Consider the following 61,559-nt stretch of genomic DNA (forward strand, 5'->3'; position numbering starts at 1 on the left):
TTAATCTGTGCCCAATGCAATCCAGGTAGGACTGAGCCCACGCCCAAAAAATGTCTCCCAAAAGCCTTATACCCCTTCCAGAGGATCCAGATTGATCATATCCAGATGCCAATGTGCCAAGGGTTTCAATACGTGTTAGTAGTGGTAGACATGTTCTCTGGGTGGCCAGAAGCCTACCCCGTCAGGAATCAGACAGCAACAACTACTGCTAAAAAATTGATACAGGAAACTGTCTGTAGGTACGGGGTACCTGAGGTCATTGAGAGTGATCAGGGCCCAGCATTCACTGCTAACCTAACCCAAGAGGTCTGGAAGATGGTAGGGTCACACCTGGCATTCCACACCCCTTACAGACCCCAAAGTAGCGGCAAAGTCGAGAGACTGAATGGGGTATTAAAGTCAAAAATGCTGAAAATGACTAGGGAAACAGGGCTCAATTGGGTTCAGTGTTTACCAATAGCACTCTTTGCAGTCAGACACACTCCCAAACCTCCCCATAAGCTGACTCCACATGAGATATTGTTTGGATCGGGACCCCGGATGGGGCTGTACTTCCCTCAACAGTTGCAAATGCATTATGAATCTGTTGCAAAGTATGTGATAGCTTTGAGCAAACAGTTGTCTAACATCCATGTGCAAGTCTTTTCTTCCATTCCAGATCCTGACTCCCTAGAAGGCAGCCACACTCTGAAACCAGGAGAGTGGGTAGTGGTCAAGAAACACGTCAGAAGTACCCTAGAACCACGCTTCGAGGGGCCTTACCAAGTACTACTGACCACTCCAACTTCTGTAAAGCTCGAAGGGAGATCCACCTGGATCCACGCCTCTCACTGCAAAAGGATAAGGAACCCGCCAGATTCAGAAATAACAAAATGATTTTCTTTTATCTGCTAGCACTGGTGACACTCACCACCAGTGCATACATTCCTCCCCCGGCGGAAATGGATGATGACGGGTGGGACAATAAGTTTGTCAAACATCATCAAGTGTTGTATAAAAGCTTCCCTAATAGTAGTAGCATGGGATGGGTCCCCATGGCTAATGATAAACAGAACAGGACCCTCAGCTCAGAATAGCAATATGCCCTGGAATGACTATATGTGGAGCAATGTATCCTGCTTCCCAAATTGGACCCACTGTTACTGCCTACAGGTACAAACCCATGGTATGGTTTTCAGTTCCCATAACAGATCAGGCTGTAATGATTCCAACCCAGACAGTCCAGTACAGTGCATTGGTATATATGCTGAAGCAAGTGGTGATCTGGCCTGCGCCCGGCGCAGTGTAAAGGACTTGACAATAGGGATGACTAGTGAAACCACAGAGGGTCAAGAAAAGGGTCAAAAACTGGCAGAAGGTATCAAACTAGCCCACTTAATCACTCGTTTGTTCAATAGCACAGTGGTTTCGGTCCCAAAAAATATATACCTAGTATGTGGACACAGGGCATATAAATGGCTCCCTTCGGATTTCAAAGGTTTATGTACAATTGCTAGGCTCACACCAGCCACTTTTACACTGCCTCATGGAAAATTAAATGTCAATGCTATCCCCAAACACACCTTATATAAAAGAGCCGCAGATAACATTCCTAGACCAAATGGAAAACCCCATCTTGTGGAAATGAGTGGTGCCAACAAGTTCTTTAGTACTCTATTAATCTATCCTATGCTTACACAAACATATGACAAGCTAGTAATGGCTACCGACTACTTGGATGATCAGATTTGGGAAATTATGAAACTGATGAATACATCTAATGTTGTCCAGAATCAGCTCATCATAGTCACTAATCAACACACTTTAGTATTAGACTACTTCACTGCAAAGGATGGGATGGAGGTATGTGTCAGGTAGTAGGTACTGCATGCTGCCATTATATCGATCCACAAGGTAATCTACAAGTAAAAGCTGGTTTGGAAAAGATGAGTGAGATACGTGATGAATGGCTAGAGTCTCACAGTGCAGATAAGTCAACATGGTGGTCTGACACTTTCTCATTCCTTAATCCCAGTAACTGGTTCAAGGGAATTAGTGGATGGACGATGGGAATAATTCAGGGAATATTACAGATAGCCCTAATATTGATGGTAATCTACATATTTATCAAATTTGTTGTTTCCTGCATTAACCGTATCACCAACAGAAAGAAGCCTGCTGAAGAAGCCATACTACTTCTCTATGAACAAATGGCTAGCACCGCAATAGATGTGGATGTCGTCCCTGCATTCCCGACACCCCCTACATTCCCGACACCCCCGCCTTCTCCAACTCCCGCGGATGAAGCTCCTCCACCCAGACCTGAAGATCCAAGAGATGATGAGAATTAGGGACAAATGAATCCCAGGGTATTACCAGAAGTCCGCTCAATCGGGAACTTATTCACAAGGGATAAGTTGTCGCCACTGTGGGTGAAGAGGATACGAATGGTATGCCAGGGGATTCGCTAGGTTTAGGGAAAGTCTACAATCAAGTCTACAATCAAGTCTACAAGGGGGGACTGTTGTGGAATCATATATCTATATATCTAGTATCAAATGTATACTTGCTTGTATTATATCTAACAGTTTGCTTAACAAACAAGATGGCCCCTGAAGTAGCAGCCAGCTCCCTTAATAATCCCTTACTAAACACTTTATGATATTGAAATTGCTGACATAGTGCTGACATTGCTAAAGTATGGAGTGATAATGTGATACCTTGTCATGGGACTTAGTAATGTGACAATTAGATCATCAAATTAGCCGAGTCATAAAGTTCCTCTTTTTTGTTATAAAATATCATGTAATCTCAATAAACGCAGCATCTTGCATTGACTGACTTCTCTGTGACAGTCTGTGTGTGATCTCTCTTTCAAGGCGTACGTATGCCAATTATTTTATATCATTCGGAGCAATACATCAACAATACATCACTGACTATTGGAGTCAGATCCAGAACCATATCAACCATGGCAGCCAAGACGCTACTGCAGTCCTGGCTGCCATGGTTACTTAGCACTTTTAGCAGCATTATACTTACATGCGCTGTCTGTGGTCGGCTGGCGCTCCTCCTACTGGTAAGTGAAAGGTCTGTGTGGCGCATGTCACTTACCAGTAGGAGGAGCGCCGGCTGGCCACAGACAGCGCAGGTAAGTATAAGCTAAGTAACCATGGCAGCCAGGACTGCAGTAGCGTCCTGGCTGCCATGGTAACCGATCGGAGCCCCAGCGATTAAAATGGGACTCCGATCGGAACTGCTGCTCAGCTGCCACCAATGATGGAGGGGGTTGTTAACCTGTGGCCACTGCCACCAATGATTTTAATTAGGGGTGGGGGGGGGGGGTTGCACTAACCACCAATGATTTTAATAGAGGGGGGCCACACTGGCCACCAATGATTTTAATACTGGGGAGGGAGGGGGGCATTGTGCGGATCACAGCCCCCTGTAAGAGATCGGGTGCTGCCAGGCAGCAGTTATGTACACAGTTCTTAGTATATTCTAACTTGAAGCGTCCCCATCACCATGGAAACGCCTCTGTGTTAGAATATACTGTCGGATCTGAGTTTTCCTGATCGTGAAAACTCAGATCTGAAAAAGCTAATACTATTATTTTCCGTTATAACCATGTTATAACGGAAAATAATAAAGTGAAGTTCGGGTCCCCATTGACTTCAATGGGGTTCGGGTACCAAACCCGAACTTTTTTTTAAAGTTCGGCCGAACTCCCCGAACCTGAATATCTAGGTGTTCGCTCAACTCTATTAGGGACCACTGGTCGACATGGTGTAATCCAGCTCTGTACATCTTAAAGGCCCCATTGCAAACATTGATGTTGGGCCCCTTTTACACTGTGTTCGGTCAGGGATTTCCATCAGTGGTTGTGAGCCAAAACCAGGTGCGCCTCTATACACAGAACAGGAGCAGACCTTTAGGCCTCATGTACACGTCCATATCAATTTTTCAGGTCCGCAAAACACAGATACCGGCCATGGATATTCCGCATTTCCCTTCCACAGGTCCCGCAGTATGTTTCAAATACCCATTCTTGTCTGCAAAACGGACAAGGATAGGACATGTTCTATTTTTTTGCGGTGTGCATCTGTCAGCATCTTTTGCGACCCCATTGAAATGAATAGGTCAATTCTTTCAGAGTGGTTGCGGACTGAAACTACAGCCGTGTGCATGAGGCCGTATTACTTTTTAGCTTCCACTCCTGATTTTGGCTCACAATCACTGATGGAAATCACTGATCAAACACTGAGGTGTGAATATGCCCATAGGTCCGATCCATTGTGCAAATTGCGGATCCACAATATATAGATGCAGTCTGTGTTGCATCCTCTTTTTTGCGGACCCATTGGCTTCAGAGGGTCCACGGTCTGCACTTTCCTGACAAGTATAGGACATGTTCTGGTTGCAGAAAGGACATACGGATGCAGAACCTCCCCGGATCATATGTGTGCTTTCCACATCTGTACATCAGTTACTCAAAAAAGATAGACCACTGTATATCAGCAAAATGCCGACCACAGACCTATTGAAAACAATGGGCCCGCAAATAAAATGCGGACGGCATCCATATTTTGTGGATCTGTGATGTGTGGACCACAACGAATATGGTCGCGTGCATAGGGCCTACTCATCATCTGTTAGTAATGGCTGCACCAGGGTGTAGATGTATCTGACATACACGTTCATTCTCTGATGACTGTAAGGCCTCATGCACACAAACCGCCGTCCGGGCCTGTGCTGCGGTCCTCAATGCATGGACACTGACCGTAGGGCTGCCGCATGCGGATCGTGGACCCATTCACTTGAATGGGGTCTGCAATCCGCACAGCAAAACGTAGTGCATGCCCTACCTTTTTGCGGTGCGGAGGCACGGACAGAAACCACACAGAAGCACCCTGTAGTGCTTCCGTGCCTCTGTTCCACCCTGACCTTCTAGATTGCGGACCTGTTCAAGTGAATGGGTCCACATCTGTAATACGGGGTGCACACGGCCAGTGCCCATGTGTTGCGGACTGCAATACGGCAACGGCCGGGTGCATGAGGCCTAAGGATGGGGCTACACAGCAATCTCGGGTGCGACAGACGTCACCTGACCAAGTATCACAGTGCACCCATAGAAATGAATGGGGTCGCAGTGCAACTCGCAAGTTTGAAGCAACTGCAGAATCTAAGAAAAATCTGTAAGGTTGGATTTTTTATGATTCTGGGGTCTTGGGCGATGCAAGCCATTCATTTCTATGACTGCACTGATCACTATATCGCCCCCAGCAGCAGTCAGGCTAAGGCTACACACTGCAGGCCCGCTCTGGTACATTCACAATGTGATGTAAACTGCAAAATCCGAGGTGAAAATCCATGACAAGCGCAGCAGAGCAGCACACAGCGGATTGGAAGACGCAGCCGCTGAGCGACAATGGGGCCGATAACTGCAGGGTGAGAAATGGGAAGGGGCCCCAGTAATGGGGGAATGGCAGTCACACTGAAGAACCATGGGCATTCAGTGGACACCAGGGTGAACTCCGTGGGCATTCAGTGGACACCAGGCTGAACTCCGTGGGCATTCAGTAGATGCCAGGCTGATGCTGTCAGGAGGCTGAACTCCATGGTCATTCAGTGGATGCCAGGCTGAACTCCGTGGGCATTCCGTGGATGCCAGGATGCTGAACTCCGTGGGCATTCCGTGGACACCAGGCTGATGCTGAACTCCATGGGCATTCAGTGGATGCCAGGCTGAACTCTATGGGCATTCAGTGGATGCCAGGCTGAATTCCGTGGGCATTCAGTAGACACCAGGCTGCTGCTGTCAGGAGGCTGAACTCCGTGGGCATTTAGTCGATGCCAGGATGCTGATCTCCATGGGCATTCAGTGGATACCAGGCTGAACTCAGTGGGCATTCAGTGGACACCAGACTGATGCTGATCTCCATGGGCATTCAGTGGACACCAGACTGATGCTGATCTCGATGGGCATCCAGTAGATGCCAGGCTGCTGCTGTCAGGAGGCTGATCTCCATGGGCATTCAGTGGACACCAGACTGATGCTGATCTCCATGGGCATTCAGTGGACACCAGGCTGCTGCTGTCAGGAGGCTCTCCTCATGCTGGGAGAGGAGGGGTCCTCCAGCAGAGGTCATGTGAAGGACACGGTACTTGTGTCTGCCGCACATAATCCACACGCCCGTCTGACAGAGCGGATCAGCTGCTGAAGGTCACAGACGGCCGTGTGACCACACTGAGGCACAGGAGGAGTCACAGGACCCGCAGCATTCACTTCACTGCCTCAAGGTCGCACCAAGGACGTTCTAACGGGGCTCAGGCAGACCCTCAGTAACGCAAGGTGCAGCACCGTGTGCACGGACCGTATGTGCACGCAGCCCTCACCCTACATGCCCCCGCTCTCAGGCATTAGTACATAAGACAAGCCTCAGCAATTACTGTTCTCCCATTGTAGCCCCGGCTAAATGCCCCCTCATAGAATATGCAAAGAAGCCGGCGGCGCACAGGACGAGGCGCCAATGCCGGCCGCTTCCTAGACAAGCAGTGCGGCTGCGGAACAGGCGAGGCCCCGCCCCTTCCCTGCTGGTCACGGGCGGGGGGAGGAGCCGGTGTAGGAAGTGTGTCTGTGTGTGAGTGTGTGACACGGAGTGTGAGTGTGTGTATGAGCAGCCGTGTCCTCTGCCGTGTCCTCCACAGCTGAGTGTACGTCCAGGAGAGCAGCCCGTGTACATGTGCGGGAAGAGCCCGGAGTGAGTCCGTGTGCCCGGGGTCACAGCAGCGCGATGACAACAGGAGCCTGACGGAGGTACAGCAGTGTGTGCACAGCAGTCTATGTGGGGGAGGCCGTACACGGCTTGTATACGGGTGCAGTTTGTGAGATTCTCCTCTTAGTCTAAGGTCCTGACAAACTTTTTTTTTTTTTAAGGAGGTTTTGTCACCTAAAATAATTTGGAAGTTGTGCAGATGTCGCACACGTGAACGCAGCAGATATTTGCTGCTGTACAGACTGAGACGTTTCCAGACATGTGCCGCAAGTCTGTGTCACAGAGGGGAACTGTAGAGATAACGCATGTATCATGTGTGAACGTCTCTGTATAATGGGAGGGAGAGGCGATTGTGAGATATATGTGCACACACAGGCTAGTGTGTGTAATTACTGTATATAGTGTGTGTGATTACTGTGTATAGTGTGTGTGATAACTGTATATAGTGTGTGTGATAACTGTGTATAGTGTGTGTGATAACTGTGTATAGTGTGTGTGATAACTGTGTATAGTGTGTGTGATAACTGTGTATAGTGTGTGTGATTACTGTGTATATAGTGTGTGTGATAACTGTATATAGTGTGTGTAATTACTGTATATAGTGTGTGTGATAACTGTATATAGTGTGTGTGATTACTGTGTATAGTGTGTGTGATTACTGTGTATAGTGTGTGTGATTACTGTGTATAGTGTGTGTGATTACTGTGTATAGTGTGTGTGATTACTGTGTATATAGTGTGTGTGATTACTGTGTATATAGTGTGTGTGATTACTGTGTATAGTGTGTGTGATTACTGTGTATAGTGTGTGTGATTACTGTGTATAGTGTGTGTGATTACTGTGTATAGTGTGTGTGATTACTGTGTATAGTGTGTGTGATTACTGTGTATATAGTGTGTGTGATTACTGTGTATATAGTGTGTGTGATTACTGTGTATATAGTGTGTGTGATTACTGTGTATATAGTGTGTGTGATTACTGTGTATATAGTGTGTGTGATAACTGTATATAGTGTGTGTGATAACTGTGTATAGTGTGTGTGATAACTGTGTATAGTGTGTGTGATAACTGTGTATAGTGTGTGTGATAACTGTGTATAGTGTGTGTGATTACTGTGTATAGTGTGTGTGATTACTGTGTATAGTGTGTGTGATTACTGTGTATAGTGTGTGTGATTACTGTGTATAGTGTGTGTGATTACTGTGTATAGTGTGTGTGATTACTGTGTATAGTGTGTGTGATTACTGTGTATAGTGTGTGTGATTACTGTGTATAGTGTGTGTGTGATTACTGTGTATAGTGTGTGTGATTACTGTGTATAGTGTGTGTGTGATTACTGTGTATAGTGTGTGTGTGATTACTGTGTATAGTGTGTGTGATAACTGTATATAGTGTGTGATTATCTATACTGTGTATAGTGTGTGTGATTACCTGTTGCAGGCCCTCTCACTATGTGGACGGTATATAGCAGGTGATTGTAGCTGTGTTGTGCGGTGCTCTAGTGTGTGTGATTACCTGTATAGTGTGTGATTACCTGTTGGGTATCTGGGTGCAGGCCCTCTCACCATGTGTACGTCTGGACGGTATATAGCAGGTGATTATAGCTGTGTTGTGCTCTTGTGCGGTGCTGTATAGTGTGTGATTACCTGTGTATAGTATGTGTGATTACCTGTTGGGTATCTGGGTGCAGGCCCTCTCCCTATGTGTACGTCTGGACGGTGTATAGCAGGTGATTGTAGCTGTGTTGTGCTCTTGTGCGGTGCTCTAGTGTGTGTGATTACCTGTATAGTATGTGTGATTACCTGTGTATAGTATATGTGATTACCTGTATAGTGTGTGATTACCTGTTGGGTATCTGGGTGCAGGCGCTCTCCCTATGTGTACGTCTGGACGGTATATAGCAGGTGATTGTAGCTGTGTTGTGCTGTTGTGCGGTGCTGTAGTGTGTGTGTGTGTGTGTGTGATTACCTGTATAGTGTGTGATTACCTGTGTATAGTATGTGTGATTACCTGTTGGGTATCTGGGTGCAGGCCCTCTCCCTATGTGTACGTCTGGACGGTGTATAGCAGGTGATTGTAGCTGTGTTGTGCGGTACTCTAGTGTGTGTGATTACCTGTGTATAGTATGTGTGATTACCTGTATAGTATGTGTGATTACCTGTGTATAGTATGTGTGATTACCTGTATAGTGTGTGATTACCTGTTGGGTATCTGGGTGCAGGCCCTCTCACCATGTGTACGTCTGGACGGTGTATAGCAGGTGATTGTAGCTGTGTTGTGCTCTTGTGCGGTGCTGTAGTGTGTGTGATTACCTGTGTATAGTATGTGTGATTACCTGTATAGTATGTGATTACCTGTATAGTATGTGTGATTACCTGTGTATAGTATGTGTGATTACCTGTATAGTATGTGATTACCTGTTGGGTATCTGGGTGCAGGCGCTCTCCCTATGTGTACGTATGGACGGTGTATAGCAGGTGATTGTAGCTGTGTTGTGCGGTACTCTAGTGTGTGTGATTACCTGTGTATAGTATGTGTGATTACCTGTGTATAGTATGTGTGATTACCTGTGTATAGTATGTGTGATTACCTGTATAGTGTGTGATTACCTGTTGGGTATCTGGGTGCAGGCGCTCTCACTATGTGTACGTCTGGACGGTGTATAGCAGGTGATTGTAGCTGTGTTGTGCGGTACTCTAGTGTGTGTGATTACCTGTATAGTGTGTGATTACCTGTTGGGTATCTGGGTGCAGGCGCTCTCCCTATGTGTACGTCTGGACGGTGTATAGCAGGTGATTGTAGCTGTGTTGTGCGGTACTCTAGTGTGTGTGATTACCTGTATAGTGTGTGATTACCTGTTGGGTATCTGGGTGCAGGCGCTCTCACTATGTGTACGTCTGGACGGTGTATAGCAGGTGATTGTAGCTGTGTTGTGCGGTACTCTAGTGTGTGTGATTACCTGTATAGTGTGTGATTACCTGTTGGGTATCTGGGTGCAGGCGCTCTCCCTATGTGTACGTCTGGACGGTGTATAGCAGGTGATTGTAGCTGTGTTGTGCGGTACTCTAGTGTGTGTGATTACCTGTATAGTGTGTGATTACCTGTTGGGTATCTGGGTGCAGGCCCTCTCACCATGTGTACGTCTGGACGGTATATAGCAGGTGATTATAGCTGTGTTGTGCTCTTGTGCGGTGCTGTATAGTGTGTGATTACCTGTATAGTGTGTGATTACCTGTGTATAGTATGTGTGATTACCTGTTGGGTATCTGGGTGCAGGCCCTCTCCCTATGTGTACGTCTGGACGGTGTATAGCAGGTGATTGTAGCTGTGTTGTGCTCTTGTGCGGTGCTCTAGTGTGTGTGATTACCTGTATAGTATGTGTGATTACCTGTGTATAGTATATGTGATTACCTGTATAGTGTGTGATTACCTGTTGGGTATCTGGGTGCAGGCCCTCTCCCTATGTGTACGTCTGGACGGTATATAGCAGGTGATTGTAGCTGTGTTGTGCTGTTGTGCGGTGCTGTAGTGTGTGTGTGTGATTACCTGTATAGTGTGTGATTACCTGTGTATAGTATGTGTGATTACCTGTTGGGTATCTGGGTGCAGGCCCTCTCCCTATGTGTACGTCTGGACGGTGTATAGCAGGTGATTGTAGCTGTGTTGTGCGGTACTCTAGTGTGTGTGATTACCTGTGTATAGTATGTGTGATTACCTGTATAGTATGTGTGATTACCTGTGTATAGTATGTGTGATTACCTGTATAGTATGTGTGATTACCTGTGTATAGTATGTGTGATTACCTGTGTATAGTATGTGTGATTACCTGTATAGTGTGTGATTACCTGTTGGGTATCTGGGTGCAGGCCCACTCACCATGTGTACGTCTGGACGATGTATAGCAGGTGATTGTAGCTGTGTTGTGCTCTTGTGCGGTGCTGTAGTGTGTGTGATTACCTGTGTATAGTATGTGTGATTACCTGTATAGTATGTGATTACCTGTTGGGTATCTGGGTGCAGGCGCTCTCCCTATGTGTACGTATGGACGGTGTATAGCAGGTGATTGTAGCTGTGTTGTGCTGTTGTGCGGTACTCTAGTGTGTGTGATTACCTGTGTATAGTATGTGTGATTACCTGTATAGTATGTGTGATTACCTGTGTATAGTATGTGTGATTACCTGTATAGTGTGTGATTACCTGTTGGGTATCTGGGTGCAGGCGCTCTCCCTATGTGTACGTCTGGACGGTGTATAGCAGGTGATTGTAGCTGTGTTGTGCGGTACTCTAGTGTGTGTGATTACCTGTATAGTGTGTGATTACCTGTTGGGTATCTGGGTGCAGGCGCTCTCCCTATGTGTACGTCTGGACGGTGTATAGCAGGTGATTGTAGCTGTGTTGTGCGGTACTCTAGTGTGTGTGATTACCTGTATAGTGTGTGATTACCTGTTGGGTATCTGGGTGCAGGCGCTCTCCCTATGTGTACGTCTGGACGGTGTATAGCAGGTGATTGTAGCTGTGTTGTGCGGTACTCTAGTGTGTGTGATTACCTGTATAGTGTGTGATTACCTGTTGGGTATCTGGGTGCAGGCGCTCTCCCTATGTGTACGTCTGGACGGTGTATAGCAGGTGATTGTAGCTGTGTTGTGCGGTACTCTAGTGTGTGTGATTACCTGTATAGTGTGTGATTACCTGTTGGGTATCTGGGTGCAGGCGCTCTCCCTATGTGTACGTCTGGACGGTGTATAGCAGGTGATTGTAGCTGTGTTGTGCTCTTGTGCGGTGACTTTGAGGCAAGGTCATTGGGATTCTGGAGCGCTGGGTCAGTGTACGCGGCTGCAGCATAGCACTGCTCAGACACGAGCCCTTCTGTGGGGGGCGATATTATTTCGGAGGTCTGGCTGTAATTCTTCTCTTTATATATAATCCTATCTGAGATATTTGATTGCAGTTTAGACGCTTTGGTCTGCAGGGTGTTCGAAAGCGTTAACCTCTAAAATCCCAAATCCCAGTGGATACAAATCCTTGTCTGTCAAGCTGTTAAATGTATTCAGTTTTTAACTATTTGTGTACCTGGGAAAGCTGGGTGACTACTGCCATTGCAGCTCCCATCCAGGTTGTTACTAAGGAATCTGCTTCTGCCGTGATACGTTCACCTCGCCTTCTGGAGTCTGGGAAAGCTGGGTGGTCGGTCCTGTGGCTTCCCCAGGACCAGATATAGCAATGACAACTGAAGGACTCAGGACGGCCATGCACTCCACACACGTGCCCCCTTGGCTCGGCCGAGCATGCATGTGTCCTGAAGTAAAGTGGTTTCCTGAAGATAAGGAGCGCAGCACATGTAGCGGTGACGTCGTGACGCCTTGTGTTCTTCTATCCACAGATGTTACTCCTCTTATAACAGCCGTCAGCCAAGTCTACCCCGAGCTGAGGACAGAGGGTGTCCGCCCCACAGCAGCGGCAGCATAGTGTCGCCTTCATGTGTATATCCTTGTGAGTGTCCATGTTCTTTGTATTCCTCCTTTCTAGGTTTATAGACCCGGGAGGCATGCCCGGTCAGCCGCGGCACTGGAGAGATTAGGGGGAGGGGGCACAGGTCAAAGGTAAACTGACCAGTTGCTGACCTTCTGCGCCTCCTGTGCTGACATTTTATTGCTCTTTTTCTCTAGTTTTCATTTTCCCTACAGAAATAAAGCGACCTGTGGCTTCATTAGAATTTGTACTGTACCTTTCCTGTTCATGCGCTCCCTTATATAGCGCTGACATATTCCGCAGCGCCTTACCATTAGGTGACGGTCCAGTCTCTCCTCTCCAGCCTTTCAACCTTTGTTTTCTGAAAACCATTCCTGGCCATATACGTTTCTTGCTCGCTTTATCTCCTGTATACGCCGTCAACATAGCTGTGTTGCTACAACGGAGCTCCAGTCCTTGTCCTTTACACCCTGAGGTTATTGCTAAACCAGTCTGTGTGTGAGGCTTTACCAGAGCAAAGGTCACCTACCTCCTCTGGTCTTACAAGTCAAGTCCCAGTTGCAGAAAAGTATGAGATGATCTCAGGGTAGCTTCTTTTTATTGTGTGATTAGTTGAGGGCGCTAAGGCTACTTTTGCGTTTTGTGCGGATCCGTCACGTTCAGATAGTACCTCAGTCTGCATCCGTTTAGAACTGATCCGTTTGTATTATCTGTAACATAGCTAAGACGGTTCCATCTTGGACACCATTGAAAGTCAATGGAGGACGGATCCGTTTTCTATTGTGCCATAGAAAACGGATCCGTCCCCATTGACTTACATTGTGTGCCAGGACGGATCCGTCCCCGTTGACCTTCATTGTGTGCCAGGACGGATCCGTCCCTGTTGACCTTCATTGTGTGCCAGGACGGATCCGTCCCCGTTGACCTTCATTGTGTGCCAGGACGGAGCCGTCCCCGTTGACCTTTATTGTGTGCCAGGACGGATCCGTCCCCGTTGACCTTCATTGTGTGCCAGGACGGATCCGTCCCCGTTGACCTTCATTGTGTGCCAGGACAGATCCGTCCCCGTTGACCTTTATTGTGTGCCAGGACGGATCCGTCCCCGTTGACCTTCATTGTGTGCCAGGACGGATCCGTTTGGCTCAGTTTCGTCAGACAGACACCAAAGCGCTGCAGCCAGCCTTAGGCCCCTTTCACACGGGCGAGTATTCCGCGCGGATGCGATGCGTGAGTTGAACGCATTGCACCCGCACTGAATACCGACCCATTCATTTCTATGGGGCTGTTCACATGAGCGGTGATTTTCACGCATCACTTGTGCGTTGCGTGAAAATCGCAGCATGCTCTATATTCAGCGTTTTTCACGTAACGCAGGCCCCATAGAAATGAATAGGGCTGCGTGAAAATCGCAAGCATCAGCAAGCAAGTGCGGATGTGGTGTGATTTTCACGCACGGTTGCTAGGAGACGATGGGGATGGAGACCCGATCATTATTATTTCCCCTTATAACATGGTTATAAGGGAAAATAATAGCATTCTGAATACAGAATGCATAGTAAAATAGCGCTGGAGGGGTTAAAATATATATATATATATATATATATATATATATATATTTTAACTGACCTTAGTCCACTTGCCGGCATCTCCTTCTGTCTTCATCTTAGCTTTGTGTAGCAACAAGGACCTTTGGTGACGTTACAGTCATCACATGATCCGTCACATGATCTTTTACCATGGTGATGGATCATGTGATGACCGGAGTGACGTCACCACAGGTCCTGTTGCTACACAAAGCTAAGATGAAGACAGAAGTTGATGCCGGCTGCGCGAGCAAGTGGACTAAGGTGAGTTAAAATATATATATTTTTTTTTTTAACCCCTCCAGCGCTATTGTACTATGCATTCTGTAGTCAGAATGCTATTATTTTCCCTTATAACCATGTTATAAGGTAAAATAATACAATCTACAGAACACCGATCTCAGACCCGAACTTCTGTGAAGAAGTTCGGGTTTGGGTACCAAACATGCGTGATTTTTCTCACGCAAGTGCAAATTGCATGACAATGTTTTGCACTCGCGCAGAAAAATCGCGGGTGTTCCCGCAACGCACCCGCACATGTTTCCGCAACGGCCGTGTGAAAGAGGCCTTAGAGCTTCTCTCCTGTGTAGTTGGAGGCTGTTTCGATCTGCTGGAAACAATGTACAATAGAAGTCCTGACATTCCTCTGACTATGGTGTCTCCAGTTTCCATAGTCACAGGTTTATTTTTTTCTTACCTGCAGTTCTTCTTTTACCTGTGACCTGTATCCCTGCATTGACTTTTCTAGAAGGTGTCCACAAGATACAGGTACTCAGACATTAGGTTACTTTATGGGTTGGATAAGTCTTGTTGCCAAATTTCAGAAACAACTATGATCAGTCGAGATGAATTCTTTTCAGCCATTTAACTTGGTTTCCTAAACTAAGTGAACCCTAAGGCCTCATGCACACGAACATATGTATTTTGCGGTCCGCAGAAAATACGGATGACATCTGTGTGCATTCCGTATTTTGTGGAAAAGAACAGCTGGCCCCTAATAGAACAGTCCGTAATGCGGACAGTAATGGGACATGTTCTATTCTTTTTGCGGAACAGACATACTGAAATGGACTGCACACAAAGTAACTTCCGTTTTTTTTTTGTTTGTTTTTTGCGGACGTGTGTATAAGCCCTAACGCTGTCTGCCTTAGCAGGGGTTGATCCTGCTCACTAGGCACTGGTGGCTATACCGATTTAGTCTGCGGCTTTAAATTCTGTTTTAGATTTTCATCACTAGTCCGCAGAAAATTCCCAGTAAGGGCTCATGCATACAAACATATATTTTTTTTCCATGTCCATTCTGTTTTTGTTGCGGTCCATATGTAGAACCATTAACTTCAGTGCCCCCCCCCCCCCACCCCCCACGAAATGACTCTGTGCATTCTGTTTCCATATGTCCGTTCTGCAAAAAAATTGAACGTGTCCTATTGTTGTCCGCATAACGCACATGGACGTTATCTGTGTTTTGCGGATCTGCAATTTACAGACCACAAAACATCCAATGGTTGTGTGCATGAGCCCTAAGATTGTTCGTTCTTGGAACGGTGTCATTGACCGTATGGCAAGTAGCGACCAATATGGACTAAAATGCAGCTATTTGTTCAATCTACCTCTGTCTGATGTATGCGGCCTCCATGAATGTCGTCTGCACGGGCTTCTCCATGATACCAGGCATCGACAGGCACTGCCCTGGATAAATCTAAGGCCCTCTTCACATAATGTTAAAGGGGTTCTGCAGTTTGTTTTAACTGTGATCTATCCTCTGGATAGATCATCAGCATCTGACTGGTGGGGTCTGACACCCGGGACCCCCGCCGATCAGCTGTTTGAGAAGGCAGCAGTGCCGCGGCCTTCTCACTGTTTACCGCCGGCCCAGTGACGTCACTGCTTGTATCAACTGGCCTGGCCATCCAAGTGAATGGAGCTTAGCCGCACCCAGGCCAGTGATACTAGTCGTGACGTCACTGGGCCAGTGGAAAACAGTGAGAAGGCCGCGGCGCTGCTGCCTTCTCAAACAGCTGATCGGCGGGGGTCCCGGGTGTCAGACCCCACCAGTCAGATGCTTTCAAGAACATTTGTATCCGTTATGATGGCATATACTTTTTTTGGGACGGCAGAATAGTATACTGTACTACGCTACTGTCAACGGGTGACAGTATAACCCAAAATGTATACGTTTCTAATCCCTTAAAGGGCTATTCCCATCTCGGACATTGATGGCATATCACAAGGATATTCTAGTCAGCATCAGGTTCTAATCCCACCTCTGAGACCGCAAGCGCAGCCACCCTCTGTTCACCGCTATGAGAGTTCCAATAATAGCTAAGCACTGACTGCTATTTTTGGACTCCCATAGCGGTGAATGGAGATGTGGCCGTGCATGTGCGGTGCGTTCTGTGATCTCCGCTATGGATCTTCCAAAAATAGCCAAGCACGCTCGACTTAGCTATTTTTAGAACTCCCATAGCAGTGAATGGAGAGCGCCCCTGCAGTGTGCCCTTCAGTTCTGGGGGCACCGTTTTGGAGATGGGAGTGGGTCCCAAAGGTGAGACCTGCTTCTATCTGACACTGATAGCATATCCTAGCAATATACCATCAATGTCTGAGATGGGCAACCCCCATTTAACACACTGTGAGGTTCATGTAATGGTAATACAGAGCAGGGTCAGGAGCAGTGCCCCCTCCATACGTGGTGGGTGCAGACTGTGTTTGGCAAAATGGCACAGTCATGTGACATTTGGGATGTGGCCATGCTGCGATCAAGAACCCCCTTGGCTGTACTGGACTCTACTTAAACTTAGACCACACTGTTCAAGCCAATCTGCATTGTGACTGTGCAGCATTGCAGGGGCCACGCGGAAATTAACAATGCAGACCGTCTAAATAGTCCGGTCTTATTAGTTTAATTAGGGCCCGGTGCAGGCTGTTTGGCCACATGGTTCTTGAGCCCAGCCCGGCCATACCCTTAGGGTTCTTTTACATGGGCTGATAGATTGGCAATTATTGGGGACAAACCATTTGTTCCTGATAATTTCCTGGTCATTTAGCAGAGGAGAGAGCTGCATTTACATGTTGGAATGATGTCCATATGGGCGATGGATGAGCACCACTGTGTTTGTGCGGCCCCGTACAAACTCTTTGTTCACAGGAAGATGTGGTGGTGGAAAACAGTGATTTTAGGTGCAGGATTAAAGATGCAATCACCCAAGCATCTTTACATAGGCTATTATCAGGAACAAAAGTTCATACGAATGCTCTTTGCTGTTAATTGTCCCCCATCCATGGCATGTATAAAAGGGCTTTCCCATTTCAGACAATGGGGGCATATCGCTAGGATATGCCCCCATTGTCTGATAGGTGTGGGTCCCGCACATACACTGAAAACGGAGGCCCGAAAGTTGTGGTGGGCGCATTGCACATGCGTAGCCGCCCTTTATTGATTCCTATGCTGCCGCTGAAAATAGAAGAGCACTGGCTTGGCTATTCCCATCGGCCCCATAGAAATAAATGGTAGCGGTGGCTCCCATTCAGTACTGTGGTGCGGTGGCTCCCATTCAGTATTGTGGTAGCGGTGGCTCCCATTCAGTATTGTGGTAGCGGTGGCTCCCATTCAGTATTGTGGTAGCGGTGGCTCCCATTCAGTATTGTGGTAGCGGTGGCTCCCATTCAGTATTGTGGTAGCGGTGGCTCCCATTCAGTATTGTGGTAGCGGTGGCTCCCATTCAGTATTGTGGTAGCGGTGGCTCCCATTCAGTATTGTGGTAGCGGTGGCTCCCATTCAGTATTGTGGTAGCGGTGGCTCCCATTCAGTATTGTGGTAGCGGTGGCTCCCATTCAGTATTGTGGTAGCGGTGGCTCCCATTCAGTATTGTGGTAGCGGTGGCTCCCTTTAATACAGCTGACAACGGCTTGCAACAGCTGTGATCGCAACTATCAAGAGACAGCAGCATCTAATGCAGTTAGACAGGAGGAGGGGTATCACTGCCCCAAAAGATTGCATAAACGTTACCCCATCACTAGCGATCCCATTGTATGCTTCCCATTAATAAATACAGCTCATCTTGAAATACACAAGCCGTCACACACTCTGTGTGGAAATAACAAAAAGTTATGGATCGCATTTTTTTAAAAAACATAGGGGGACTTTTTCAAGCCCCGCACTCCAGATTTCTGTGCTTTTGTAACTTTTTCGGGTCAGCTGCGCAAAACTTTTTCATTTTTTCACCACTGTCACCAGTTTTGAAAAGTGAGTGGACAAGTGGGCATGGTTAGTGTCAGTGAGTGTCACCCCTGATATGTCACTGGGACTTTTTGGGAATTTTTATTTTATTTTTTTAAAGGTCACAGTCACTTCAGTAGAGGGTCGATGTAGAAAACTGGAGCAGCATTTCTAGACAATAGTGCCAGGTTTAAAGAAAAGCCAAATTTAACAAACAACGTGCAACATTTGATAAATTTGAGTCTGTGTTGAAGTATTTTGATCCAAAGAAATTGACTTCAAATATTCTCCTCATGATGAATTCCCCCATAGCCCGTACCGTGGACCACAGGAATTCCCTGATGATAAGCTGAAGGGAAGTTCTGGTACCGGGACTCCTAATCTGTTAATATTGTCAAGAAAATCAAACGATATAGGGCTCATTGAGACAGCCGTGGTGTTTTGTGGTATGCATACTGAAGATCCGCAAAACACCTGATAACGGCCCGTGTGCGTTCCACATTTTGTAGACCGCACATGGCCGACGCTATGATAGAAAATGCCTCTTCTTATCCGCAGTTGCAGAAAAGAATAGGACACGCTCTATCTTTTTTGTGGGGCCGCAGAACGTAAGTACGGATCTATTGCGGCCCGATTGTGGAACGGATGCGAACCCATTCCTATGGTCATCTGAATGAGCCCTTATTCTCATTTCATCTGCAGTGACTTTACTGGGAAGGTAAAGCTTATTAGGCTTCATAAATGCATTAATATATATGTACAGCATGCCCGCTCCAGCTCGGATTTCTTGTGGATTTTACTATAAATTTCACCCATTGTTTTGTGAGTAAATACATGCTGATTTTGGATAGGGAAAGATTGAAGAACGCGGCCTTACATGACACTCATCGCAATTACTAGGCTGTCTGTGAAATACATCGGCATGAAGGCCCCTAAAGGAAACCTGTCGTTAGGATTGACCTGTAGAGCTAATTACATGTTCCTACTGGTCATCCTCCCATTGTTCCTAAACTGGCGTTTACGCTCAAACGTATTGTCTTCATGTCAAAAATCAACTTTGCAAATGTACCTGACATCGTCACCAGGTAGCTGGATCAGCCAAGTCACAAGTCCTATCTCCTGCCCTCCTGATGACAGGTTCCTTTTAGGGTAAGACCATCGTATGGTGTCTGTAAATTGTATTGTGCAACGCTCCAGTCACTTGTAATGGAAAAGATCTGGGTGCATTGAAATCCACACCCTTTTATCAGCTGTGGGTTTCTTCCAGCGTTGCTGTAAATTTCACATGTTGCAGAGTTCTCCAGTGTAGCAGCTCTCTGCTGTATCTGATAGAAAGGGTTACTGAATGCACTGGTATATAAAGGGTTACTGAAGACTGGTATCGGTGGCACTCACTCGAATGACGGCCAGCCACGTTGTATTTCCGTCAGCGGTGGTCAGGAATTAGATTATCACAATAATTACCGTACATTTTATTAGCAGAATTCTAACAAACCTTTTTATTCCCTTTCGCAGAACACTTCTTGATCATGTCTTCTCGTGACAGACGCCCTGATCTCTGCATCAAGGCAGAACCAGGAACGCCAGAAAGCATTGGACGCCGGAGCCCTAGTGGATCTAGTGATAGTAGTGGACATGGGCCAGAACCACAGGGTCCACGCTGCTGCAGGGCGGGTGATGATGAACAAGAAGATACACCTGGAAGAGGCAAATATGTCCTAAACTCGATCCCTAAAAGGCTCTGCCTGGTGTGTGGCGACGTGGCGTCTGGATACCACTATGGAGTTGCTTCCTGTGAAGCCTGTAAAGCTTTCTTCAAACGTACTATACAAGGTACATACTACAACTGCAAACGGCAAAACTCCCTCACCTTGTAATGTACATGATCTGCATAGCGCCTTTTTTCAGCTGTGGTCCCTTTAAGTTACCTATATAGCAGGTTTATTGCATCCAGTTTGCACTAGTCACATGTAGTGGATGCACTACCTGTGGGTGGAAAGTCTGCAGTGTGTTACAGAAAAAACTGCAAGAAATCTGACCTTTGGTGTAGATTGTAATTTCTTTATCGCGTCACCTTTTGTGGCGTGAAATCTGCAGGAATGTCCACAGCAGAATCCACGTACATTTCTGGTACACTTGGTTGTACCAAAAGGTAACAGGGAGAAGGTAAAATTAAAGAGGCTATCCCATGATTGATGTAAAAAATGAAAATCGGACATCATATAGCACATGACAATCTCTTTCTAACAAAGCTATAGCCAGCCCTGTGCCTCACATGGGTCCAGAGCTTCCCCACTCCCATTGCTTAGTAAATTCTCTTCAGGCTGACGGCTCAGGGGGTGTGCCCATTTTGCTGCATCTTTCTCCCTATCACAGTTCGGGTGTGTGTCCTTTCTGCTGCAGCTCTCTCCCTGTAACTGTCACAGCTTCTAACAGTACATAGCATTTTTTTTACAGATAGCACACATTGACTCATTTCTATGGGGTCATACTCACATCTGTATTTTTCTGCCGCTCCGTGTGAGCCGTTCCACAAAGTTTATACAACATGTCGTATTCTGGTCTGTATTGCTGATGAGAATAGCCCCTTATAATGATGGGAATGAGAAAAAACTAAATACACCGGAAAAGTATCTATATTTTGTGGCCTGAAATACGGACACGGCCAGCAGATGTAACAAGCTCATTTGCGTATATTTTTCCCCAGAAATCCAGATGAGCGCTGCCTGGCCTACAATATTTCTCTCTATAATGAGAAATAGTACCCACCCATCCCCTTAGGCTACTTTCACACTAGCGTTCGATCGGATCCGTTCTGAACGGATCCGATCATATTAATGCAGACGGAGACTCCGTTCAGAACGGATCCGTCTGCATTAAAATGGCAAAAAAAAGCTAAGTGTGAAAATAGCCTCGGACGGATCCGTCCAGACTTTCAATGTAAAGTCAATGGGGGACGGATCCGCTTGAAGATTGAGCCATATTGTGGCATCTTCAAACGGATCCGTCCCCATTGACTTACATTGTAAGTCTGGACGGATCCGCACGCCTCCGCACGGCCAGGCGGACACCCGAACGCTGCAAGCAGCGTTCAGCTGTCCGCCTGTCCGTGCGGAGGCGAGCGGAGCGGAGGCTGAACGCCGCCAGACTGATGCAGTCTGAGCAGATCCGCATCCATTCAGACTGCATCAGGGCTGGACGGAGGCGTTCGGGTCCGCTCGTGAGCTCCTTCAAACGGAGCTCACGAGCGGACCAACGAACGCTAGTGTGAAAGCAGCCTTAGGAAGGCCTCTCGGACAGCTAAGGCTACCTTCACACCAGCGTTTTTGCTTGATCTGTCAAGGATCAGCAAAACCGCTTCCATCATAATAGTACAACTGTCTGCATTCGTTATGAATGGATCCGGTTGTATTATCTCTAAAATGGCCAAGACGGATCTGTCTCTAAAACCATTGTATGGGTCCATTCACACGTCCGTGTTGTATTGCAGATCCGCAATACACCCGGCCGGCACCCCCATAGAACTGCCTATTCTTGTCCTCAATTGCAGACAAGAATAGAACATGTTGTTCTATTTTTTTCGGGAGCCGCAGACTGGAAGATCGGGGCCGCGCTCCGAAAATGCGGATGTGGACAGCACACTGGGTGCTGTCCGCATCTCTTCCGGCCCCATAGAGAATGAATGGGTCCGGATTCGTTCCGCAACGTAACGGAATGGATCTGGACCCGTTCTACGGACGTGTGAATGGACCCTAAGTCAATGGGGGACGGATCAGTTTTCTTTTGTGTCCAAGAAAATGGATCTGCCACCATTGACTTACATTGTGTGTCATGATGGATCCGTCTTGCTCCGCACCACATCGCGGACAGAAAAATGCGGCTTGCAGCGTTATTCTGTCCACGATGGGGACGCAGCCAAACGGAACGGAATGCATTCTGATGACAATTGACAATGAATGGGGACAAAACGGAAGCGTTTTCCCCAGCTATTGAGATCCTATGACTGATCTCAATAGCGGAAAGGCAAAGCGCAAGTGTGAAAGTAGCCTAACCTAATTCTTTCTGAACAGCTCTTATAAAAGAAGAGCTGTCTACTTGTTTAACACCCTTAGGGGGGACTGCTTCATAATAGGTGTGTTTAAGGTTAGTTTTTAGACTGCAGCAAAGTTAAGAAAATGGCACACATTTATAAAGACAGGTGCACTCTGCGGTCTGACAAGACCCTCATCCTGATGTTAAAATTGAGAGTTTAGCCAATATATCCTACTGTGGAGGAGAAATCGGAGTCCGAGCACCGCGCCAAGGTTTCTCAACTCAAGCTACTTGAGAAACCTTGGCGCGGTGCTCGGACTCCGAGGCGTCAGTGCCAATACTGCACTCCATTGATCCACCGATATAGGGCCAACATCCTTCTCCCATTTTTGTCTAACTGGTAGAGATTCGTCTCCCACAGACTTCACAAAAAGATTCCTATATATTAACGAGATTAGCCCTCCCGAAGAGCGCCGAGTGAGAATCTGCTGCATCAGAGGGACTATTACACAGGAAACTGACGTCGATTTTGTTTGCCCCTGAAATGCGTATTTTAGGCTACTTTCACACTTGCATTCGGGGTTCCACTTGTGAGTTCCGTTTGAAGGCTCTCACAAGCGGCCCCGAACGGATCCGTACATCCCCAATGCATTCTGGGTAGATGCGGATCCGCTCAGAATGCCTCAGTTTGGCTCCGTCCAGACTTACAATGCAAGTCAATGGGGATGGATCCGTTTGACGTTGACACAATATGGTGCAATTTCAAACGGATCCGTCCCCCATTGTGTTTCAATGTAAAGTCAGGAGTCCCTATTAATATACCATCAGATCTGAGTTTTCTCCAATCCGATGGTATATTTTAACTTGAAGCGTCCCCATCATCATAGAATGCCTCTGTTAGAATATACCATCAGATTTTAAATAGATCGTGAAACTCAGATCCGACAGTATATTCTAACACAGAGGCGTTCCCATGGTGATGGGGACGCTTCAAGTTAGAATATACTGAGAACTGTGTACATGACTGCCCCCTGCTGCCTGGCAGCACCCGATCTCTTACAGGGGGCTATGATCGGCACAGTTAACCCCTCAGGTGCGGCACCTGAGGGGTTAATTGTGCGAATCCTATCCCCCTGTAAGAGATCAGGTGCTGCCAGGCAGGAGGGGGCAGACCCCCTCCCTCCCCTGTATTAAATGTGACTAGTGCGGCCCCCCTCCCTCTATATTCATTGGTGGCCAGTGCGGATTCCCAGTATTAAATGTGACCAGTGCGGCCCCCCTCCCTCTATATTCATTGGTGGCCAGTGCGGATTCCCAGTATTAAATGTGACCAGTGCGGCCCCCCTCCCTCTATATTCATTGGTGGCCAGTGCGGCCCCCCTCCCCAGTATTAAATGTGACCAGTGCAGCCCCCCTCCCTCTTTATTCATTGGTGACCAGTGCGGATTCCCAGTATTAAATGTGACTTTGGGGTTTTCATAATCTGTAAGCCATAATCATCCAAATTATAACAAATAAAGGCTTGAAATATCTCGCTCTGCATGTAATGAGTCTCTCTCATATGTTAGTTTCACCTTTTCAAGTTGCATTACTGAAATAAATTAACCTTGCACGATATTCTAATTTTTCGAGTTTCACCTGTATCTCATTTAATGTTTGTGTGTGTTGTTAAAATATATCAACAGTATCCCCCCATAACAGTGCCCTCTACAGCACCCCACCCCTTAACACTGCCCCCCCCCTCCCCCAGTGCCCCACCACTTTAAAATGGGACCTTAACAGCAGCCCGACCCTTTAACAGTATCACAGCACCCCACTCCCTTGACAGTGACGTCCTCAGGGGCCTGCCCCCTTAACAGTGACCTCACAGTACCCTGCTGCCTTAACAGTGACCTCCACAACAGTTGCCCCTTTAATGCTAGGGCTACACAACGACATGTGTCGCGCGACATTGTGTCTCAACAATTTTTATAATGATAGGCTATAGTGTTGCACTGCGACATGTGTGATCCTGTCTGCTGAGCTGTGTATCTAATCCTATCATGTGTGATCCTGTCTGCTGAGCTGTGTATCTAATCCTATCATGTGTGATCCTGTCTGCTGAGCTGTGTATCTAATCCTATCATGTGTGATCCTGTCTGCTGAGCTGTGTATCTAATCCTATCATGTGTGATCCTGTCTGCTGAGCTGTGTATCTAATCCTATCATGTGTGATCCTGTCTGCTGAGCTGTGTATCTAATCCTATCATGTGTGATCCTGTCTGCTGAGCTGTGTATCTAATCCTATCATGTGTGATCCTGTCTGCTGAGCTGTGTATCTAATCTTGTCATGTGTGATACTGTCTGCTGTGTATCTAATCCTACCATGTGTGACACTGTCTGCTGTGTATCTAAGTCTATTGTGTGATACTGTCTGCTGAGCTGTGCATGTCGTCGTGTAGCCCTAGCCTATAGCTGACCTACAGCAGTTGATACAATGTGCGAAAAAAGAAAGAAAGATGAATATAGTGAGATGAACACGGTGTAGGACCATTAATGGCTAAGGCCCATGGTCATCTCAGTATATTGATATTAAATTTGAGTGCGCGGCGGCACTGAGAGGGTAACCAGTTTGTCCTACCGGTACCCAGGGAAGGATGTAGGCTGCTTCAACACACGATATTCCGGTAGTCGTTCTTCCTGTATGGATGGTCGGATGAATCTGATAGGGAGATAGCAACCGGCTGACAGTCTAACACATGTGTGTAGGGTCCCTAAGGAAATCCTATGGCTGTCTAACCGATACCCTAAAGACTAGAAGTGTGGTAGCAGCCTGACCACAGGGCACTCGTCCTTGAAAGGACGACCCTGTCTGGAACCTTTCCCTACCTCTATTAACTATATGTCCCTAACTATGCATGAGCATTGTCCCTACAAGCATGTTTCACTGCCCGGACATTAGGCAGTTCATCAGGGGAGATGATATAAAGCAGGTCAATCCCAGATGAAATGGTAATACCTGATGACCAAAAATGACACAGTCAGTCAAAGTGGTCAGTAGGTGCACGAAGATGGTCGGCTCCTGTGTGGGCTACCCCATAGATAAGGGGTTAGGAATAATGCAGTAAACCGATGTGTGTAGCTGCATATGGGACGCCAACTAACCTGGCGTTCGTTCCTGATTTAAATAGCCCAGTTCCCGCTTCTGATGACGTCAGTGCCAGACGTCGGGTGGCGCAGCGCTCGCCCGCACGTAGACGTCGCTGCATGCGCACAACACAGAGTTGGAACGAGGCTTGGGGCGCAGGACAAGTGCCTGATGCGAGATGCACTTCTGCGCATGCGCGAACTCGCATAAGATATCGCGAGATCGCGGAAGCTGATGCCGACAACGAGAGAAGTTGGAGGCGACTCGGGTATTTGATGCTTCAAAGTCTGCATATGTCGTACCCATGATCGGACAATCATAGGTACAGCTAAGCATATTAAACATTAAATTAATATGCTTAGCTGTACCTATGATTGTCCGATCATGGGTACGACATATGCAGACTTTGAAGCATCAAATACCCGAGTCGCCTCCAACTTCTCTCGTTGTCGGCATCAGCTTCCGCGATCTCGCGATATCTTATGCGAGTTCGCGCATGCGCAGAAGTGCATCTCGCATCAGGCACTTGTCCTGCGCCCCAAGCCTCGTTCCAACTCTGTGTTGTGCGCATGCACGACGCCTACGTGCGGGCGAGCGCTGCGCCACCCGACGTCTGGCACTGACGTCATCAGAAGCGGGAACTGGGCTATTTAAATCGGGAACGAACGCCAGGTTAGTTGGCGTCCCATATGCAGCTACACACATCGGTTTACTGCATTATTCCTAACCCCTTATCTATGGGGTAGCCCACACAGGAGCCGACCATCTTCGTGCACCTACTGACCACTTTGACTGACTGTGTCATTTTTGGTCATCAGGTATTACCATTTCATCTGGGATTGACCTGCTTTATATCATCTCCCCTGATGAACTGCCTAATGTCCGGGCAGTGAAACATGCTTGTAGGGACAATGCTCATGCATAGTTAGGGACATATAGTTAATAGAGGTAGGGAAAGGTTCCAGACAGGGTCGTCCTTTCAAGGACGAGTGCCCTGTGGTCAGGCTGCTACCACACTTCTAGTCTTTAGGGTATCGGTTAGACAGCCATAGGATTTCCTTAGGGACCCTACACACATGTGTTAGACTGTCAGCCGGTTGCTATCTCCCTATCAGATTCATCCGACCATCCATACAGGAAGAACGACTACCGGAATATCGTGTGTTGAAGCAGCCTACATCCTTCCCTGGGTACCGGTAGGACAAACTGGTTACCCTCTCAGTGCCGCCGCGCACTCAAATTTAATATCAATATACTGAGATGACCATGGGCCTTAGCCATTAATGGTCCTACACCGTGTTCATCTCACTATATTCATCTTTCTTTCTTTTTTCGCACATTGTATCAAGGATTTTTTATTAGCAAAGACATTAAATGTTATGTTTTAAAGATTATTCCTCCAGAATAAAATTGTATCCCGGATAATCTAGAAGGCAGATACTTCACGATCTGACCTCCTTAACCATTGATGAATTATTGATCATACTGTACTTTTGATATGGCAGGCTTTCTGGACAGTGGCATAAACACAGAGACATGGTTTGAAGAGGCCAAAGAGGTCTTTTCTGATAAATCTTATCAGCAAAAAAAGAGTATACCCTCCTTTAAGATTGCCTTCAAGGAATTAAATCGTCTTTATAAAGAACATTTGGCCAGCTGGTGGGAGGTACAGAGCCTTGATAATTATATCAGGCAGGGCATCGTACCCCGAGGACTCCGCATTTCTGTCACCCCAGTACAGAAACAGCGGAGCCCTGGTTTCACCACACGTTGGGAGCAACTGGCCACTAAAAGCTCACTCCAATTGATGACACTTCTATTGGAGGAGGAAAGACTAAATTTAACTAGCCTAACTGACAAACTGAAAACTCAGATTGAAGTGACAAAAACTTTCGTAGGTGATCCTGAATTTCAAAATAAAGAAAAACAACTCCAAGTTACAGTTGTGAAATATCAGTATTACCTACGAGAACGAAAACATAGGCAGTTCAATAAGGATTTAGCCGAATTCAAAGAGAATAAGGCCTACTCTGTCTTGAAGGAAATGATCCCTAAAGAAATAACTTCAGAGATCTCCACCACTGACACCGAACTCTCGGACAGTGAGAGAGAATCTGGGGGCAATCCTAACCGGAATAAATCAAAAAATTTCAATAAAAGAGGGAGAGGTAGGGGGAGAGGCAGAGGTACAACTGGTCCAAATAAAACCGTTTTTTTAGATCAGGGTGTGAGTTACCCACTAAGGAACCGCCCCATCACACGGGATCTATCGGGCCAGAAATAATCAATCTTTCTAGCCATACCCTTACCCATAGCGAAATGGCAATATTATCAAAGGGGTTGTCATTTGTCCCCACTCGTCATTACGACATGTTTACTTGGGTCAAGGACCTCCATTTGTTTATAAGAAAGCTCAGGTGGCATAAACATTTTAAGAACGTTGAAAAGAAGAGATCTCAGATCTTAGGCATACCAGCAGACATTCTGAAGGATGTCGAGTTGCTACATAGTTTAGCAGAAGACGAACATACGTCGCAGGGTGTTGGCCCATTCACCCCTTTGCGTAACAAAAGCAATAAAATGCCGCCTACTGGTGACATTTCATGTGTAGACGTCTTTCTACAACTTGTCAGTGCTGATTTGATGGCTAAAGAGTATCCTCCACAGTACAATAATTGTTCATCTGAAGAACATCGTGCTATTAAGTCTTTGAAAGAAGACAAGGATATAGTCATCAAACCATCCGACAAGGGTGGAAACACGGTTATCATGAATCGACCTGATTATCAATCCATGTGTGAACAGATCCTGAAAGATAGCAATAGTTATCAGTTGTTGACGCACAATCCTACAGCATCATACGTGGTTGAATTACGGGAGATTCTCTTAGCCGGGAGAGCGGAGAATCTTATCTCACAAGAGGAGCTGGACTTCATGTATCCCAGGCACTCCGTTATGGCCACGTTTTACAGTCTCCCCAAGGTCCATAAAGGCCTTAGACCACTCAAGGGGAGACCAATCGTCGCCGGCATTGGAAGTATCTGCCAAAATATAGGGATATATGTAGACCAGATCCTTATGCCCTTTGTGACTGCACTCCCCTCGTACACCCGTGATACGATGGACCTTCTGAAACGGGTGGAAGGGATCTATATTGAGGACCATTCCTTGCTGACCAGCATAGATGTGGAGGCGTTGTATTCCTCCATACCACACGAGGCTGGCCTTACGGCTGTTAGTTACTACCTCAGCATGCGAGGACGGCAGTATCAGGCGCATAATGCTTTTGTCCTACGGTTACTCAGATTTCTGTTGGTGCATAACTTCTTCACCTTCGACGGTCGCATCTACCACCAGCTCAGGGGCACGGCCATGGGTTGCTCCTGTGCGCCGTCCTATGCCAATCTGCTCCTGGGCTGGTGGGAGGCGACCGTCGTTTTTGGGGAAGGTGAATCGATGACCGGGCCCATCACCTTATGGGCCCGGTACATTGATGACATTTTAATTGTCTGGAATGCGGGCACCAAGGATTTCAAAAAGTTTGTGGACTCTCTTAATTCTAACAGTATTGGCCTCCGTTTCACCTACGAGATTGGCGAGAGTTCTCTACCTTTTCTTGATATCCGTATTTCCAAGACCCCTGGTGGTGAGCTCTCTACCACCGTTTTTCGCAAAACAACTGCTACAAATTCAGTCCTACACTGGCAGAGTAGCCATCCTCTGCCACTAAAGAGAGGGATACCTTACGGACAGTATCTGCGCTTGCGCAGAAACTGTTCTGAAGAACAAGAGTTCCTACGACAGGCAGCAGACCTCCGGCAAAGATTTAGGGCCAGGGGTTACCCTGACAAGGTACTGAAAGGAGCATTTCAGAGGGCAAAAAATACCCCAAGAGAGACACTACTTACCCCAAAGCCTAAGCAAGAAAGTGACAGAAAAGTGAGGTTCATTACAACTTTTGACGGTTCCGCAAAGGAATCAAAAGAGATCTTAAAACGACACTGGCCCATTTTACTTATGGACCCGGATGTCAGGGAAGTCCTGCATGAACACCCACAGGTGACCTTTAGAAAGGGACATAGTCTCAAAGATCTACTGGTGCATAGCCACCTTGCACCACCGACCAAGCCCAATATGTGGCTTGGACGTCGACCTGTGGGCTGTTTCAGATGCAGCGGGTGTGTGGCCTGCGGTAGTATCAGCCCAGGAAAAACTTTTTACAGCACAAACCTGAAGCGTAACTTTGAGATTAAAGACTTCATCTCATGCAGAACTGTTGGGGTAATATATAAAATCACCTGTGTTTGCCACATGGAGTATATTGGGAAAACCAAGCGCGAGTTGCGTAGACGCATTGGTGAGCATCTCCTAGATATTGATAAGCGTCGCGATACTCCAGTAGCACGACACGTCTGCGAACTACACCAAGGCAATCCCAAGGTCATTAGGGTTATGGGCATTGAGACCGTCAGCCCCCCCAAAAGAGGCGGGGATTTGGATAAAATCCTTTTACAGCGTGAGACACGGTGGATTTTTCTCTTAAAGACTGTCACACCTAACTGGTCTCAATGAACAGTTGAATTACAGCTGCTTTTTGTAGACTGACATTCTTTGAGGATCTATGCCACCGTCACCACCGCCTTTTTGACAGCAGCTGTACTAGCCACCATCCACTTTTTCTCACCACTTTTTCTTACCATCTTTTGTTATCTTTGAGGTACCTGAGACAATACTTTCTAACTTATGTGTGAGTTTGAACACCCACTTGATAACAACCAACTGTACCATAACCTTGCAATATCAGGTTATGGGTTATGTACTCATGTTGACCAAGAACCTATATGAGATATTATCTTATCTCCTGTGACCACCTTCTATGACCTGTCGCTGTGCTTTTTTACTGTCCGTCAGCGGTTTCGACCCCACTTGGGAAGAATAGCCCCAAATATCTATAAATAAGAGCCGATTGTGGTTTAATATGCTTAGCTGTACCTATGATTGTCCGATCATGGGTACGACATATGCAGACTTTGAAGCATCAAATACCCGAGTCGCCTCCAACTTCTCTCGTTGTCGGCATCAGCTTCCGCGATCTCGCGATATCTTATGCGAGTTCGCGCATGCGCAGAAGTGCATCTCGCATCAGGCACTTGTCCTGCGCCCCAAGCCTCGTTCCAACTCTGTGTTGTGCGCATGCGCGACGCCTACGGGCGAGCGCTGCGCCACCCGACGTCTGGCACTGACGTCATCAGAAGCGGGAACTGGGCTATTTAAATCAGGAACGAACGCCAGGTTAGTTGGCGTCCCATATGCAGCTACACACATCGGTTTACTGCATTATTCCTAACCCCTTATCTATGGGGTAGCCCACACAGGAGCCGACCATCTTCGTGCACCTACTGACCACTTTGACTGACTGTGTCATTTTTGGTCATCAGGTATTACCATTTCATCTGGGATTGACCTGCTTTATATCATCTCCCCTGATGAACTGCCTAATGTCCGGGCAGTGAAACATGCTTGTAGGGACAATGCTCATGCATAGTTAGGGACATATAGTTAATAGAGGTAGGGAAAGGTTCCAGACAGGGTCGTCCTTTCAAGGACGAGTGCCCTGTGGTCAGGCTGCTACCACACTTCTAGTCTTTAGGGTATCGGTTAGACAGCCATAGGATTTCCTTAGGGACCCTACACACATGTGTTAGACTGTCAGCCGGTTGCTATCTCCCTATCAGATTCATCCGACCATCCATACAGGAAGAACGACTACCGGAATATCGTGTGTTGAAGCAGCCTACATCCTTCCCTGGGTACCGGTAGGACAAACTGGTTACCCTCTCAGTGCCGCCGCGCACTCAAATTTAATATCAATATACTGAGATGACCATGGGCCTTAGCCATTAATGGTCCTACACCGTGTTCATCTCACTATATTCATCTTTCTTTCTTTTTTCGCACATTGTATCAAGGATTTTTTATTAGCAAAGACATTAAATGTTATGTTTTAAAGATTATTCCTCCAGAATAAAATTGTATCCCGGATAATCTAGAAGGCAGATACTTCACGATCTGACCTCCTTAACCATTGATGAATTATTGACCTACAGCAGTGAAGAAAAATTACTGGGTTGTTATGGAAACTTGGAGTAAAACTGTGTTTATGTGGAGACTAAGAGCCTGTGAGATTCTATTGGCTGCTAAGGGTCATGAGACCGTGTGCATGGCGGGCTTGTATCTCAGGAATGGTACTTCCTAGAGAGCTTCCCGGACAACTTATGTACCTGTGTGCCAAATTTGGTGAAGATCCGTCCAGTCTTTTAGTTGCGCGTAAAGAACAGACATCCAGAAAGAAACTCATTTTTATATTATAAGAGATAAAGCCTGTTTGGTCACTATGTATAATATTCGAGATTACGGTTTGCAGCCTATTTTCCAGGACTTAAGATCTTAGCTAAACGTCAGAGGTCAATAAGGAAATGGGTCTGTACGAATCTGGAAGAGTAGGGTCTTTCCCGGGTTTCGGTAAGACAACGACTATTGCCTCCTTCATTGAATCAGGCAATCTATCCCTCTGGAAAGCGTCATTAAACACTGATAACAGCTTTGGTAGTAAACGGGTACTATACGTTTTAAAGAACTCTGCCGGTTGATAAAGATAGGCCTTGTGCTCTATCGGAGAGCCTTGGGGTAGATATCCCAACAAGATATTCAGCAGTATTACTTGGGCCCACTGTTAATTTAGACTTAGGCTGAATCCATGGTATGCCGCGCTGGATTCCCGTTCAGAGCAGGAGCGCACGGCGTCATTGGTTGCTATGACGCCGTGCGCTTCATGTTGCCGCTGCTGCACTACAGTAATACACTATACGAGTGCATTCGGCCTTAGAGAGAGTTTTATAATATGCGTGAATTACAGCCAGAATGTCAGAATCCAGTGACCAATGTTCCTGCAGCATTCCGGATGGACAATATTCTGGCCGGGCCATCTTGTGCCCGGACTATTCTGGCCGGCAGCTTGCCAGAGCTCTCCCCAGCCTCAAAATATTTCTGCCTAAGAAAAAAAGCGTTTGTCATCGGCGGTGTGAAGTAAAATGTTCCTTTAAATCTGCCTGCGCCGCCTTCCATGAGGTCTCAACAAACCACGTTTCTGTCTCTAGAACTAGATTTTGGAGCTTTTTCAGAGTATCTCTGGACTTTGTTTTATGTCGGCTTATCCGCTGGATGTATAACTCTCGGATAAATGCCTTACAGGGTTGCCACACCACTCCCATAGGTGCCGACCCCTCATTATTAGTTAAGAATTCCTGCAACTCTCCTGTGATACCCTCCCCACTGTCCACCGGCACCAACTGCAGCCAAAAAGGGTTAAGCTTCCATGTTCCTACACCGAAGGGATTCCTATCACCTAATTTTAGAACTACGTGGATAGGGGAGTGGTCAGATAACCTCCTGGGCAGATATGTAGCGTCTGCTACCATAGATAGTATATCTGTGGCCCCTATAGCTATGTCCTTTCTAGAGAGAGAGTGGCGAGAGCTAGAAAAAACTGGAGAATTGACGCACGTCTGGGTTTCTCACTCGCCAAACATCATGTAAATCTAATTCCCTTAGTACGTTAGCAAAATTGGTATCCCTGTCTATTCCAGCTGCTCTCATCCCCAGCCTGTCCAACCGTAGTGAGGGGCAGGTATTGAAATCCTGAATTAATAAGATTGGGCACAGAGGGAGCGCTTCAACAAAGGCCATGGCCTCTTTTAAGACTTCCCCACTATATGGGGGGGGGATGTACACCGCTACAAGGATACAGAAGAAGTGGTAACAAGTACATTGTAGGCACACGTATCTGCTCATAGGGTCCAGGCGGAAGGAGTGAAATACAAAAAGGTACAGATTTGTGTATGAGAACACTCACCCCCTAGAGTGCGTGGACAGCGTAGAGTGATACACGTGTCCCACCCATAATTTATGTAGCAAATGTGTAGTGTTGGGCACTAAGTGCGTCTTGGACAAGTATATCACTGCGGGTTGATAGTGCTGAAGCGCAAGAAACACCGCGGCACGTTTTGTTGTCTCTCCCAATCCCCTGACACTCCAGCCCACAGTTCTAAGTTTGTCAGCCATAATCCGCGTAGGAAAAAAAATACGCCAGAATAGGCAGCACTGGAACCACGTTTCATTCTCCACCGCAGCTCCTAGAGCCAGACTCTGTAACCGTCTCTTTGCCAAACCCACCCAACCCCCATAACCAAAAATATATTACAAACATAGAAACATTTTTCAAGGATATGATCCACAGACAAATAAAAAAGGACAAGTTTGGGGCAAATACCATTCCTGTAGCCGAGCATTGGCATAAAGAAAAAAGTCATTTTGTGATGAAACGCCGCCCCTTGGGCAGATTGGTGACCAGACAAGCAGGTTATATAACTTTATATTTTGGTACTTATAAGGTGGACAGGGGGGATACTTAGATCATTTTAATAGACTTTATAAGACCTGTACTCACGTATATATACCTAAATATGCTAATTGGGGCTGTCAGTGTCCCTTTAATGCACCCCCTCTTCAAGATAATCTAAGACATGCTTATGCTATCTATCGTTGGTGCTATTCCCCGCAAGAGCAAGTAATAGACATTATAACAGCCCTATCAAAAGCCCAGGGGAGCTAGGATAAAACTAGGGAGAGTTGAGCACTTATCAGACTCGTCCTTTGAGCAGAACGGCAACCATAAAAATTCCATGCCCTTTCAGGAGGACAGACTTGCCAAAGCTTTAAGGGAGCGTTTGTTGGTCTCCAACCATTCTGCTGCATCCAATGGTGTTTCAAATATACAGACTTCTCCATGGGCAACCACTCTTAACGCGGCAGGGTAGAGCATAGAATAGGGAATCTGTAAATCCCGTAAGCAACTTTTCACATCCTGGAACTTCACTTTTCTGCGTTGGACGTTTGCAGAAAAATCTGGGAAGATATTTTATTTCCAGTAATTAGGATATCAGGGTGATCCCTGGCTTTCTTAAAGATGGCATCTCTGTCCCTGAAGTGGAGAAGCTTTATCGGAATTGGACGAGGGGGATCCCCCGGTGGATGAGCTCGGAATGGCACCCTATGTGCCCTTTCAATGGCAAATACATGAGATAAAGAGTCTTTGTCGAATTTATGGGTCAGCCAATCTTCGAAAAACACAACCGGGTTAGACCCTTCTGCCTTTTTTCAAGGACCCCAACCAGTCTGAGATTATTTCTGCACAACCTCTTTTCCAGGTCGTCTGTTTTAGTCATCAATAAAGACACATTATGTATAATTCTGCCGAGATCTCTCTTCACTGGGGGTAGCTAATCCTCACTAGTGCTCACTCTGTCTTCCACCTCTTTGATCCTCTCCATCTTGCCTGAGATCTTGCCTGATGAGGGAGACATTCTCTTGCAGACTGCCCATATGTGTATTTAGAATATTCAGTGAACCTCTGCTTAGCAAAGTTATCTTTAATTGTAGGTTCTGCTCCATTAATAGCGGAGTGCCTAAGCTCCATAGGGGTAGCCTTTGCAGAACAGGGTGAAGGCGGATGATCTGTGGCCTTTTCTTTAACGGTCTGCTGGGCCGCCATTTTGAGGACCTTATGGGCATGTTCAGTGCCTTCAGGGGGGTTCAAGGATGTTTCCCCTGTGGGTTGAGAAGGGGCAGCTATCATTTCTGGAGGGGGCACAGGTGAAGAACAGGCATATTTACCCAAACGGGCCGCGACCTCCGCATCCCTCACCTCTGATGCGGCGCCATCTTGCTTCGGCATTGCCGGAGGCCCAGCTTTCCTCTTTTCTCTCGCCTTCTTCCCCATGCGCTTCATGTCGGCACAGGTTGGGTACGCACAGCTAGTAGAGTCTTCCAGAGGCCCTTAAAACTGTCAGCGAGTGCTGCAGAAAGAGGATGATTTACAGAAGGCAGAACGGGAGCCTCTCAGTGAAGCGTCCTCTCAGATGCCCGACCAGGCCACGCTTAAAGCATAACTTACATACTACATCTGCAGACAGCTCTTTCTGGGTAATTAGCATTTATTAATACTGAGCAGAGAAAACTGTCTTGGCTGTTTGAGAGAAATCCAGAGATATGCAAATGACCTTTTAGCCTCTCTGATGCCAGCAAATGTAAGATGTGATAGTCTGCGTATATTTCTCCCAGAGGAGCATTGCCTGGACCACAATACTCCTCATGAATACTCTGCGCTCTCCATAAGTTAAAATAGTACCTCCCCGGACCCCAACCAAAGCCTCTCGGGTAGCTAAGCTAATTCTCCCGGCTAAGCTCTGACAAAAAAAAAAAGATAGCGGTTTGCTTGTATGGGACATCATTTTGGAAGGAAGACCAGTTTGCATGTCTCTCTTTCAGAGAAGTGTTTTTTAAGAATCTGAATACTTTAAAGTAATCAAAATTGATTTACTCATCTGTAGTGTGGGTCATAAAAGTATTAAGAACATATACTACTTCTTTTTTTCATCCACTTCTGCTTTTGTCTTTAAAACTTGCATCAAAATACCTGAATGAAACATTAATATGCAGACACAATTGCAATATGTCTTGTGTACTTTGTCAAACACAGGGCAAATGGCCCTAATGTTGTCATTTTAAAGTAAAAAAGTAATACTGATTATTAAAAATAATTTAAAAAAAATACCTGAATGTGTAGAATATTTTTCGTGGGACAACCCCTTAAATGTAGATGTTTCAGTGGCGCCTGAAGTGGTTTATAAATGCATGGTCACATCTTAAGATATCCTCCCTCTGCTGATCAGACTCGTAGGCCATGCCATAAAAATCCATTGTGAGAATACACTATTGTAATACCTATTGCACAATATCTTATGCACATCTTGGTTACACTTGACTCTAACATTAAAGGGGGTGTCTCATTTTGCCGTTACTATAGGAAAGAAAAATTGTTTTATACTTGTTTGTTTTATTGTCCTGATGAAGGGAGTATTTAATCCCCGAAACGCGTAGACGTATTAAAGCCATTTTAACTACATGCTTCATCTATATGGTATCCTTGGCAGCGCCCGCAGAAGAGGTTCATCCGTTTTTATCCGGCACAAGTTTTATTTTGCCGTTACTAGACACAGTCGCAACCCCTAGCGGAAACAGCAGAGTACCTCAAGATATGCCGTTTCCATAGCTCTCGGGCACAACAATGGGAGCTACTAAAAACAGCGAGCATCAGCATTATTTATTATTAAAGCGCCATTTATTCCATAGCGCTGTACATATGATAAGGGGTGCACATACATAATACAGACAATTGTACTAAGCATGGACTAAGACGAGTTACAAACTGGAACAGAAGGAGAGAGGGCCCTGCCCGTGAGGGCTTGCAATCTACATGGTATGGGAGAAGGACACAGTAGGGTTGGTCATGGCGGTATAGAGGCAGCAGGGTCACTGGTTGTAGGCTTGTCTGAAGAGGTGGGTTTTTAGGTTCCTTTTGAAGGATTCCACTGTAGGTGAGAGTCTGATATGTTGGGGTAGCATGCTCCGCTGTTCCCCGGACGGCTGGTGGTGGGGATTGTGTCTAGTAACGGAGAGATGAGTCAACCCTTTTAAATGATTTGCAGATGAATTAACAAAAGAGGATTGCCACTTTATCTATGTTAGATCCATCTATTTATTTATCTAATTGATCTACCTATGTACTTGTTAATTTCATATTCATTTATCTAATATAATGGTACAAGAGAAAGAGAACACCCAGCGATAACTGGGGAAAGAAAATACTAAATTTCCTCTTTGCACTTTCATTCATAGGCAATATTGAGTACAGCTGTCCTGCTACAAACGAGTGTGAAATTACCAAACGAAGACGTAAGGCATGCCAAGCTTGTCGGTTTACTAAGTGTCTTCGGGTGGGCATGCTTAAGGAAGGTGAGCATAAAGCTTTTCTTTTCTAATGGAACTCTCAACACCAATATTAGAGGCAAATGATTTTTGTGGGAAACTATGAACAAATATTAAAATGTTGATTAGTGATCCGTGGTGTTATGTCAGGGCCTTGTGCTAGAATGAAAAATTTTTTTTTTTTTCTTAGAAATCACGTTTTACCCCATCAATCTGCACTCAATACCTCATAATGAGAAATGTAAAGACATATTTAGGCCTGTTTCACACTTTTGTTGTTAATTCCAGTTTTGAGATCCAGCAGAGGATCCGCGCCAGTTAATACATCTGGATGCATCCGTTTGGTCCCGATCCGGTTCTATAAAATCTAAACTGAACAAACTAGATCTGGGATAAAAATCATTGTAAGTCAATGGGCGCCGAACAACTGCTCTGGCACCATTGACTTACACAGATTTTCATGCCGGATCTGGTTAGATGCAAAAACGCAACAAAATGGAACGGAATGCAGTGAATGGGGACAAAACTGATCTGTTATGTCCTGGTTTTGAGATCCTCTACAGTGAAGCATGGTGGTGGCAGAAGCATACTGTGCAGCTGTGTTTCAGCAGCTGGGACAGGGAGGCTGGACAAAGTTGAGGGATAGTTGTATGGAGCTCAGTACAGAGATGTTCTTAATGAAAACCTGATCTTGAGTGTTCTGGACCTCAGACCTGGCCGAAGATTCATCTTCCCACAAGATGGTGACCATAAGCACACAGCAAATACAAGACAGGAGTCGCCCAGCCAGAGCCCTGACCTGAACCCAATGAAACATTTCTGGCAGAAATTCCCTGTAGCACTGGAGGCTGTAATCGCTGCCAAAGGATAAGTAAAGGATCTGAAAACTTATGTCAACACAAGATTTTTTTTATATATTTTTTTTATAAATTAGCAAAGATGTTAGCAAAAAACCACGACATAACAAAATGTGAAAAAGTCTTTCTGAATGTGTGTGTGTATATGTATGTATGTGTATATATATATATATATATAATATATAATTTTTTTTTTTATTTTTTTTTATTTTGTGTCTCAAATGGCTTAGGCTACTTTCACACCTGTGTTTGGTGCGGATCTGTCTGGTATCTGCACAGACAGATTCGCACCTATAATGCAAGCGATCCGTTTGCATTATTCTTTTAAAAAAAAAGTCTAAGTCAAAACGGATCCTTCCTGACTTAATTGAAAGTCGTTTGGTGTCCGCCTCCAGGGTGGAATGGAGACTGAACGGAGCCAAACTGATGCATTCTGAGCGGATCCTTAGCCATTCAGAATGCATTAGGGCTGAACTGATCCGTTTAGGGCCACTTGTGAGAGCCCTGAACGGATCTCGCAAGCGGACCCAGAAACCCCAGTGTGAAAGTAGCCTTAGTAGTGTGACCTGAATGGTTAGTACCATGTTTGACATTCCTCGTCATTACAAGGCCAATTACAGACAGCTATTTTACAGTCATGTTTTAGGGTCCATATTATGTACCACCAGAAACTCACCCAGATATTACAACCAACTAAACCTTTCTTTGGCTGGGATCCAGCTAATACAATAGCAACTTGATATGGGAAACATTGATTATTAGAGCCAGAATCTATGATGGTCAGCAGGTTTTAAAGAAGGAATCTTCTTAATTTTCACTTGCAGGGGTGCGTTTAGACCGTGTAAGAGGAGGGCGACAGAAATATAAGAGGAGACCAGAAGGAGACATTCTACAATATACACCAGGAGGACAACAATCCCAGCAAAGTACAACCGTAGTAAAAAAACAAAGTAAGAACTTCTAGTCTGAACTCTCACTGCTTTTTAGTGATACATTGCATGAAGCAAATTTTTATGTATACAGTATTATCGTGCATTTCACGGCAGTTCTTTAACATGTACTTATCACCTGTTCCATTAACGATTAGGAGCTGAACCTTTCAAATAAAAGCAGTTCTTTAAAGGGAATGTCACCAGTTTTCTGCTGCCCTCACTTTTAAATCCTAACATTTCCAGCGCATGCCAAGGATTCGCCATATTCATGAGTAGTGTTCAGCTAACTTGTGTTTTAAAGGGAACCTGTCACCAGTTTTAGGCTAGGTCTACACGACGACATTTGTCGCACTAATGTCGCGCGACAATTTTTATAATGGCAGTCTATAGTGTTGCACTGAAACATGCTGCAACTGCGACAGTCGCAGAAAATCCATTCGAGATGGATTTTTCTGCGACTGTTGCGTCGCAGCCGCAGCATGTCACATGTTGCAGTGCGACACCATAGACTGCCATTATAAAAATGTTGCGCGACAAATGTCGTCGTGTAGACCTAGCCTTATGGTGTCCTAACGAAGGGCAACATAAATAAGTGACTGATTCTCTTAGCAAAATGCTGGGTCACTTTCTTTAACTGGCCGAGTCAATCTGCCAACATCTTGTATTGAAAAGCTCCAGCTCATAATGATGAGTCCTGAATATTCATGAGCTCCTGACTCTCCCCGACCTCCTGCTGCTGTATGACAGTTATTTTCCATATGAATTAGCAGCAGGTGGGCAGGGGAGTGGCTATAGCTGTTCAATAAATAAACGCTGGACTCAAACTCATTGGCATGCGGCATCTTTGTGTGTATATTATGAGGTAACCATCTGTCACACCAGTAAGTGAATACATCTAAGGCACTTTTTAGTAGTTAATGATTGTATATAATTAGATTATAATCAAATATCCACATGAAAGGTTCCCTTTTAAGTTCGGAGTCCAAAGTTTAGGTTCGGCTTATCGAAGAATCCCGTTATGGATTCTGCTACCGTAGACCACAACTTATGAGCTCACCTCTCTCTCCGCCCACCTGCCTCTGATTGACAGTTTTTTTTCCAAATGAATCAGCAACAGCTGGGCAGGGAAAGCCAGGAGCTCATGAATATTCAGGACTCATCATTATCAGCTGGAGCTGTGCAATACAAGATTTTGGCAAAATGGCTTTGTCAGTTAAAGAAAGTGACCCAACATTTTGCTAAGGGGGATGTGTCACTACTTGTTGCCCTTAGTTAGGACACTAAGGCCTCTTTCACACGGGCGTCATTTTTTTTGCCCGGATAAGAGCCGGGTGCGTTGCGGGAAAATGCGCGATTTTCCCGCGCGAGTGCAAAACATTGTCATGCGTTGCACTCGCGTGAGAAAAATCGCGCATGTTTGGTACCCAAACCCGAACTTCTTCATAGAAGTTCGGGCTTGGGATTGATGTTCTGAAGACTGTATTATTTTCCCTTATAACATGGTTATAAGGGAAAATAATAGCATTCTGAATACAGAATGCATAGTAAAACAGCGCTAGAGGGGTTAAAAAATAATAATAAATAATTTAACTCACCTTAGTCCACTTGCTCGCGAAGCCCGGCATCTCCTTGTGTCTCCGCTGCTGATGAACAGGACCTGGGGTGAGCTGCTCCATTAAATACAGGTTAAGGACCTTCGATGACGTCACTCCGGTCATCACATGGTACGTCGCATGATCTTTTACCATGGTGATTCACCATGGTAAAAGACCATGTGATGACCGGAGTGACGTCATCGAAGGTCCTTAAGCTTATTTAATGGAGCAGCTCACCCCAGGTCCTGTTCATCAGCAGAGGAGACACAAGGAGATGCCAGCTTCGCGAGCAAGTGGACTAAGGTGAGTTAAATTATTTATTTTATTTTTTTAACCCCTCTAGCGCTGTTTTACTATGCATTCTGTATTCAGAATGCTATTATTTTCCCTTATAACCATGTTATAAGGGAAAATAATAATGATCGGGTCTCCATCCCGATGGTCTCCTAGCAACCATGCGTGCAAATCGCACGGCTTCCGTACTTGCTTGCGGATGCCATCCGATTTTCACACACCCCATTCACTTCTATGGGGCCTGCGTCACGTCAAAATCGGACAATATAGAGCATGCTGCGATTTCAACTGAACGCACAAGTGAGATCGCTCATGTGCACAGCCCCATAGAAATGAATGGGTCAGGATTTAGTGCGGGTGCCATACGTTCACCGCACGGATCGCACCCGCACGAAAAACTCGCCCGTGTGAAAGGGGCCTAACAGATTCCTTTTAAAGGGACACTGACAGGCCCAATACCCATAATTAGCTGTACATATCCATGCACAGGTCTTCTAATGTGCATTAAAAACATATAAGTATAACCCCTGTCCACATTATGAATACAGTAAACTCACGTTTTATAACCTGAACTAACCGCTGTTCTTTCTGCCCAAGGGGCGGGGTTTCAGTTCCACTTGCGCCCAGCCAGCATCAGCCCAACCGCCGCTTTGAAGCGCCGCCCAGCTCATCAATATTCACTTCGCTGGGCGGCTTCTGCTGTCCCTGACCTTCCGAGATCCGGCGCATGCCCAATAGAAAGCTAAGGGCATCGGACTCGCTTTCAGCTTCTGCGCATGCGCCCGCCACCCATAGCTTTCTATTGGGCATGCGCCGGATCTCGGAAGGTCGAAGACAGCAGAAGCCGCCTAGCGAAGTGAATATTGATGAGCTGGGCGGCGCTTCAAAACGGCGGTTGGGCTGAGGCTGGCTGGGCGCAAGTGGAGATGAAACGTCGCCCCTTGGGCAGAAAGAACAGCGATTAGTTCAAGTTATAAAACATGAGTTTACTGTATTCATAATGTGGACAGGGGTTATACTTATATGTTTTTAATGCACATTAGAAGACCTGTGCATGGATATGTACAGCTAATTATGGTTATTGGGCCTGTCAGTGTCCCTTTAAGGCTAGTTTCACACTAGCAGCACGGACCTCCGGCAGGCTGTTTCAGGCGGGTGAACAGCCCGTCGGATCCGTCCTGCCGCTAGTGCATGCATGCCCCTGGACTACCTCTCCGGCCCCATTGACTATAATGGGGGCGGGGCAGAGTTCCGGCGGCAGTGCAGAGTTCCGGCGGCAGCACACGCAGAGAGACCACCGGAATAAAAGTACGACAATATCATACTTTTATTCCGGCGGTCTCTCAGCGTGCGCTGCCGTTCTGCCGCCTGAACTTCGCCCCGCCCCCATTATAGTCAATGAGGCCAGAGCGGTAGTCCGGGGGCACGCGTGCACTAGCAGCAGGATGGATCTGACAGACTGTTCACCCGCCGGAACAGCCTGCCGGAGGTCCGTGCCGCTAGTGTGAAATTAGCTCCAAGTTCTTAAAGGAGTTCTCCGGGAATTAAGAAAATGAAAATACTTAAATATTGCTTTATTATAAATACATTCATAAATACCTTTCATTAGTTATAATGGTTTATTTTTTCTGGGGAGCAATCATTCATCTTCTCCTACATCTTCAACTAAATCTCATAATTACATACTACACATAAGCGACTCTTTAATGGACACATTTCTGCTGTTATTGCTCACTTTCTTCTGTGTTCATCCGGCAGCGGTCACTGCGTATATGATGGCGTCACAAGACGGTGGTGTATTATTAATACTGCCAGATATTTCTTGCTGTGGGCCACATAGTACTGCTTCTGTGTGCTGTTACTAAGATCTGACGGCTGTGTTTTGCTCTCTAGCTCCAGTGAACACTGTGGTCTCACATCTGCTGGTGGCAGAGCCCGATAAGCTGTTTGCTATGCCAGACCCAGCACTTCCCGATGGCTACTTAAAATCCATGAGCACATTGTGCGACCTCGCAGATCGAGAGATTGTCATTATTATCAGCTGGGCCAAGAATATCCCAGGTATGTGACACTGACTATAACCCTCATGATCCAATCATTCTCTTTCTGAGCCTTTCTGTTCTTTTTTTTTTTTTTTTTGCTCCATTTATATGTAGATAAATAATCAGTGTAAGCTGTCCTTTCGGAGCCTCTAGTGTAGATTTATTCACATTTAATGGAAAAGAAACGGCGCTGCATGCAGAGCAATAGAGCCCGATGGGCCCCATTCATTGTCCAGTGGGAGGTAGTGGGTCCATTTGGTGCCATTGGGGTTTACTGTGACCGATCCGGCGCTGCGTCATTGTTTCCGTTTTTAAGAAAAACTAACAGAGATATGAACACAGCTTAATGTGTTTCCTCCCTGACCCCTTCTTGTGAGTGAATGGGAACATTTTGCGAAAACATGTACAGAACTAGTCCTATTCACAGATGAGAGGTGGATACAGTTGTATCAGGTAGCTTTCTGAGAAATAACTAGAGGACCTGTCACTAGGGATGAGCGAATTGACTTCGGATGAAACAACCGAAGTCGATTCGCAAAAAACTTTGTTTAAATGCTGTAAGGAGCGAGCACTCCATATAATATTAGAATGTATTGACTCCGATGAGCCGAAGTTATTACTTTGCGAAGTTTTGCGAGACTTCGGGTAATAACGTCAAAAATTTATTTCTACTGTAAAAAACCTTTTCCCGAACTCTGTTTCAGTTCCAAGTGATACCTTGGAACCAAACCCAAGTTCGTGAAAAGGTTTTTAACAGTAGAAATTTATTTTTGAAGTTATTAACCGAAGTCTCGCAAAACTTTGCAAAGTAATAACTTCGGCTCATCGGAGTCAATACATTCTAATATTCTTTGGAGCTCCTGCTCCGTACAGTATTCAAACAAAGTTTTATGCGAATCAACTTCAGATGTTTCATCCAAAGTCAATTTTCTCATCCCTACCTGTCGCCATGAAAATGTAGTCCCATCTGTGGGCAGCATGTTATAGAGCAGAAAGAGCTGAGCAGATTGATATATAGTTTAATGGGTGCAATATAACCTGCACTTCATTCATTTAAATTTTTTCAGATTTTGGGCTTTGAAGCCAAGCAGGCGGTCCTATCAGTGACTGACAGCTCTCTGTATACACAGTCATAGAGGGACGGCTGTCAGTCACTGATTGAAGTCCAGGAGTCGGTCCTATCAGTGACTGACAGCTCTCTGTATACACAGTCATAGAGGGACGGCTGTCAGTCACTGATTGAAGTCCAGGAGTCGGTCCTATCAGTGACTGACAGCTCTCTGTATACACAGTCATAGAGGGACGGCTGTCAGTCACTGATTGAAGTGCAGGAGTCGGTCCTATCAGTGACTGACAGCTATCTCTGTATACACAGTCATAGAGGGACGGCTGTCAGTCACTGATTGAAGTGCAGGAGTCGGTCCTATCAGTGACTGACAGCTCTCTGTATACACAGTCATAGAGGGACGGCTGTCAGTCACTGATTGAAGTTTAGGAGTCGGTCCTATCGGTGACTGACAGCTCTCTGTATACACAGTCATAGAGGGACGGCTGTCAGTCACTGATTGAAGTCCAGGAGTCGGTCCTATCGGTGACTGACAGCTCTCTGTATACACAGTCATAGAGGGACGGCTGTCAGTCACTGATGGGACTGACTCCTGGACTTCAGAGCCAGAATGAGCAGGAATATAAATGAATAAATCACAAGATTTACTGAATCTTTTCCCACAAAACTATATATCAATCTTCTCAGCTCCTTCTGCTCTAGAACATGCTGCAGAATACACTGCATCTTCATGGTGACAGATTTCCTTTAGGCCTCATGCACACGACCGTTGTTTCATTCCGTGTCCGTTGTTCCATTTTCGTGATTTTCTGCGGACCCATTGACTTTCAATGGGTCAGTTGAAAAGTCGGCTAATGCACCGCTTGTCATCCGCGTCCGTGATCCGTGGTTCCAGACCGTCAAAAAAATATATCCTGTCCTATTTTTTTCACGGAAAACGGTTTGCGGACCCATTCAAGTCAATGGGTCCGTGAAAAAACTCAGAGGCACACAAGATTGTCGTCTGCGTCGTTTTTTTTTCCTATCATTTGCATGGCAAACTTGACTTAGATTTTTTTTTTTTTTTACTTTCCTTCATGTCTGGTGATCCTCCACAAATAAAGGAAGACACACGGAAACGGATCACAGAACAACGGAACCCCATTTTGCGGAACGGAACACAACAACGGTTGTGTGCATGAGGCCTTAAGCTTACTTAAAACCTGAAAGACCCCTTTCATGTCCAGATACCAAGAACTAATGTAATAAGACTATTGGATGGTTGCAGAAACATTACATCTCCTGGACAAGGGTTCATCAGGCCTTTTCCTCTTTCTTGCACTCCAGCAGTTGAGAAACTACAACTCCCAGAATGCTTCATTCACTTCTGTGGGAGTTAGAAGAAAAGCCTAGCATATTTGCATGCTGGGAGTGGTAGTTTCAGAGCAGCTGGAGTGCCAAAGGTTGCTGATTCCTGTTTCACTGACGTGTAAGGTTGATGCAAATATTTGCACTGGAAGACCTGCAAGGCCACCTCCATACATGCTATGCATTTCAAATAGTTTCATTTTTTTAATCCAAGAAATTTCTAAAATCTAAAAAACATTGTGGGGAAGATTTATCAAGGTTCCTGTGCCAGTTTTCTGGTGTAAAAAAGTAGCACATTTTGGCACTGCATTTATCCTGTGTTTTCTTCCAACAAAATTTTTTAAAATCTCACAGTAAACTTGAACCTGTGTGAAGTTGGCACCCCATGTTCTTAAATTTTAAAAATAAATACACCATTCGTTTGTGCTGCGTTTGTGCTGGTTTGTGCCGCAAAAATGAACGTTTGTGCCGGTTCGGTTCCTGAGATATTGCGCGTTAGATTTTTATGAAGCCCCGCCCATTTTCCACCCCATGTTCTTAAATTTCAAAAAAAAATACACCATTCGTTTGTGCTGCGTTTGTGCTGGTTTGTGCTGCAAAAATGAACGTTTGCGCCGCTTTGGTTTCCGAGATATTGCGCACTTGATTTGCTGAAACCCCGCCCACTTTCCACCCCATGTTTTTAAATTTCAAAAAGAAATACACCATTCGTTTGTGCTGCGTTTGTGCTGGTTTGTGCCACAAAAATGAACGTTTGTGCCGGTTCGGTTCCTGAGATATTGCGCGTTAGATTTTTATGAAGCCCCGCCCATTTTCCACCCCATGTTCTTAAATTTCAAAAAGAAATACACCATTCGTTTGTGCTGCGTTTGTGCTGGTTTGTGCTGCAAAAATGAACGTTTGCGCCGCTTTGGTTTCCGAGATATTGCGCTCGATTTGCTGAAGCCCCGCCCACTTTCCACCCCATATTTTTAAATTTCAAAAATAAATACACCGTTCGTTTGTGCTGCATTTGTGCTGGTTTGTGCTGCAAAAATTAACGTTTGCGCCGCTTTGGTTTCCGAGATATTGCGCGCTTGATTTGCTGAAACCCCGCCCACTTTCCACCCCATGTTTTAAAATTTCTAAAATAAATACACCATTCGTTTGTGCTGCGTTTGTGCTGGTTTGTGCTGCAAAAATGAACGTTTGCGCCGCTTTGGTTTCCGAGATATTGCGCGCTTGATTTGCTGAAACCCCGCCCACTTTCCACCCCATGTTTTAAAATTTCAAAAAGAAATACACCATTCTTTTGTGCTGCATTTGTGCTGGTTTGTGCTGCAAAAATTAACGTTTGCACCGCTTTGGTTTCCGAGATATTGCGTGCTTGATTTGATAAAACCCCTCCCACTTTCCACCCCATGTTTTTAACCCTGACTCTAGACCCCCCAGGTGTGCTGCAGCTTGCCCCCCTCCCGCCCCCTTTCACAACTTTTTTTGGGGCACAAGCATATTATATTTTTTTTTCTGCGTACGCTGACTGTGGCCGGGACTCTTAGCGTCACTGTTAGCGCATCGCACGCCCCACCGCTGATCAACTTCGGATGGTTGATCAGCGAGTTTGAATTTAAAAAAAAATCTAATTTTTGGGCCTTTTTTATTTTTTTGTCTGTAAGGTTTAGGGTAAGTTCCCGAACACCCGTCCCCACACACACCAAATAAAGTTTATCACACACACACACTCCCCTATGGCCTGCCGGATGTTCTAGGCGGCATATGCCCAGCTTGCCTCCGAGTCCGAGAGCCCCAGTGAGGACGATGATAACCCCACTTTCCTTTTGTCATCCGCGTCCTCCTCATCATCTAGCAATGATGATGAGACCCCAAGGCGGCGGAGACGCCGCCAGGTGGAGCAAGGAGACCGCCATGCTAGGGACCCTGTGGCCCACACTAGTACGAGAAGGTCTGGGGCTCGTACTAGTTTTCCGGCCCACCAGTTAAGACCACCGGAGCCCCCTACCGGTGAACTTGTCTGGTATACCCCAGAGCGTTTTGAGCCCGTGATTCCTGATTTTGTAGGCCAACCAGGAATCCAGATTTCCACAGTGGGCTTCACTGAATGCGACTACTTTAGTCTTTTTTTCAGTGACCCCTTTGTGAATCTGATGTTGGAGCAGACGAACCTGTACGCCCCACAGTTCATTGCTCAACATCCGGGCTCCTTTTTGGCTAGGCCTGGTGGCTGGACTCCGGTCTGTGTAGCCAAGATGAGGACGTTTTGGGGCCTCGTGCTGCATATGGGCCTAGTCAAGAAACCTAGTGTCAGGCATTACTGGAGTGGGGACATCCTCTACCAGACCCCACTTTACAATTATGCAGATAATGCAGCATGTCCCCCCCAAGGTGATCCTGCCTATGACCGCCTGTACCAAATCAGGTCGGTCATCGATCACTTTGGGGCCAAATTTGTGCAGGTTTATGTACCTGGAAGGGAAGTCGCGGTTGATGAGTCTCTCATTGCTTTCAAGGGGAGACTCATTATCCGCCAGTATGTTCCCTCTAAGCGGGCGAGGTATGGCGTGAAGCTGTACAAACTTTGTGAGAGTACCTCAGGGTGCACTTACAAGTTTCGTGTGTACGAGGGGCGAGATTCCCGTATTTAACCCCCAGAAGGTTCCCCCAATCTGGGTGTTAGCGGGAAACTTGTGTGGGACCTTATGCACCCACTGCTAGATAAGGGTTACCACCTTTGTGTGGATAACTTTTATACTAGTATCCCCTTGTTCCAGTCTCTCGCCGCCAGATCCACGTTCGCTGAAAAATCAACGCGGCCTCCCTGCCCACCCCCTCCAGGTACCTATCCCTAGGGGTGCGACCCGTGCACTTACCAGTGGAAACCTGTTGCTGGTCAGGTATAAGGACAAGAGGGAATGTCCTTGTACTGTCCACAATTCACGGTAACGGCATCACCCCTGTCCCTGTGCGAGGTACCGCAGCAACGGTCCTCAAGCCTGATTGCATCGTCGACTACAATCGATATATGGGAGGAGTTGATCTCCCTGATCAAGTCCTCAAGCCATATAACGCCATGCGCAAAACCCGGGCATGGTATAAAAAAGTTGCGGTCTACTTGGTACAGGTTGCCTTGTACAACTCTTTTGTGCTGTCCCGGAGCGCTGGCAACACAGGGACATTCCTTCAGTTCTATGAGGCAGTCCTCAAAGACCTGATCTTTTCTGACCGGGAAAGAGCAGGCCGGAGTACCTCGGGAACTGGAGGCGCCCAGATCGTCCCTGGCCAACACTTTCCAGGTGTGGTCCCCCATACTGGAAAGAAGGGCGGACCCAAAAAAGGTGCAGAGTGTGTCACAAGAGGGGGATACGGAAGGACACCACTACTCAATGTGACACGTGACCCGATCATCCGGGCCTCTGCGTTATTGGTTGCTTCAAGGAGTACCACACTTCCATGGAGTACTAAATTTATGTTCCCCTTCCCCATTTTAGCCACTGACAATCGGATATAAAACTATGGGGATACTAGTATAAAAGTTATCCACGAACAGGTGGTAAGCCTTATCTAGCAGTGGGTGCATAAGGTCCCACACAAGTTTCCCGCTAACACCCAGATTGGGGGAACCTTCTGGGGGTTAAATACGGGAATCTCGCCCCTCGTACACACCAAACTTGTAAGTGCACCCTGAGGTACTCTCACAAAGTTTGTACAGCTTCATGCCATACCTCGCCCGCTTAGAGGGAACATACTGGCGGATAATGAGTCTCCCCTTGAAAGCAATGAGAGACTCATCAACCGCGACTTCCCTTCCAGGTACATAAACCTGCACAAATTTGGCCCCAAAGTGATCGATGACCGACCTGATTTGGTACAGGCGGTCATAGGCAGGATCACCTTGGGGGGGACATGCTGCATTATCTGCATAATTGTAAAGTGGGGTCTGGTAGAGGATGTCCCCACTCCAGTAATGCCTGACACTAGGTTTCTTGACTAGGCCCATATGCAGCACGAGGCCCCAAAACGTCCTCATCTTGGCTACACAGACCGGAGTTCAGCCACCGGGCCTAGCCAAAAAGGAGCCCGGATGTTGAGCAATGAACTGTGGGGCGTGCAGGTTCGTCTGCTCCAACATCAGATTCACAAAGGGGTCACTGAAAAAAAGACTAAAGTAGTCGCATTCAGTGAAGCCCACTGTGGAAATCTGGATTCCTGGTTGGCCTACAAAATCAGGAATCACGGGCTCAAAACGCTCTGGGGTATACCAGACAAGTTCACCGGTAGGGGGCTCCGGTGGTCTTAACTGGTGGGCCGGAAAACTAGTACGAGCCCCAGACCTTCTCGTACTAGTGTGGGCCACAGGGTCCCTATATGGCGGTCTCCTTGCTCCACCTGGCGGCGTCTCCGCCGCCTTGGGGTCTCATCATCAAAAGGAAAGACGCGGATGACAAAAGGAAAGTGGGGTTATCCTCGTCCTCACTGGGGCTCTCGGACTCGGAGGCAAGCTGGGCATATGCCGCCTAGAACATCCGGCAGGCCATAGGGGAGTGTGTGTGTGTGATAAACTTTATTTGGTGTGTGTGGGGACGGGTGTTCGGGAACTTACCCTAAACCTTACAGACAAAAAAATAAAAAAGGCCCAAAAATTAGATTTTTTTTTTAAATTCAAACTCGCTGATCAACCATCCGAAGTTGATCAGCGGTGGGGCGTGCGATGCGCTAACAGTGACGCTAAGAGTCCCGGCCACAGTCAGCGTACGCAGAAAAAAAAATATAATATGCTTGTGCCCCAAAAAAAGTTGTGAAAGGGGGCGGGAGGGGGGGCAAGCTGCAGCACACCTGGGGGGTCTAGAGTCAGGGTTAAAAACATGGGGTGGAAAGTGGGAGGGGTTTTATCAAATCAAGCACGCAATATCTCGGAAACCAAAGCGGTGCAAACGTTAATTTTTGCAGCACAAACCAGCACAAATGCAGCACAAACGAATGGTGTATTTATTTTAGAAATTTTAAAACATGGGGTGGAAAGTGGGCGGGGTTTCAGCAAATCAAGCGCGCAATATCTCGGAAACCAAAGCGGCGCAAACGTTCATTTTTGCAGCACAAACCAGCACAAATGCAGCACAAACGAATGGTGTATTTATTTTTGAAATTTAAAAATATGGGGTGGAAAGTGGGCGGGGCTTCAGCAAATCGAGCGCAATATCTCGGAAACCAAAGCGGCGCAAACGTTAATTTTTGCAGCACAAACCAGCACAAACGCAGCACAAACGAATGGTGTATTTCTTTTTGAAATTTAAAAACATGGGGTGGAAAGTGGGCGGGGTTTCAGCAAATCAAGCGCGCAATATCTCGGAAATCAAAGCGGCGCAAACGTTCATTTTTGCAGCACAAACCAGCACAAATGCAGCACAAACGAATGGTGTATTTTTTTTAGAAATTTAAGAACATGGGGTGGAAAATGGGCGGGGCTTCATAAAAATCTAACGCGCAATATCTCAGGAACCGAACCGGCACAAACGTTCATTTTTGCGGCACAAACCAGCACAAACGCAGCACAAACGAATGGTGTATTTATTTTTAAAATTTAAGAACATGGGGTGCCAACTTCACACAGGTTAAACTTGAATTATATTAATTATAAAATTGAATTACATTAATGTAATTGAAGTTTGCTGTGTATTTTTCATTGCAGGAAGTAATCCAACAAGGGAAAAGCAAAAGCAAAATTTTATTACATTAATGACAAAACCGAGTTACAGTAAACCTTGGTGACCATCAGTACACCTTTTCACAGTGGCCTATTAAATGCTGCTCGGCTCTGCAGTGTAGTGGAGAGCAAGAGCTCGGCTCGCGCATGACAGCCGGACTCCAGACACACTGATCCCAGCCGTTTAACCCCTTTAGAAGCTGTGGTCAATAGTGACCCCATGGTTTCAGTTGGAGGGGGCTCCATCCGTCAGCCATTGGCGCGCCAGCAAGTGAGATTGTGGGGTGCAGATGTCTTCACAATGCCGCTGGGGGCCTAATGAAGGACTCCAGGCCTATCCATTGTGTATGCGTACTGAAAATGTGCCTGCCAGTTTCTACTGACAGCATAATGCATTGTACCACATAAGCGGTAAATGCTTTCCAAACGTCTTATGTACCCCAAAATGGCAACAATAAAAACTACAAGTCGTCCTGGAAAAATCATGCCCTAACACAGCTCCGTAGAAAAAAGAATTATTGTGCAAAAGTAGTAAAGAAAAACTTTATATATTTGGTATCGCTATAATCGTACTAACCCAGAGCATAATATTATTATGTTATTTATTACGCAAAGTGAATGTTGCAAAATTTACGTCTAAACTCAGTGGAGGTATTTCTTTTTTTCCCATCATCCCCCAGAAAGAGTTAATAACAGTTAATCAATGAGTTATGTGTAATCCAAAATTGTGCCATTAAAAAAATTATTGTCCTGCAAAAAACAAGCCCTCATACGGCTACATCAATGGAAAAATAAAGTTATAGCTGTTGAAACACGACAATGAAAAAAAGATTCTTGGTCACTAAAGCCTCATTCACACGTCAGTCTTCGGTCAGTGATTTCCAGCAGTGACTGTGAGCCAAAACCTGGATTGGAGCCTCCACAGACGTAAGGTATAAGGGAAAGATCTGCACCTGTTCTGTGTTTAGAGCCGCACCTGGTTTTGTGGAAAGAATAGGCATTTCTACAATGGGCCTTCCGTTCCGCAAATTGCGGAAGGCACGCGGATGGCTTCTGTTTTTTGCGGATCCGTGGTTTGCGGACCGCAAAAAATGAAACTGTCGTGTGCATGAGGCCTAAGGATTACATGACTACAGTTTAGATATAAGGACTGCTGTGAGCAGGGCCAGGTGTATTGGGAGTCACTATTTACACAGGGATACTGTTATGGGGGGGATCTGTGGATGACACATATATAGCATAAGATGCTATATATGTGTCATCCACAGATGCCCCCATAACAGTGCGTCATCCACAGATGCCCCCCATAACAGTGCGTCATCCACAGATGCCCCCCATAACAGTGCGTCATCCACAGATGCCCCCCATAACAGTGCGTCATCCACAGATGCCCCCATAACAGTGCGTCATCCACAGATGCCCCCCATAACAGTGCGTCATCCACAGATGCCCCCCATAACAGTGCGTCATCCACAGATGCCCCCCATAACAGTGCGTCATCCACAGATGCCCCCCATAACAGTGCGTCATCCACAGATGCCCCCATAACAGTGCGTCATCCACAGATGCCCCCATAACAGTGCGTCATCCACAGATGCCCCCCCATAACAGTGCGTCATCCACAGATGCCCCCCATAACAGTGCGTCATCCACAGATGCCCCCCATAACAGTGCGTCATCCACAGATGCCCCCCATAACAGTGCGTCATCCACAGATGCCCCCCATAACAGTGCGTCATCCACAGATGCCCCCCATAACAGTGCGTCATCCACAGATGCCCCCCATAACAGTGCGTCATCCACAGATGCCCCTTTTGCTCCTAATTCATGCATAAAAAAGACTCTCCTACATAAAAAGGCCAAAAAAAACAAACCACACTACCAGAATTAGTCTAAAACTGAAAATGCCTCAAAAACTGGCGCACTTTTGTTAGTAAATGTGCCTAAAAAAAAACAATGTGTTTCTGGCATTGAGCATGCTCACCAGAGTCTGGTCTAAAATCAGTCTGGTAACTGCCTATGTAGTCTTTACAGATAAATTATACCTTTTAAAAAAAAAAAAAAATTGGGTTAAAACGCAGTGCATTTTCATTAGTTTTTTTAAAAAGCAACACCAAAGCAATGTGTAACCCTATCCTTACCAGCCAAACTGTATGGCTGTTAACAGTAAGAGACTTGCAGTCTGTATGGCCTAAGGGTTGTGTCTGCACCATGGCTGTGTATCCACTTCTGGGCCCATCCTAACTTTTAGTACTGATTCGTATTGCAGTAAACTGATTACATGCCCCGGGTATTTCATTGCACACGGACGGTCATGGATGAATAGTATGTGTTACACATTGACAGCTGCCTTTCACTCTTTTACAGGTTTTTCTTCCCTTTCTTTATCGGACCAGATGAGTCTCTTGCAGAGCGTCTGGATGGAGGTTCTCCTCTTGGGGGTCGTGTTCCGCTCCCTTCCTTATGAAGATGAAGTTGTGTTTGCTGAGGATTTTGTCTTGGATGAGGAATCCTCACATTCTGCCCGTCTGTCTGACCTCTGCTCCTGCGTTCTTCATCTGGTGCGCAAGTATCGGGCCTTGCGTGTGGAAAGAGAGGAATATGTCATGTTAAAAGCCCTCACCCTTACAAATTCAGGTCTGTTATTATGTGCCTTGCTTTACCATCTAGATGGGGCTACCAGTTGTGTTGGTCTTTTGTCTAGTATCGTTCACATGTGTTAGTAGTTCTATTGCTGGAAATGCCAGCACTGAAATTATTCTGAGATGTATAATTAAAACCAGTCATACATAGTCTCTATTATTTCCTAACATGATTATGGGGCAGCCATCTTGCCTGAGCTGCTGTTAACAGCATTTTGAGATATGCTTTATAGCGGCCACATGAAGCATAGGAACCTGTTGTGTGGAGATTACTCACTAACCTTGCATGGGATAATGTGGGCAGACTGCTGGAGAAAGAGAGCAGTGACCATCACCTGTGGTGAATAGTGTGATATCTGTAGGTAGTTGTTACCTATCATTGTTTCTCAGCAGTCATCTCATTACAATCTCTAGAGAACAGGCAGAGTCAGCCCATTGTGAGGCTCAGTGGTCAGAGTAAAACCTGCATACTCCTTTACTACTGTCAGAGAGTGCTGTAAACCCTGATCATGCAGTAGATATAAAATAATGCAACAAGTATTCTGTTCTTTACCACCATAGATTTTTAGTATTCACAGTAATATATATATATTTTTTCTTCTTTTCTCCATAGACTCTGTGCACATTGAAGACCCAGATGCAGTTTTACGTCTCCGTGATGCGCTACAAGAAGCACTTAGTGAATATGAATCAAGTCGCCACCCTGAAGAACCCTGTCGTGATGGGAAATTGCTTCTTACACTCCCCTTACTACGCCAGACTGCTGGCAGGGTCCTCCAACACTTCCATGCCCTACGAGAAGAAGGGACTGTCCCTATGCACAAGCTTTTCCTAGAGATGCTAGAAGCCATGATGGATTAAGATCGAAGAAATCCCATGTACTTTCCTTGTAAATGACCCAAGGAATGCAAGCTGGGGCTACATAATGAATGTATAGGACATGCAAACCAAGTAATTTTATTTTAATGCACACATTCTTCCTCTAATACATTATAGACTGATAAGGAAGATACCCCAGATTTGGTGCAGGCATGTATGCAATATGAAATGGATATACATGGACATTATCAAACATAGCAAGAAGCTATGTGGCATCAAAGTGTTAGGTATTTTTTATTTAATTTTGCAAACGGCGGGTATCCTATGGTAGAATAAGCCATAGGAAGAAATGCTGGGTGTCCTTCCATCCCTCAAACATATTCTTGAGCCATAACCTTCTCCCATGAGCAAGCAATAGGACACGTCACACCATTACAAGGCATTCGGGAAGGCCTTTCACTTTTTTCACGTTTTGTTATGTTGCGGCCTTTTGCTAAAAAAAAATAAAAAACTGGTTTCCCCCCATTAATCTACACTCTGTACCCCATAATGAGAAAGCGCAAACAGTATTTTAGGCTACTTTCACACTAGCGTTCGGGTTTCCGTTCGTGAGCTCCGTTTGAAGGAGCTCACGAGCGGACCCGAACGCAGCCGTCCAGCCCTGATGCAGTCTGAATGGAGGCGGATCCGCTCAGACTGCATCAGTCTGGCGGCGTTCAGCCTCCGCTCCGCTCGCCTCCGCACGGACAGGCGGACAGCTGAACGCTGCTTGCAGCGTTCGGGTGTCCGCCTGGCCGTGCGGAGGCGTGCGGATCCGTCCAGACTTACAATGTAAGTCAATGGGGACGGATCCGTTTGAAGATGCCACAATGTGGCTCAATCTTCAAGCGGATCCGGCCCCCATTGACTTTACATTGAAAGTCTGGACGGATCCGTCCCAGGCTATTTTCACACTTAGCTTTTTTTTGCTAATATAATGCAGACGGATCCGTTCTGAACGGAGCCTCCGTCTGCATTATTATGAGCGGATCCGTTCAGAACGGATCCGCCCGAACGCTAGTGTGAAAGTAGCCTTAGGAAGGTTTGCACATTTATTTTTAAAAAAATAATTATGTTTTCGCTTGGACATAAGTATTCAGACCCTTTCTATGACACTTAAAATTTTAGCTCTTGGGGCCTCACATTTCTCTTGATCATCTTTCAGATGTTTCTACACCTTGGTTGGAGGCCACCTGTGGTGAATTCAGTTAGTTGGGTATGATTTGGAAAGACACAGCCCTGTCCATAAAAGGACTCACAGCCATGTGGAAGAACTGCCTGTAGAGCTCAGAGACAGGATTGTGTGGAGGCACAGATCTGAAGAAGGGTACGAAATAATTTCTGCTGCACTGGTAGATCCCCAGAGCCCAGTGGCCTCCATTATTCTTAAACGGAAAAAGTTTGGAACAACCAGGGCTCTTCCTAGAGCTGGGCGCCCCACCAAACTGAGTAATTAGCTGCATCATAACAAAATGTGAGAAAAGTGAGAGGGTCTGAAAACTTTCTGACTGCGTTACCAGTACTGGATGAGAACGTGGTGGTGTGTCCCTCTTTTTCTCTCACTGTTCAGTGTTGTGTATGACTGTACATTGGTCAATTTATTTTTCCTGTTAAAGCGTCTGTCCATGAGACAATCTCCTGTGGATGTTGGATTTGTAGTCCAGTTTGGGAATCTAATATTTATTTTCCCATGCGAGGAAACATTTTGTTCAGTTTTCAAACTCTATATAGGTAACTGCTGGTGCTGTCTGGGGTATGTCATTTAAAGGTGCACAGGTTTGCTCATGAGTAGTACTTAATATGAAAAGTACTGCTACCAGCACATATACAGTCAGGTCCATAAATATTGGGACATCAATACAATTCTAACATTTTTGGCTCTATACACCACCACAATCGATTTGAAATGAAATGAACAAGATGTGCTTTAACTGCAGACTAGCAGCTTTAATTTGAGGGTATTTACATCCAAATCAGGTGAACGGTGTAGGAATTACAACAGTTTGCATATGTGCCTCCCACTTGTTAAGGAACCAAAAGTAATGGGACAGAATAATAATCATAAATCAAACTTTCACTTTTTAATACTTGGTTGCAAATCCTTTGCAGTCAATTACAGCCTGAAGTCTGGAACGCATAGACATCAGAAGACGCTGGGTTTCATCCCTGGTGATGCTCTGCCAGGCCTCTACTGCAACTGTCTTCAGTTCCTGCTTGTTCTTGAGGCATTTTTCCTTCAGTTTTGTCTTCAGCAAGTGAAATGCATGCTCAATCGGATTCAGGTCAGGTGACTGACTTGGCCATTGCATAACATTCCACTTCTTTCCCTTAAAAAACTCTTTGGTTGCTTTTGCAGTATGCTTTGGGTCATTGTCCATCTGCACTGTGAAGCGCCGTCCAATGAGTTCTTAAGCATTTGGCTGAATATGAGCAGATAATATTGCCCGAAACACTTCAGAATTCATCCTGCTGCTTTTGTCAGCAGTCACATCACCAATAAATACAAGAGAACCAGTTACATTGGCAGCCAAACATGCCCACGCCATGACACTACCACGACCATGTTTCACTGATGAGGTGGTATGCTTAGGATCATGAGCAGTTCCTTACCTTCTCCATACTCTTCTCTTCCCATCACTCTGGTACAAGTTGATCTTGGTCTCTTTTGTCCATAGGATGTTGTTCCAGAACTGTGAAGGCTTTTTTAGATGTCGTTTGGCAAACTCTAATCTGGCCTTCCTGTTTTTGAGGCTCGCCAATGGTTTACATCTTGTGGTGAACCCTCTGTATTCACTCAGATGTTTTCCTTGGTCTTCTGGTGTTGCTGAGCTCACCGGTTCCTTCTTTTTAAAAATGTTCCAAACAGTTGTGTTGGCCACACCTAATGTTTTTGCTATCTCTCTGATGGGTTTGTTTTGTTTTTTCAGCCTATTGATGGTTTGCTTCACTGATAGTGACAGCTCTTTGGATCTCATCTTGAGAGTTGACAGCAAATTCAAATAGCACACTTGAAATGAACTCTGGACCTTTTATCTGCTCATTGTAATTGGGTTAATGAGGGAATAACACACACCTGGCCATGGAACAGCTGAGAAGTCACTTGTCCCATTACTTTTGGTCCCTTAACAAGTGGGAGACACATATGCAAACTGTTGTAATTCCTACACCGTTCACCCGATTTGGATGTAAATACCATCAATTTAAAGCTGACAGCCTGCAGTTAAAGCACATCTTGTTTGTTTCATTTCAAATCCGTTGTGGTGATGTATAGAGCCAAAAAATGTTACAATTGTCAATGTCCCAATATTTATGGACCTGACTATTTGTCCACATTCTGGTGCATTCCTTATTTAACATATACCTAAATAATAGAAATGTATTTCTGTATAGTGACCAGGTGGCGGCATGAATATTCTGCTAAACGGTCTGCTCCCCATATATTTGGAGAAGATCCTAGCGTGCTCATTAGTGGTCCCTACACACGCTGTTCATCTATAGGATCCATAATGTGTTAGTTTGAAGTGTGTTGAAAACCAAAACTGTTTTATCACAGATTATTGAGGGTCCTGTAAAAACTACACATCCTACCACTGCTTCATGTGGATGCACCTTAATATTTCAGCAGTGCAATTACAACGGTCGCCCTATGCACTTAAAATGTAATTAAACTGTGCTGCCTCTATGACACACAGGTAATTCTGAAGAGGAAGCAGTGCTGCTACCCCTCAGCTAATTGGGGAAGATGCCATGAGTCAGACCTCTGCTGTTCTGTAGGACATCAATATTAAAGGGCTTCTGTCAGCAGATGACAATGGCTGACCTGTTGCATGTGCACTTGGCAGCTGAAGGCATCGGTGTGGGTCCCATGTCCATATGAGCCTGCATTACTGAGAAAAAGGCTATTTTAATATATGCAAATGAGCCTCTGGGAGCAACGGGGGCGTTCCCTTTACTCCTAGAGGCTCTCTGCAACTGTCACACCCCCTTCACTTAGATTGACATAGCCAACTGTGATGTTTTCACTGCCTGGTCCTGTCAATCAAAGGGGAGAGGATGCAACAGTTGCAGAGAGAGCACCGTTTCTAGGTGTAATGGCAACGTCCCCGTTGCTTCTAGAGGCTCATTTGCATTAAAACATTTTTCTCAGTAATGCGGGCACAAATGAACATGGGGCAAACACAGATGCCTTCCGCTGCCAAGCGCACATGTAACAGGTCAGCCAGTGTCATAGGTACAAATCTGCTGACAGATGTCCCAAGGGGAATCGGTCACCTCAGGCAAGCCCTAATAGGTACATGGGGGTGAGTCTTGACATACAAATGACTTACTTGCCAGAGGTGGCAGATTTCCTTTAACCCACTGCACAACTCCTTTAAATAAAATTTTCAATTCTGCACTTGGGTTCCGTGGTCCTGAAAGAAAATAGAGCATGTACTAGTCTTATCTGTTTTGCAGACAAGAATAGGCAGTTCTTACAGAGGGCACAATGTACCATTTGGCCGGTATCCGTGTTTTGCGGATCCGCAATTTCAGAACCACAAAAACTGCTATGGCTGTGTGCATGAGGCCTAACGCTGAAAACACATGGGGAGATTTAGCAAAACTGGTGTAAAAGAAAACTGGCTTAGTTGCCCCATAGCAACCAATCGGATTCCACCTCTCATTTTTTTAAAAAAAAATGCATGCAGTATGGGAAAAATTTGTGTTTCTTGTGGCATTTTTATTTAATTTTTTAATAGCAAAAAACAAAACAAAAACACCAGAGCAAATTCATGTGTGGCGTGCTAAGGTCCATTGAGACACTTTGAGCAGTTACTAAATTATTGCAAACTTAGTGTTTCCCTATAAGCGCAGTTTGTAAAAAAATAAAACAAAAAAAATATTTATGCAATTGCACAACTTTTTCCTACATTAAAGGGGTAATCTGAGACTAAAAAATGCTCCCCTATACACGAGGCCCTCACACTGAATATACTTACCTGGCTCCCCGTTCCCTGCGCCATCCCCAACACCGGATGTTTTCATCCGCGCACGGGGAGAAGCTGAGGCGGCCATGCGGGGACCAGGAGCAGCGCAGGGATCCAGGTTAGGCTACTTTCACACTAGCGTTCGGGCGGATCCGTTCTGAACGGATCCGCTCATATTAATGCAGACGGAGGCTCCGTTCAGTACGGATCCGTCTGCATTAATAACTTTAAAAAAATTCGCAAGTGCGAAAGTAGCCTGCGCGGATCCGTTCAGACTTTCAATGTAAAGTCAATGGGGGACGGATCCGCTTGAAGATTGAGCCACATTGTGGCATCTTCAAACGGATCCGTCCCCATTGACTTACATTGAAAGTCTGGACGGATCCGCACGGATCCGCACGCCTCCGAACGGCCAGGCGGACACCCGAACGCTGCAAGCAGCGTTCAGCTGTCCGCCTGTCCGTGCGGAGGCGAGCGGAGTGGAGGCTGAACGCTGCCAGACTGATGCAGTCTGAGCGGATCCGCCTCCATTCAGACTGCATCAGGGCTGGACGGCTGCGTTCGGGTCCGCTCGTGAGCTCCTTCAAACGGAGCTCACGAACGGAAACCCGAACGCTAGTGTGAAAGTAGCCTAAGTATATTTAGTGCGAGGGGCATTTTTTAATCTGAGATAACCCCTTTAAGATTGTACCCATTTTTACCACTACTCAGAGGCGGACTTCACACATGCATTGCGAGTAATTAAATCTGAAGCATAAATTGTTATGCTCAGTTTCTGCTTCAGTTTCCTTAAAATCTCATCCATATTGCTGGCACTGTAACATGTATGCTACATGTGGATGTTTTTGGAAAAATGACATTTTGTCTTAACCCCGAATATTGTGGCATTTTGTTTTTTTTTTTGCATTTTTCAGGACTGTGGTGTGTGTCGCCCCCCCCCCCAAATGCAGTATGCACTAATTGTGGCTTCTCTAAAGAACCGGGGGAAAAAATTGTCACAAAAGGTTTGATCTTAAAAACACAGAAACTCTTGAATCCCCCATGCTGTTGTAGTAGTGGCTCCACTACATTAGGACCCTGCCAGGCTGTGCCCCATATTAGTAATAGTAGCGGTTGCTGCTCTGATTTCTGCACCAGGATATTGGGCTCAATAATTTCTCACTTTCGCTGCAAGTCATTGGAAATGATTTTTTATTTGAATTTAAAGGGCAACTGTCCCAGGGAAATCCTCATGGAAAGAGAAGGGAAAATAGCTAGAAAAAGGAGAGCAGAGGAACTGCACCGAGTGGCAGAAGGATTAAAAAGCATTTTTCTCCCATTAGCAGCAGCAACGGATTGGGGAGGTGTGTAATTAGCAGAGAAGCCCTACCTGGCATTGGGTCTTTGAAAGAGGATTTCTTTCCTGGTGAGTGATGCCCTTTACGGGGTTGTCTGGAAAAACCTAATTTTTGTCAGAACCAGGATGAGTTAAAATGTAAGATATTAATTACTCACCAAGCCCGTCCTGCTGCCATTCTGACGCTGCTGTCACTTTCTGGTCCTGGCTTGTCACATAGTAAATGCCCATTGAGCCAGTCACTGGGCACAGCAATGACATGTCTCAGCCAGTAATTGGCTAAATAAGCATTTTCAGGTCATTTTCCCATGTTTGGTGCCAGAACCAGGAAGTGGCGAGCAGCAGAGGGTGGGTGAGGTAAGGAGGACGCTTTATTTGTAACCCATACTGGCCCTACAGCCTCCATTGTACATGGCCACATAAATTTCAATAAGACGTATTGGTGCATGATAATGTATTAGTAATTCATGAAAGTCCAGTACATGATCAGATCTGAAGAGGACAATGTACTTTTGCTGCTAAGGACCCAATATCGATATTGGCAAGGGTGAGCAGTCCTGTGAGACCACCTCTACGGTACTATAATATACATGAAAGTGGCGATTGACCTTTTGCAGAGTATGGAGATTAGAATAGATTTATTCATATTAGGAGGACTAAGAACGGAATGGCATTGTTCCTCAGAACTGTAAGAAAAGATCCCCAAGAATTTCATGAAGAATACAAGTATTTAACAAAAAAACCATCAGATTTGAAGGGTAATTTTTAAGGCCAGACACAGACGAGCGAGTTCAGCGCAATAAACTTATTGCACGTGGCCGCATACAGCGAGCTTCTCACACTGAACTCGCTTG

General features: G+C 45.9%; 1 protein-coding gene across 3 annotated transcripts; it reads left to right on the forward strand.

The window, feature by feature from the left end:
* Positions 1-6,595: 6,595 nt before the first annotated feature.
* On the forward strand, positions 6,596-55,000 carry ESRRA (estrogen related receptor alpha). 3 transcript variants are annotated; one of them, XM_044270761.1, is made up of 8 exons: positions 6,596-6,796; positions 12,136-12,245; positions 19,542-19,859; positions 36,982-37,098; positions 38,753-38,878; positions 42,643-42,810; positions 53,270-53,539; positions 54,158-54,999. In XM_044270761.1, exons 3-8 carry the CDS (start codon positions 19,556-19,558, stop codon positions 54,403-54,405), a joined length of 1,233 nt encoding a protein of 410 aa, XP_044126696.1. In that variant the 5' UTR covers positions 6,596-6,796; positions 12,136-12,245; positions 19,542-19,555; the 3' UTR covers positions 54,406-54,999. The 3 variants fall into 3 exon arrangements, with proteins under 3 accessions (XP_044126696.1, XP_044126698.1, XP_044126697.1); XM_044270762.1 differs by lacking the exon at positions 6,596-6,796 and adding an exon at positions 10,949-11,504; XM_044270763.1 differs by lacking the exon at positions 12,136-12,245 and having other exon boundaries at positions 54,158-55,000.
* Positions 55,001-61,559: the final 6,559 nt, after the last annotated feature.

Source organism: Bufo gargarizans, chromosome 10 (assembly GCF_014858855.1).
Source record: "Bufo gargarizans isolate SCDJY-AF-19 chromosome 10, ASM1485885v1, whole genome shotgun sequence".
Taxonomy (NCBI): domain Eukaryota; kingdom Metazoa; phylum Chordata; class Amphibia; order Anura; family Bufonidae; genus Bufo; species Bufo gargarizans.

Bases quoted from the DNA above. Each gene is read 5' to 3' on its own strand.
- ESRRA (XM_044270763.1), top strand. From the start codon at position 19,556: ATGTCTTCTCGTGACAGACGCCCTGATCTCTGCATCAAGGCAGAACCA. The intron at 38,879-42,642 runs GTAAGAACTTCT...TTTGCTCTCTAG, and splicing joins AACCGTAGTAAAAAAACAAA to CTCCAGTGAACACTGTGGTC. The intron at 42,811-53,269 runs GTATGTGACACT...ACTCTTTTACAG, and splicing joins CTGGGCCAAGAATATCCCAG to GTTTTTCTTCCCTTTCTTTA.